Source organism: Uranotaenia lowii, chromosome 2 (assembly GCF_029784155.1).
Source record: "Uranotaenia lowii strain MFRU-FL chromosome 2, ASM2978415v1, whole genome shotgun sequence".
Classification (NCBI taxonomy): domain Eukaryota; kingdom Metazoa; phylum Arthropoda; class Insecta; order Diptera; family Culicidae; genus Uranotaenia; species Uranotaenia lowii.
The window spans coordinates 16,133,133-16,194,080 of NC_073692.1; the positions used below are offsets into that span (position 1 = coordinate 16,133,133).

The 60,948-nt window shown below is 39.3% G+C and overlaps 3 protein-coding genes and 1 long non-coding RNA gene across 11 annotated transcripts; 2 read left to right on the forward strand and 2 right to left on the reverse strand.

Moving 5' to 3' along the window:
* Positions 1-21,389: 21,389 nt before the first annotated feature.
* Positions 21,390-23,526, reverse strand: LOC129748887 (chromatin complexes subunit BAP18-like). Of its 2 annotated transcripts, XM_055743669.1 has the most exons (5): positions 23,424-23,526; positions 23,274-23,365; positions 23,093-23,194; positions 21,986-22,277; positions 21,390-21,818 (listed from the first exon to the last, which is right to left on the reverse strand). In XM_055743669.1, the coding sequence occupies exons 1-5, from the start codon at positions 23,439-23,441 to the stop codon at positions 21,687-21,689; spliced, it is 636 nt and encodes a 211-aa protein (XP_055599644.1). In that variant the 5' UTR covers positions 23,442-23,526; the 3' UTR covers positions 21,390-21,686. The 2 variants fall into 2 exon arrangements, with proteins under 2 accessions (XP_055599644.1, XP_055599645.1); XM_055743670.1 differs by lacking the exon at positions 23,093-23,194.
* Positions 23,527-25,665: 2,139 nt separating this feature from the next.
* On the forward strand, positions 25,666-59,002 carry LOC129744882 (WD repeat-containing protein 75-like). 2 transcript variants are annotated; one of them, XM_055737625.1, is made up of 5 exons: positions 25,666-25,983; positions 26,040-27,069; positions 27,265-28,561; positions 28,627-29,003; positions 58,652-59,002. In XM_055737625.1, the coding sequence occupies exons 1-5, from the start codon at positions 25,757-25,759 to the stop codon at positions 58,934-58,936; spliced, it is 3,216 nt and encodes a 1,071-aa protein (XP_055593600.1). In that variant the 5' UTR covers positions 25,666-25,756; the 3' UTR covers positions 58,937-59,002. The 2 variants fall into 2 exon arrangements, 1 of the variants encoding a protein (XP_055593600.1); XR_008737012.1 differs by lacking the exons at positions 25,666-25,983; positions 26,040-27,069; positions 27,265-28,561; positions 28,627-29,003 and adding an exon at positions 58,267-58,442 and having other exon boundaries at positions 58,652-58,794.
* On the reverse strand, positions 29,932-42,072 carry LOC129744883 (uncharacterized). Of its 6 annotated transcripts, XM_055737629.1 has the most exons (4): positions 41,914-42,014; positions 41,366-41,791; positions 41,043-41,284; positions 29,932-30,085 (listed from the first exon to the last, which is right to left on the reverse strand). In XM_055737629.1, the coding sequence occupies exons 3-4, from the start codon at positions 41,169-41,171 to the stop codon at positions 29,957-29,959; spliced, it is 258 nt and encodes an 85-aa protein (XP_055593604.1). In that variant the 5' UTR covers positions 41,172-41,284; positions 41,366-41,791; positions 41,914-42,014; the 3' UTR covers positions 29,932-29,956. The 6 variants fall into 6 exon arrangements, with proteins under 6 accessions (XP_055593604.1, XP_055593603.1, XP_055593607.1 ...); XM_055737628.1 differs by lacking the exon at positions 41,366-41,791 and having other exon boundaries at positions 41,914-42,072; XM_055737632.1 differs by lacking the exon at positions 41,366-41,791 and having other exon boundaries at positions 41,919-42,051.
* Positions 37,387-39,121, forward strand: LOC129744884 (uncharacterized). The gene is made up of 3 exons (XR_008737013.1): positions 37,387-38,034; positions 38,092-38,516; positions 38,578-39,121. It is a non-coding gene; the product is annotated as an uncharacterized LOC129744884 (long non-coding RNA).
* Positions 59,003-60,948: the final 1,946 nt, after the last annotated feature.

A 60,948-nucleotide genomic window follows, 5' to 3' on the forward strand; every position in this document is an offset into this window, starting at 1 on the left:
ATCTGCCGATCGCATCGGATGCGCAATCACATACTTCGTCACCCAATCAACGACTACCAGCATCACCGTGTTGCCAGCTTTGGAACGAGTGAACGGGCCTACAAAGTCCACTGAGATGAGTTCCCAAGGCAGTTTCGCTGGTTTCATGGCTCCCATACTCGGCATCAATGTTGTGGTCGGTGATTTGCACGCCTTGCAAGTGTCGCAACCTCTTACGTATTTCGCTACGTCCTGCATCATCTTTGGCCAGTAAAAGTGAGCTTGAACCTTCGCCCAAGTCTTCCGGAATCCTAGGTGTGCCGCAGAAGCCGAATCGTGGAATTTCTGGATGACCTCAGCTCTCTTTTCTGTTGGCACCACCTTCTTCCAACGGTGTGTCGTTGCTCCAACCTCATCCTTGACTAGGCAATTCTTGAAGAGTTCGCCATTAACTAGCCGGAAATCTGGGAACTTTCCTCCTTCCTTCTCGACGCGTTCAACCAATTTTGTGTACCAGGTGTCCTGAACTGTAGAAACTGTGAACACCGTGGCAGTGGCGATCCTTGAAAGGGCATCTGGAACAACGTTGATGGATCCTTTCCGGTACTTGATTTCAAAGTCGAAGGCATTCAGGCGTAACAACCAGCGGCTCATCAACGCCGTCGGGTTCTTCATGTGCTTCAGGTAGCTTAGAGCGGCGTGATCGCAGAAGACGACGAAGCGAACGCCCTCCACGTATCCTCTAAACTTCTCAATTGCCCGAATTACCGCAAGGCACTCTCTCTCGGTGACTGAGTACTTCCTTTCAGACGACTTCCTTCAGAGTACTTCCTTCCCACTCCTGTGTCAGCACTGCGCCTATCGCCACGTCGCTGGCGTCACACGCGATGGAAAATGGTTTAGTGTAGTCTGGCATGGCTAGTACAGGTGCCGAGACTAATGCTGACTTCAACTTAAGGAATGCGTCTTCCGCCTTCTCCGACCACTGGAACTTTGTTTTCGCCTTCGTCAGCTCAGTTAGTGGAGTAGCGATCTTGGAGAAATCCCCGATAAATCTGCGGTACCAGTTGCACAATCCCAGGAACCTCTGGACTTCCTTGCGTGACGTCGGTATCGGAAACTGCACAATACACTTGATCTTGTCGTCGTCAACGTTCCAACCCTTTTCGTTGAGCACATACCCAAGATATTTCATCTCCGCTCTACAAAACTTCGATTTCTCCTTCGATATCGTCAGCTTGGCGCGTCGCAGTCTGGCAGCGACTTCCTCCAGCGTCGTAATGTGCTCGTCAAATGAGCGCGAACAGATGATGATGTCATCCAGATAGTGAAACACCTGTGGCTCTAGATCCGCGAACAAGTATGTCATCAACCTAGCTAACGCTTGGCTAGCTGTACAAAGTCCGAAGGGAACTACCTTGAACTGGAAGTGTCCACGTTGCGGCACGGTGAACGCTGTAAACGGCCTAGAGTTCTCTTCCAGCGGCAGCTGCCAAAACGCGTCCTTGAGGTCTATCGAGGAAATGTATGTGCATCCACCCAAGTTGTTCACGATCGCTGAGATTTGTGGAATTGGGTAGCCTTCATTCGTCATGATGCTGTTCAGGTGCCTTGCGTCTAGACAAACACGATAACTACCGTTCTTCTTTTTGACAGCTACTAACGGGTTATTCCAGGGTGAGAAACGAGCCTCCTCGATGACATCCAGCTGTATCATTCGATCCACCTCTTTATTCACCTCTTCAAGTACATACTTCGACATTTGATAAAACCGCTGTTTCCTAGGCTTGGCTTCACCGATGTCAATCCGATGGCTGTACATGTCGGTTCTTCCCAGCTTTCCGTCTTCGGCTACAGGAAACAGTTGAATCGTCTTCGCTAGGATCTCCTGCTGCTGCTGGCTAAGTGGCTTCATTCTCTCCGACTCCTCGACCTGTTCGGCGATGTCAGCTTTAATGGTGCTACAAATGGCTTGCACCCCGAAGGTATTCCAGAAATTCATCCCGAGGATGAGACAATCTGGTAACGAAGGAAGAAGAATCACTGGAACCGTCTCGTTCTTTCCGTTGTATGCTATCGGAAGCCTAACGAAGGATTCACAACGATGCTGTGTACCATCCGCTGTCTGGATACCTCCAACCAAAGCTGTTTTGCGAAGTCCCAACCGGTTGACTACTTCCACCAAACGACCACCGAGAAGCGAACAATTTGCGCCGCTGTCCAATAACCCAGTCATCTGCTCGCCTAAAACGTCTACAACGGCGTGCGGTCTGTTGTCGTTTTCTAAATTGATGATAAGCGTGTTGATTTGACGAAATTCTGGAATGCTTGAGGGATTGTCTACATAGTGCGAGGATTCTGCTCCCTCTGTGGTTGAGTCCCCGCCTGCGCGTTTCCCGATCGGTGTTGACAAGACGGACAACTTCGGAGTGAATAGCCCTTCTGCCCACAACGATAACAAAATAGAATGGCTTGAGGCTTTCTGCAATCCGTAAAGCGGTGACCAGCTTCGTCGCAGTTCCAGCATACGTTGTCTGCCTGACGTTGCCTGTTTGCGTCCCTGACTTCTCTTGGTTGCTGCGGCTGAACGTTGCTCTGGATCTGGTTCTGCGATCTAGCTGCTCCTTCGTTGCGATCAAACCTCATGCGTAAGGCGTCGACCTGTTGTATCAGCATCTCGATTTTGCTATCCGCGCTGTCGCTTCGCTCCTCCGATACGGTTGCTTCACCTTCCATTTGCACTGTTTCCAGCTTCGCCCGTTGCACTGCATTCGCCTCCATCACGTTGACACGACTGAAGCGTTGGTTCTGAATCGCCGTCCTGTGTTGACGCGTTGGTGCCGGAGTTGCTAACGTAGGTTCTATCAGCGCGCTGTGAGGCACTGTCATGCGCCGCATGTTCTGCTGAAGTCTGTTGAAGTCGTCGAATTCTTTGCACGCCTCCACTAGCTGATAGACTGTTCGAGTGTGCTGCGCGGCGGCAATAGCTGCGTATGTAGAGTTGACGTTCTTTTTTATTATGAACAGCTTCTCTTCCTCCGCCATCGGCGGCTGAACGTGGCTGAAAAGCATGTCGATGTCTTGGTAGAAGTTGCTGAACGGCTCATCTTCTCCTTGAAGACGGTGATAAGCTTCTACCCGAACGACGTACGAATAGTTGCTCGGCAGGAAGTGCTTCCGGATTTCTGCTTTGAATGCTGACCAAGTCCGAATACTCCCACGACGGAAGGCGCTGACGTACCATCGCAGAGCATCGCCCTTTAGGAAATGCTTGATGTTCTTTAAGATCAGCTCTCCTGGAATGTCTTCCGAATTCGCGAAGGTTTCGACTTGAAGCAGGAATGTGTTGAGAGAAACTCCATCCGTTTCACCTTCGTACTGTAGCCGCCAGTTGTGAATTGCTTTCGTTCTTCGATCCTCGCCAAAAGCAAAATTGTTTTCTGGAGTTGTGTGTTGTCTGCCGTAGCCTTGTCGCCACAAATCAGCCAAAATTTCTTCCCGCAAACGGTCGTATTCAGCTCGAGCGTTGTCTTCACCCGCATCGAATCTTGGAACCCGGTAAGGTGGTGGTGGAGTATCACCGACACCAAAACCTAATGTGGCTTTAGTGTGCGGCTGCCTCGATCGTTGTGAGTCCCGCGGTTCCCAAGGATTCCAGTCAGCAATGTCGATGTGTTGCTGCCAAGGATTTGAACTAGCTGCTGCTGTACTGCGTCCCCTGATGTTTATTCCCGATGCTCTAGCTGTAGCTGAATCGTGCAAGTTTCGGCTGGCTTGGCCCGGAAATGCTGCTGCAGAACGATGCGAAGCGTTGAAGGACGAGCTGTTGCACGGTTCGTTCCCGTTTTCGTCGAAACCTCGAAAAGCATCTGACGAATTAGCTTGTGAAGTCGTCCTCGGTATCGCTCCGGTGCTCCTGGCTGACCTTCCTCCTTCGTTCGCTGTTGCTTGAGCTGCTGCTACTTCCTCAGCTTCTTCCCTGACATCTGGTGGACCACTCATATTAGATGCACTATTCGCGTTGACAGATTTAGTAGCACGTTTGTTTTTTCTCCCGAGCGCGTCGTCAACATCTTCGAGCGTGAATTGTACGAGAAGAGACAGCGTTGAAAAAGTATCCGACAATTTACTAGGAGCTTCAATTATGTCTAGTCTATTTCGGTAGTGAATCAAGCGAGAACGAGTTTGGCGAATAAAGTCCAAATCGCTTCTCTTAAATGCGTTTTCAATTTCAGGTAAAAGTTCGCGCATTGCGCCTTGGCAAGTACTAATATTTTGCTCAACGTCCATGACGTGAGACGAATCTTCATAAAATCTTCCTCTAATTTCATCTTCTTGCATTAATGCACGTAATCGAACTGCTCTTGCACGGCGATTGATAGAAGTGAGCCGTGGAATGTGTCTCAGAGCCAATTCATAATTGATCTCTTCCTCCGTTAGACAAGAAGGATCCATAGTGTTTAAATGAGCTAATAACTTATGGTAGTGGTAACGAACAAAAGTGGGACTAATTCAAAAAGTCGCACAAACTTACACAATGCCACAAAAACTTCAAAAATTCTCAATTATAACTTCAAAATAACTGAGCAATAATAGTGATTGCTTCAGTGATTGGATTCATTTACGTTGGGCGCCAATGTAGCGAGTGAGACCCTCGAATTATAAGTGGCGCAATTTGTGGCCCAGAAAAAGAAAAGGCTTAAACTTCCGGCCTAATGCCGGCCACCCTATCGTGAGACAAATTGCGTGTCACTCACCTTCTAATTTCAGCAGCAGCAGCTGACATCGTGGTGATATTCGCGCTACCAGACTTCACGTGAGCGCGGCACCTCCTCCGAGTTTCGCAATTTCTTCGCACGCTGCCCTGGCTCTCTCTTCCTCCGCGTTGCTTGCACGATGAAATCTCGATTCCGTCGCTACCGACGGTTCCTTTGACCTCACGCACGATCGGAGAAGTTCCCTTGGCGAGGTCAAGCCCTCTCTCTTCCGTTGAATATTGCCGACCTCTTTCCGGAAAATGCACTAAGGAAGAACATTCGACGTGATTTTGGGCAAGTGCTTCGCTTTCCGGGAGCTAAAATTTCCTCGGCTCTCGAGAAATCGGTGCTCTGCAACGGGGCTTATTCGGGAAATAAGATGGTGCACACGAGGTGAGGATTCTTCCCTATTCCCCCAAAACGTGTTTCCCTGTTTCCTCGTCTCCGACACGGATCGCGGGCTCACTTTCGTTGCTTAATTGAGCTGGTCACACCGGGCTTAGCACTATCCCGGATGAACTGCCGTTTTCTTCGATTTTCCCGGCCAATCGACGGAAAATCCACTAACGCCGGTACTTTTTCTTCCCGCACCAGTAAAACTCGATTCAGCCGCGCGACGTCAGCACACCTTCCCGCGTCGAGAAGAGAAACCGAACCGAAAGCCGTTTTTCTGCCGCGTGGCCTCCTTTCCTTTTTTTTTTTTTTGACGTTTTCCCTCGGTTGTCATTCATACACGCTCGAACGCATTTCATTAATTTAGGGTGCTTAAGCCATATCATACTCAATTTTGATAAACACGTTACATGCTATTGAGCAATGTGAGGGGACCCAGATAAAGGTGATAGAAAAACAACGTCTTGATAAAGTGGTCAATATATCTCGTATCATTTCGAGGAAGTACGGCGTGAATTTTCCTGGTTTTATAGAGCGGATTGCTTCAACAGAGCTGAGACTATCAGTTATAATATAGTAGTGTTCAATAGGTCGTGTGGCGATACTATTCAAAGCCCAGTGAATAGCTGCTAACTCTGCAACATATACAGAGCATGGTGACTGGAGACTGTGAGATGCGCTGGATATTTCGTTGAACACTCCAAATCCTGTTGTTTCCTCTATAAGTGATCCATCGGTAAAGTACATTTTATCAGCATCGACGTCCCGCATACGAAAAAACTATATCTCAAACAGTTTATACGATACATATACAGCTTCAGAAAAAGTGATTGTCTCTGTAAACGTAGCTGTTTCATTTAACTTTACTTCAACGAAAAATTTGAACGATAAAAACGAAACATGAACCTTCATGTGAAAAGGTGATGGTATCTGGAAAGATGATAGAATGATATGAACGATTTCCTTCAATTTTTCTGTAACCGTTAAATTGATATCAAACCGTTAACCATACCGTTCATGAGTTATGTCAAAAATGAACGAAACGCCGGTCAAAGATGCCAAATAGTTTTGCGAAAAATCAGTACGCATTTATAAACATATTTCTTTTATTTTTTTTCATGTTCTGTTATGGCTCTATAGAGTTTCGATTTTTCGAATTCGATAATGAACTTGGGAGGTACGCACTTATATCATACTAAATAGTTTAGGTCTCACTTTTTGCGATGCTTTTGACAAAACTTTAGATGAAATATGCTCGGTTATCATAGTTTTTCTTTGCGAATCCATCGGAACAATTTCAATAGAGTTGTTTTTGACATTTCTTACGCACACCTGCTGAGCGTGTACAGATGAGACAGGACAATTAACCTCAGAAACTCTCGGTACAAAAAACGAGCAGTTTGTCGACAAACATGGCAGTTTTTGAGGTTGATTGTCCCAAAACTGAAAAGTGTTGGTGAAATAATCAGCATAATATCACGAACACTATCAGCGACAGATAGGACTGTACGCTGGAATTACAATTTTTGTCCATTAGTCATTTTTGAATGAATTGAATGCATCTTAAGCAACCTTATTCAACAGCAGTCGCAACAAATAAAATTTTTCACAAAACAACATTGTTCTACATTTTATATAAGGTAGAAAACGAGTCGTATTTTTAAATCAAGCAGATTCCGAATGCAACACTTGAGGTAAATTTTTGGCAATTCCCTCTGAAATCTTTCTATTTTCTCTTCAGTTGGGGATAGAGCTAAGAGTATCAATGGTTTTTGTTGTTTTTGTTGCTGCTTTCACCATCAGCAATAGTTTTTCTCAAAGATTTTTACGTGAACTATGAGAATTTTATGCGTGTTCCACCATAGATGCAAACTGAGGACATAGAAACATCAAATTGGTGTTTACATGAAACATTGATTTGTATTGAACGGAATTTTTTATTGGAATCAATAATTCATTAATGTTTCTTAAATAATCTCAAATTTCTATCCATAATCATCCTGATCATTTAAAATATTTACCTTAAAATTTTGCATCCCAATATCCATACAAATCTTGTTAAAACATTGTATCTGGCACCACTGATGCAGACGTTTCGTTTTTTGAAATTGTTACGCCGGGAGAATTTGTTTTCTTTTGGCAACGTGAGCGGCTCGGAAAATCGAAACTCAGCCTGCTGGAGCAGGTGCAATCAGCCTGTACGGAGTATTAAAATCTATAAGCGATTGCAGACGCACGATGAACTTTGTATATCAGGTAAGTGAAAATTAAAATCTTCTTAAGGCAAATCCGATAACTTCGTTACTTATGTTCCAGGTTACGCTACAGGAACTCCCACAGTTCCAAACCGTGCTATGGATTGCTTGGCACCGAACCATCGGGACGTTCTACAGGGCATGCTGATTGGAATATTGAACAGCAGGAAACACGACAAAATACGGCAAATTAGATGGTAATATTTAAAAAAAAATAAAATAAAATGATACAATAAGAAAATATTTTCTATTCCTATCCGAAAATCTCCCATATACATAAAAATTTGCGTTTGTGTGCGTGCTCTTTTCACGAACGATTTCCAGAACAGTTTGAATAACGTTGGAATAAATGAAAGTCAAATCGTTAAAGAACTATTGACGTAGGCGTTTAGGCCTGAGAGCTCCTCGAAATAACTATAACGATTACAATCTGATGATCTAAATACATTTTCCACAATCGGTTTTTAAACCAAACCTGGACTGCATGTAGAACGGTTCCTCCATACAAGTGTTTTAACAGTTTTTAACAATTACATAACCTAACGACATATTAAAAATAATGTGAATTTGGAATTCACGATTCAACTAATGTATTTCACAGTTTGAATAATCGTTTGCTAAGCGTTTTTTTACACTTTATCAAATCGTCTTTTTACTATTTGAGAAATCGTTCGGTAACAATCCTCATTTATGCGGGGTGTCTATATTTAGCTTCGAAAATTCTTGGAATCAGAAGAGGACGATGCGGATCCGGGATTCCACGAATTTCCTGCTGCATAGACAAATCAAACTGGACAGAAGAATGATCGTAGTCTGGGCTACAAACACGAGTTGGAGAATACGAAGAAGGGTTTACCTGCATTGACATGAGGATATGGTATATAGACATAAATCTGGTTTGAACATTTTGCTCAAGTAACCTTTCGAAATTTACAATCACCAATGGGTTCATGACCTCACACCTGATGAGGAACCGAAGTGATAGTAAATCCGCTCTTTCGAAGCTGCGCTGCTGCCATCTGGGGTAGTACGATGTAGCGTGAGCAACATTCTGGGTGAACGATAAATTATAGACAACTTTACATTGTTCGAGTTAAGTTTTCATAAATCCAAATGATTTTGAAAAAAAAAACACTCCTTTGAAAAATTGGAGTTTGTTTTAAAGTAAATTTAAATAAATTAGCCTGGTAGGAGAGTCAATTCTATCTGATAATTCCATTTTAAAAAAGTCAGTCGGTCAGAGAAAACTAACATGGGGCCGTTCAGATACCACCTGGACAACTTAGGGGGGAGGAGGGGGTATGAAAATTTCCACGGAGAGGGGGGTAGGGGTTTGGGTAGTGTCCACGTGGACATACTTACTTTCAAAACATTTTCTTAAGGTGAATAAATATTAAGATGTTTTAATCAAAATCTTAAAATTGCAAAGCTTTCTAGTTTAAGTTTAAGCAACTAGTAGCCACTTGAAAGCAAGTTATAAATATGATAATTTTGAAATTAATAATAATTATAATTATAACAAATTAGATTAAAAAAAACAATTTCAAATCTGTCCACGTGAACATACGGGGAGGGAGGCAGGGGTTTGCCAAATGTCCACGGAGGGGGAGGAGGGGGTCAAAAATCTCATTTTTCTGTTCATGTGGTATCTGAACGGCCCCTATGTGAATCAATCTTTTCGTCCATTTTCTTAACTTTTAATTTTTGCCAATAATCAATATTTTTTATCATATCTTCATATTAAACTTTATGCGATTCTCGTTGGTCTATATAAAAGAACGATTTTCTCGTTGTTACTTTAAACTATAACTATTGGATTTGGTTTAGTTGTTTCATTTTATAAAAACGTTATATAAAAATTTAAATAGTTTCAGCCTAAGACAGTATAAAATGTTAAGTTTTAATTTAAAATTTTCTACGGCTAGTGGTTGTATTAATATAATTTTCAATAAAATTTTCCAAAAAAAAAATGAGATCATGAGGTCCGATAAAAATACAAAACATTTTATAACCCTTGAACGATGGCAATTGAAAAGCATTTAAGTAAACTTGAATTGTGTAGTAATCCAAGGATATAATTTTTGTTCATGTCAACCACCATCAAATATAAAAATCCGCTTTCCAGCTTTAAAATTATTACGCCTGATTGTATGCAGCTGCAGAAGGAAACCTAATAGAAAATAGCAAAAATTTATGTTTTTTCGAATAAAAAATTCTACCTTATCAATTGTTGGGTCTTTCCCAAATTTTAAAGGAACGTTAATTGACTACTCTTTTAACAAACTGCAATTGAAAATGTGCATTTGGCTCGAGTTTTCATTCAAAAATATGTGAAATACTGAGAATAGTTTTTGGAGTAGTAAAAAATTGACCTTTTTTTATGTCGATTTGCAATGCTTCACGGTACATACACATTTTCTCCTATAGCTCACAATAATCTCTGAACCTTCTACTCCAAATCTGTATCCGTCATTTTCTGGAAATCCTAACCAAATCAAAGAAAATAATGATTTATTAGAAGCTAGTATTTCCACCCGTTTGTTTACATTTTCTTGCACACACACGAGCTGTCAAAAATTAGCTTCGAAATCGCGAATTGAATCGATCTTTCAAAGGGAGTATTCCTGCCAAAACTTCAAGACTCATGTTGACGAATTTGTTTATCTGTAAACATACACCGAAAAAACTTTTCACATGAGCGCTACGTGAAAATGTACATAGATTTTTGCCACCATGAAAATCACGTGAAACCTACGTGAATTTCAGGTAGCAAACAGAAGTCGCACAGCAAGCAAAATTCACGTAATTTTCATATGAGTTGTAGGTGAAGCGTACGTGAAAATAATGTAGATCGGAAGTGAATAAGGATTCGATCTACTGCATACTTTTCACGTAGATTTAATTAAAATATGAACGTTTTGTGTTGTATTTCACATCAATGCAATAAAAAATAATTTATTCGGAGAAAAGATTTTATTAAGCTGAATTAATAACACATCACAATATTTATTTAGTTACACTTAACTATTTACAATTTTACTGCACTTTATATTTCACTACTCACTTCACACGTCTTCGAAAATTGTATTCAATTTGGCTCCATATAGCGGTTGGCTGATCGTCCCAGCTGCTCCAATTCCGCATCCTGTTGAAATGGCAAAATATGTAAATAACAGTCAAACAGTGATATTTTTACTATACTTACGAAATTACAACTTCTCCGTCACAAAAAAAAACTTCTCTTTTGGCAGCCGATAGAACTTGGATTCACGCGCGCCATATTGGTTACTTTTTTTCTTTCACAAAGATTTCACGTAATTGAGCCATTCGGAGCTACGTGAACATCACATAAAATTCAACAAACCCGTTTGTGATCGGCGGTTCACTGGATTTTCACGTAAATCGAACGTGTCTTTGATTTGAAAGCATGACAACTATAGGAATTTCACGTAAGGATTAAGTGATTTCATATTAGCTTCTAGGTGCTTCACGTAAATCAAACAAAAATTCACGTAGCGAGGGCCTACGTGAAAATCTAGGTGAATTTAATGTTTTCTTTTCGGCTGAGTGTATGGCCGTGTCAGTGAAGACACTCCGACTTACACTAAGAAACAAAAATACTCAAATAAGGTTGAAGAAGATTAATCGTCATTGGTTTTGGCATCACTCGCCGAAGGCGGTCGCGTTTTTTTTCGCTTGTTAGTGCAAAAAACAATAGCGTTGAAAAAGTGATCAAAGTTGTGAAGTTAGTGGTACAAGCAGTACAAGTGCGATTATAATTAGACCGTGGTTGCATTATCACACGATCGGAAAAGGAGTATTCCTTCCAGACAGTTGGATCCATCGGATAAAATCTACCGCAACGGCGGGTGGATCCTTTTGGAAGCCCGAATAATTCGGACTTGATTGCCGTTATCGGGGAACCAACAGATCCAGGTAACCACAATTTGTCGACCATCTGCGTCCTGGTCAAGGCGGACAGGCAATACGGACGGAGTTTTATCAGATCAGACGAAAACCACGTGGCGGTCGGCCATTGTGGAGATTGGAAATTTGGACCATCGCTGACACTCAAAAAAAATCAACGATTAAGATTAAGGAAACAAGTTTGTAACTTCTTTTTATTTCTCTTTCCCTACACTATCATTTTCACTTTATTATATTTTGGATTTTTTGTGCTTCGTTTATATTTTGAAAACGGAAGGCACTTGTGTCTCCGTTGATAAAAATGGACGAAGGCGGGGAGTTAAACGACTCAACCGAGGACGATGAGAATTTCACCTACGAGAATGAAGAGCATTTGGAGGATACAGATGATTCTGGTCCCTCAAATGCGATCCATACTCAGGTTGGTGATAATTCTTTATCGCCCTCGATTAAGAGTGGAACAACCCGGCTCCGAAAATACACAGAGGGCTCATCTCTCACTGGACCTTGGGTGGTTTTCATCCGGCCCAAAGTAAACGGTAAGCAACTAAATGTGGTACAGATCACCAAAGATCTGGCGAGGTGGCCCTCTGTATCTAGTATTACAAAAGTACGTCCGAATAAGCTGCGCGTTGTTGTGGCTGACCGGAAAGCCGCAAATGAAATTGTAGCCAGCAATTTCATAAACCTTGAGTACCGTGTCTACATCCCGTCTCGAGACGTAGAGATCGAGGGCGTGATCACACACAGTAAACGAAAATTACCGAGTTCGGTAATTTATTTTACAGAACCAGTTCTGTAATTCAAATTTTTTCGGTAATTGTTCAATCTGACGTCTTGTTTTCACCGAGTTCGGTAAATCCGGCATTGAATTACCGATGTTCGCTTATTATTATGTAAACAAATCTCCTTCCCGGAAATTTTCGGTAAAACAACACCGAAAACTGTAAATCAGTGTCGCTGTCAACAGAAACGTCAAATTTTTATGCGTCCTTTTCTGACTGTTTTGAGTGCAACTGTCTCTTTCTGATAACCGCGATGTGGCATCTCGCTTGCGCTGTAGAAACAGCAAACGATTTCTTTATGTCTGTTCAATCAACTCTAGTAGAAACGGGTCGAAACAAGTAGAAATGGATTGATAGTTGATCACCTGTCTCTTTCCAATTGACTTCGACCGACTTCTACCAAGTCGAAACTAATCCTGCTGCCGAGCTGGATTGGTTTCGACTAGTTTCAACTTGCTCCATTGAACAACGACCTGACTAGTTTCGACCAAAACATTGGCTCGTTGAACATCTATCAGTTAACAGAAACCAGTTGAAACCGATTTTTACTAACGATTGAACGAAGCTTTTATTTCACGTGCGCGAGCTGGATGCTTGGATTTCTTTTCAATCGCATCGGTCCAAACTGCCTCAGTATTAAATAGTTTTTTTCTCTTATCCAGTGATAAACTGTGGAACCAGATAATCCGGCATTCGGTGATCGCCGGAAGTGTAACCAGTGTAACTGATTTCAAGCGAAAAGCCCCCGAGAAGTGAATTTTCCTCTCCCCTCGAGCTAAGCCGATTCGCAATCATGACGGGCAAAACCAACGAGGAGGCTGAGCAACAACCGGAGAGCACCGAGTTCTCATTTCCTGATACCTGTAATTCCTGCGGTAATTTTTCTAATTGAAAATTTTGTTCACTTCCAGGCGGGGTCGAGCAAGAAAGGTCGCACACTTTTACAAGGATTTCTGGTCTTTGAGGCTGCTGACTTTCCAATAGATTTTGTGACCTTGTTCCTGTCGGAAGTAAATTCGCTCTTGTCAGGCAGCAGATTTCTACAATTCGGAGCTGCCCCGGTGAGAGCAAATAAGTTTCACTTTCCGTTTTAATCCGTTCCATCTTGTTGAAATTCCGAATCTATTAATCGAGTTTTCTTTCGTGATTCTTTTTACTTCCCGTTTGTCTAGTTGGATCCCGATTGATGAAACTCACGATCAAGTTCTTACTCATAATCCGAAAAATGTGTCCTGATGCATTGGAGGAGCAAGCTGCGGTTGGTTCCGTCGATGATGGCGTAATATTCTAACGCATCGCTTAACAGCTGCCCTGCAATGATGAACGGACTTGATCTTGGTTCAGCTGAAGTTATGGTACAGATCTGGCCCCCCAAAGTCAACCATCATCAGCAATATATGAATCAGCACCTCCATGCCAGCGCCACACTTTATGCAGTAACAGCAGCCCACCCTTAGCACCATCTATTACTTTCCGATTACAGGCGGAATGGATATTCGCTAATGGTAATCAACAGTCACCTACGTCATCCGAATGTGGGTGCAATGTATATCATTCTCTTGTTTGTAACATTATCTGACAAGTATAGTTGTTCATTATCAATTTACAATATTTTTAAAACTAGCAACAGCCATTTTTTATTACCCATGATTGCATAATACTCAATAAGGCTTTTCTCCCGACGGGAAACACGAGATCCTGAAAACAAAAAAAAACCTATGAGGTTAACTGTATTTAAAATGTTCGGCAATTTTTACCGTACCCCAGAAAACGTTCTGTAATTTCAGCTTAGGATGCACATCGCATAATATGAGATGATTCGAGTCTCCAGAAGATATTTCAAGCGAAAAAAATTCTCTGAGGAACACGTATGAACCTTAGCGGCTTAGTAAAATTGATGTTTTCGCATAAAGCGGAGATGTCTTCTGAAACGAAATTTTCTACATGTCGTAAATTTCGAGATGACACTTTTGTTTTAGGCGAAAACATCGGTTTGATGGAGCCTGGTCCATATGTGTTCTTAAGAATTGAAATTTCGCGATTGGAATGTTTTATGGAGACTCGAATCATCTCGTGTAATGAGCTGTGCATCATAAGCTGAAATTGCCGAACATTTTACGGGTTTCGGTAAAAATTACCGAAAATTTTACATTTTTCGTTAATTATTACCGGTATTTCGGTAATAATTACTGAAATTTCGGTAAAAATTACCGGTTTTCTGGTAAAAGTTACCGATTTTTCCGTAATTATTACCCAAATAATGGTAATATTTACCGGTATTTAGAGAATATTTACCGGCATTTCGGTAATAGTTACAGGTATTTCGGTAAATTATACCGGTCATTTGGTACATAATACCGAACTTTTACAGCTTTTCGGTAAAAAAAATAACGGTATTTCGGTAAAAGTTTTAGATACTTGGGTAAAAATTACAGGTTTTTCGGTAATAATTTCAGGTTTTCGGTAATTTATAAAGGTATTACAGTAAATTCTACCGGTTCTTCGGTACATACTACCGAGTTTTTATAGTTTTCCGGTTAAACATTACCGACCTTTCGGTAATAATTACAGGCATTTTGGTTGTACAACACCGTTGTTCGGTAATATAACGAGCTATCACGTTGACAACTGTCAATAATTTGACAGATGATCTTATGCATGATCAGTCGAGTTTCGGTAATGTTTTACCGAAAAAGGTCTGTAATATTTGACAGCTGTCACTTCTCTGCCATGAGAAAAATTACCGAACGGTTTGACGAACTCCACATGTTAGGATTTCGGTAAAAAAATTACCGAACTCGGTAATTTTCGTTTACTGTGCAGAGATGAGTCTCAAGGAAGAGTACATTAAATCCAACGGCGTTGGTAAGTTCAAGAGCCTTGATTCGACTTCGGTTGAAATCTTGGATTGTCGCCAACTCAGAACTACCACCGTCGTTAATGGAGATAAAAGGTACACTCCTTCAGCCTCATTTCGTGTTACCTTCGCAGGTACCGCCCTCCCTCACTACGTCTTGATTGACGGAGTTTTGAGGCTTCCTGTGCGGCTCTTTGTGCCTCGACCAATGCAATGTAAAAATTGCATAAAATTGGGACACACAGCGACCCACTGCTACAACAAGACGCGTTGTCCCAACTGTGGGGAGACTCATGGGGAAGGAGCGTGCTCAGCAATAGAGCAGAAATGTGTCTATTGCGGGGGCTCACCCCATGATATCTCCCTGTGCGAGGCATTCAAGAGCCGCTGGGATAAACAAAGGCGCTCTTTGAAGGAACGGTCAAAACGTTCCTATGCCGCAATTTTAAAGAGCGCGGCGCCTCCGACCCAACCCCAATGCAGTAACATCTTTTCAGTGCTGTCAGCTGACAGTGAAGACACTGATTCCATTGATCAGGATATACCAGTTATCTTCGTTGGAAACTCCCGGAAACGGGCTAAACCTGCTCCTAAAACCCCCAAAGTTCCAAAAAAAGTACCCTCAGTTAGCTCTACAATAAATAATAGACAAAAACAATCAAGTTCGAGCAATTCCAAAACAGGCCCTCCTGGATTCCCCATGAAATTTATACCCCAGAGTAAACCAGAAGTGGCAGGATCTTCGAAGTCTCCAATATCCAACGTAGTTTCGGGAGAACCAACCTCCCAAGCGGGAATTTTCAAGCTAACTGATATCGTAAATGGAATAATATCGTTTTTCAGCGTATCTGAATCCATAAGAGACATTGTTTTCGCAATGCTCCCCTTGGCAAAGACATTTTTGAAGCAATTGATGCAAACCTGGCCCCTTCTTTCAGTGTTTATCTCTCTCGATGGCTAATTTAAGCCGAGAGGTCGGAGATATCACTGTTTTACAGTGGAATTGTCGTAGTCTAATTCCGAAAATGGATCCGTTCAAACATCTTCTTCATGAAATAAATTGTGACATTTTTGCGTTGTCCGAAACTTGGCTTTCTTCTCAATCGAACATCTCATTCCACGATTTTAATGTTATCCGTCTGGATCGTTACGATTCTTATGGAGGGGTGCTTTTGGGGATCAAAAAGAGCCACTCCTTTTTTAGAATCCACCTTCCTCTATCAGGCGGAATTGAAGCTGTTGCATGTCATACGACTATAAGAGGTAAGGACTTATGTGTTGTCAGTTTGTACTGGCCTCAGAGAGTTGCAGTGGATCGAAATCACCTAGAGGACCTGTGTTCAGTTTTGCCTGAGCCAAGGTTGATCCTGGGTGATTTCAACTCACATGGAACTGTTTGGGGAGAACAAATTGACGATAGTCGTTCTACTCTTATCTATGACATTTGTGATAGTTTCAATTTAACAGTTTTGAACACGGGAGAAAAAACACGAGTCCCTAAACCACCTGCAAAACACAGTGCAATTGACCTCTCACTCTGCTCAAATTCACTATCATTGGATTGCCAGTGGAAGGTGATTTTTGATCCCAATGGTAGTGATCATTTGCCTATCAAAATTACAATCACCAATGGGGTCAGCTCTTCAAACACAATAAATATGACATATGACCTTACAAGACACATCGACTGGAAAAAGTACTCGGACGAAATAACATCAGCTATCGGTTCTACGAATGTTTTACCTCCTACAGAGGAGTACCACTTTCTTTCACGTTTAATACATGAAAGTGCACTTCGCGCTCAAACAAAACCCATCCCAGATTCATCAGTTCCTCGAAGGCCTCCTAACCCATGGTGGGACCAGCAGTGTTCCAAGCTTTATAAGGACAAATCAAAAGCATTCAAAGATTTTCGGAAATATGGAACTCTCGCCCTTTTTGAAGTATATGTTTCCCTTGAAAATCAGTTTAAAAAATTGGTCAAGGGGAAGAAAAAGGCGTATTGGAGGAATTTTGTGGGTGGCTTATCAAGAGAAACATCTTTGAGCACTTTGTGGAGAGTGGCACGCAGCATGCGTAATCGATCATCTACGAATGAAAGTGAGGAATATTCACATAGATGGATATTTAACTTCGCACGGAAAGTCTGTCCAGACTCTACGCCTGTACAAAAAATAATACGGGATGTGCCTTCAGATAGGTGTGGTATGGATTCCAGCTTTTCGATGGTCGAATTCTCACTTGCCCTCCTCTCTTGCAACAATTCAGCTCCGGGTATTGATAAAATCAAATTTAACTTGTTGAAAAACCTTCCGGACGCTGCCAAATTTCGCTTGTTAAATTTATTTAATCAATTCTTGGAGCATAACATTGTTCCCCAAGAGTGGAGACAAGTGAGAGTCATTGCTATCCAAAAGCCTGGAAAACCAGCGTCTGATCCCAATTCGTACCGTCCAATAGCGATGTTGTCTTGTATACGTAAATTGATGGAGAAAATGATTTTGTTTCGTTTGGATAAATGGGTAGAAACAAATGGTCTCCTTTCAGATACTCAATTTGGGTTTCGAAGGGGCAGAGGGACAAACGATTGTCTTGCTTTGCTGTCTTCAGAGATACAAATGGCGTACGCAAAACGTGAGCAAATGGCTTCAGTGTTTCTGGACATAAAGGGAGCTTTTGATGCAGTCTCAATAGAGGTTTTGTCAGACAAGTTGCACTCCTGTGGTCTGCCTCCTCTATTGAACAACATCTTATACAGCTTGCTTTGTGAGAAACATTTGAACTTTGCTCACGGAGATAATGCAGTTAGAAGAACCTCTTACATGGGCCTCCCGCAGGGTTCATGTTTGAGTCCACTTTTGTACAACTTTTACGTAAGTGACATCGACAGTTGTCTCTCTGAAGGCTGCACTCTAAAACAACTTGCAGATGACGGCGTGGTGTCTGTCACAGGATCTTCCGAGTCTCATCTGCACAGACCTTTACAAGATACTTTAGACAGATTGTCTTCCTGGGCTTTGGGGCTTGGGATTGAGTTTTCCCCTCAGAAAACGGAGATGGTTGTTTTCTCTAAGAAGCATAGACCTGCTCAACCCAAGCTTCAACTCCTAGGTAGAACGATCACTCAATCGAGGTGTTTCAAGTATCTTGGGGTTTGGTTTGATTCCAAGTGTACCTGGAGAGCCCACATTGAGTATCTGAAAGGAAAATGCCAACAAAGAATCAATTTTCTCCGATCAATCACTGGCACCTGGTGGGGAGCCCATCCAGAAGATCTTTTAAAATTGTATCGAACAACTATTCTCTCAGTGATGGAATATGGTAGCTTTTGTTTCCAGTCAGCTGCTAAAACTCACCTCATCAAACTCGAGCGTATTCAATATCGTTGTCTCCGCATAGCGTTGGGCTGTATGCCCTCAACGCATACCATGAGTCTTGAAGTTTTAGCAGGCATACTTCCACTAAAAGATCGATTTAATTTATTATCACTTCGGTTCCTCATCAGGTGTGAGGTCATGAACCCATTGGTGATCGTAAATTTTGAAAGGCTACTTGAGCAAAATCTTCATATAAGATATATGTCTATATATCATGTCTATATGTCCATGCAGGTTAATCCTTCTTCGTACTCTCCAACTCGTGTTTTCATCCCTGACTACGACACCTCTTCTGTCCAGTTTGATTTGTCTATGCAGCAAGAAATTCGTGGAATCCCGGATTCGCATCGTCCACTTTTGATTCCAAGAATTTTCGATGCTAAATATAGACACGTCGATGCTGACAAAATGTACTTTACCGACGGGTCTCTAATAGAAGAATCAACGGGATTTGGAGTTTTCAACGAAATAGCTAGCACCTCATATAACCTCCAATCACCATGCTCTGTATACATTGCAGAGTTAGCAGCCATTTTTTGGGCGTTGGAAAGCGTCGCATCACGGCCAACAGAACACTACTATATTGTAACGGACAGTCTTAGTTCTGTTGAAGCAATCCGTTCAATAAGATCGGGAAAGCACTCGCCGTATTTCCTCGGGAAGATACGAGATATTCTGAGTGCTTTATCAAAACGTTGCTTTGCCATCACCTTTGTTTGGGTCCCCTCACATTGCTCGATAATGGGTAATGAGAGGGCAGACTCTCTGGCAAAAGTGGGGGCGACAGAAGGCGACACGTATCACCGTGAAATCGTCTTCGACGAATTTTACTTCTTGGCACGAAGGAACTCTGTTGTCAACTGGCAGCGCAAATGGAAAGAGGATGACATGGGTCGGTGGCTCCACTCGATTATTCCAAAGGTAAGCCTCAAACCCTGGTTTAATAGGTTGGACCTGAGTCGGGATTTTATTCGTATATTCTCCCGTCTCATGTCCAATCATTATTCCATGGATGCGGTACTCTATCGTTTAAATATTGCTGGCAGCAATTTGTGTGGCTGTGGCCAAGGTTACCACGACATCGAGCATATTGTTTGGTCGTGCGAGGTCCATCTTGTCGCTAGAACGAATTTGATAGACTCCCTTCGGGCCCGAGGAAAACCACCCTATGTTCCAGTGAGGGATGTGTTAGCTGTGCTAGATTTGGACTACATGTTTGAAATTTATCTTTTTCTAAAAGCTATCGATCTCCGTCTATAATTCTTTTCAATTTCCTATTTCCCTTTCTCTCTTTTTCTCCTCTTGAAACAAAAAGTGCTAGACCTAAGTAATCAATTGTTATAAACACAAAACGAGTTTGGCTCCTCAAAACTCAAAGGTATGAGCCGTTTCAAATAAAGTAATTTATAAAAAAAATAAAAAAAAAAAAAGATTAATCGTATCTTCGGAAAATAATGTTGAATCATTTTTAGCGAATGCACAATCAGTAAAGTCGCACAATGAGTAGAGCTACGAACACTTACGATAAGCGTTATCGGAGCAGAATAATAGTGACGATGGCTTGTATGGTCAGGGATGCCAGGTGTTGAGGATAAAAAATCTGGGCAATTCGAAAAAAAAGTCTGTGTATGTCTGTGCACAAGAAAGTTCATAAATTTGATACCGAATTTTGCGTGAGCGGGGGGGGGGGGGGGGGGGTTTCTGGTTATTTTCGTGTTGAAAACTGTATAACAAACTGTTTCTGGAACTGTAACCATACCGTTCTTAATTAAAAAAAAAAATATGTTTAATAAATGATTGGTCAAATATCAATCAATACAAGCTAGATTTCAGTCTAATATGGCACTTACGGATCAAATCCGACACATTAATATTGATTTCATCACTCAATTTTGAAAGTCTGTAAAATCTGGGCACTCTCAGGAAAAATCTGGGCAAAATCTGTGTCTGACCAATATCTGGACGAAGGGTCAAAAGTCTTGGTTTTACAGACAAATCTGGGCACCTGGCAACCCAGTGTATGGTTTTCGTTCATGCGGGTTTATGGTGTTTTTCTCTCAAAGCAGTACAGAGTAGAAAAAGTCAAAATTTCAACCAATGAGGAACCAGAATGATGGTTGTGTTAGTGTGCAATCATTCATAATTCTCTAGGATTTGACATCTAGTCCGGTTCCTTGACAGCAAAATGTCAGGTTTGTTATGGGCCCACAAAATCGTGGGCCCGTAATTTTGATGGCTGTCAAAATCAATGACAAAGGATAGGGCTGTCACCCCCCTGTTCTTTTCCTTTGCACGATTTTCTTGTTTTTTTTAGCAACAACAGAGGGTTCAGCTTCAGTTAATTTCAGCTACTTTGGTACACGGAGAGATTTGTATCGACTTTTTCTTAGTTTTCAATCTACTTTGAAATCATTTTCTTCTTTTATTTTCATGCATTTCGTTTTTTTTTTTTTTTTTTTTTGAAAGTTTCAAATAAACCAAGTTTTTATTAGAATGTTACACATTTTTAAGCCTCAACCATACCGAATGTTGCCCTCGTCGTAAGAAATGAACACAAAAAATGCTATCAGTTTGCCTACCGCCTTATTTTGGTCTCAATCTGCTATCAATTTTGATATAATTCTGTTGGGGTCGTTTTTGAATTCCGTGCGAAGCTTTTCATACGAAGGACCTATGGTTGGACCTATAGATTGTTAAAACGTCCAGTCGAGTCATTTATTATTTTTTATATCTAGTTTAAATAAGATTTGCTGATTCAGCAGTATGTACCTTTTTTCCTAAAAGTTCTTTCTTTGAGATATTGCATAGATTTTTTAAAATGAAAAAACATTCCGCTTCTGCAGAGAATCGACCAAACAATATTTAGTCCATAATTATCCAAAGTTGAGGCAGCATTTATTCTAAAAAAAAAAAAATTGTTAAATAATGATATCTACTGCTTAAAAGCATCGAAAACTTAACAATTTAACATCGGAAATTGAAGAAAAAATATTCAAATTAATGTTAATAATTTTATTTATTGCAATAGAACATTCGTTCTGCAACGTTACAATCACACGTCTTATTTTTATTTCGAAAGGAATTCTTAATACGATTAGGATTATCAATTCGTCCACTTAATACTTAACACATCGATTACTACTCTAGGTAGCGAAACATTTGCGCTTCTTTTCAGAAGATTTCATTTCAGGTCTCAATCAATCTCAAAAACGGATGCTTTCGGTAATGGGTAGAAGAGAGAGCTTCCCGTGCATAGTTCATTCATTCGCTTTTCTTTTTCGGTTGCTTTCAGAGGACACCACCACCCGTTATCCCCGCGGCGGAACGCCAAAGTAGAAAGCGGCGGCCACCTCATCTCACCCGGTCACTTCCTCCGCGCCTGGTTCGAATTCCAGCTTGATCTCGGTGCTGGAGGAAGTCAGCGTCGCCCCATCGACGGCGTCCACGTCCATGTCCGGCACATTGAGCCGGTTCAGGGTCATCATCATCTTTTCAAGTCGGCGGGACACGAGTTAGTGTTTCGATATCGGGTTTGGTTAGCGCATGGACGAATAGAGACGGGACGAAGAAAACAAACGAAAATTTATACAACAAACGTAAAATATATGTATGCATGTTAAAAAAAAATCAATCAGCAGGTAAAGAATCAGCTTACATCGGAAGACTTATTCAAATAACCACCGGCAGCTGAGCCGGACACAGCAACACCAGTGGGATCATTACTGTCCTCCTGTTTGACGATCAGTGTCGGCTGCTGGTCGGTTCCACTGGTGGAGACCGACTGGGGTGATCCCAGCTGGTGGGACTGCTGCTGGACCAGGATGGTTTGCGTCTGCGGAAGTTGCTGTTGGGGGCCGGCCAGGTGTGTGGTCGTCTGCTGCTGTTGCTTCAGCGGGATGCCTGCGTCTTCGAATGCTTTCTTCTTGAGCGTTTGCCGGATTTGCGATCTGAAAGATAACCAAGATGAACCAGTCACCTCCGATGGTTGGCCGGGACAGATGAAGAGATACAGACGACGTAGGGTTACCAAACCATTAGGTGTATGATTCGAATTTCGATCATTGATTGGGATACATAGCTGATTTTTTTTCCATGCACATCATCTAGCCAGCAAGCTACATGGTTTATAGCCTTACGATTCTGTTACTCACTATTCTATAACGTTTAAGCTGGTGAAACCAAAAGTCACACAGTTTCTTAATCTTGTACGTTGATAGTTCACATTTGGCTGAATTCGATAAAAACGACAATCGTATTTTTGTTAGTGCATAATTGGTACTTTTGAACGCACATGAAAAGCCCACAGGAGTAGAACATGTGTGTGCGTTCTTCTAAGTGACTTGTGAGTTTGGAAAGCAATTTTTACTTTCATTTTTTTTCTGATAAACTGTTAACTAACTTTTTGATTCCATTATAAACATTAATGAAAAAAGAATTTGAAAACTAGTTCAATTTAATGAAATTGTATTGCATTCTGATTTTTGGAAGTGAATTCAATTTAATTTCTTCATTTAAAATACATTTTTCGCTTTGATTTAGGGGTGAATCATCCAACAGGATGAAAATCCCAAAAAAAAAATCGATTTTTCTTATCACATAATAAATATATATGAAAAATTGAAAAAAATGAGGAACCGTTTCTATGCATTGGATAAATTCAATGAATGAAAATCTTATTCAAACTAAATCCTAAAAATAACAACTTCTATGTTTCAAATTTGGTAACCCTACACTAGAGAGGAAATAAGCAAAAGTTCCTTACACCGTCCTTCCCTTGATACGTTCGCTAACTTTGTTCAGATCTTCGCTAAATCTGGTCACGGCCGATCGGAGCATTTCGATTTCTTCATCTGTCCACTTGCTCCTGAGATATTCAGATATTTAGAAAACGGCAAATACAGAAAACGAGCAAACGAGAAAAATTTGGAGGGAGAAATTCTTACCCAGTGGGCGAATCGGAAGAGGGATGAAGTTGCATCGTCAGTTCGCCAAGTCGGTTGAATGCCGCTCCAGCGGCCGTAAATATTTCACCAACCTGAAAGGGAAAGGATTTAGTAGAATGTGGTTAAGGTAATTGAATGCATTTAACCTACTTTTGTGGCGGAATTCATGTTAAAATTTCAATTTTTTGTTCAACTTCCAGAAATGCGCTTCTTTCACGGTGCGGAGAAAAACAACAACAAGCGTTTCGCTGTGTGAAAAATCGATTAAATTTTTGACGTTTAACTTGTGCGGTATTCTTCAAAAAGGCGAAAACGTTATTAATATTTAGAAAAGATACAATAAAAGAGATTTTTAATTTTAATTCAACCCCCCCCCCCCCCCTCTCTTTGATTTTTTTAAGCGATTATGGTTTTTTCGTTGTTTTGTTGTTCAAACTGTCCAAACTCTAAAAATTGTGTACACATTCAATTTCAATGTATTTTTCGGCATTTTATTTGGGTTTGAAAATTCATTCAATATCCAATAATCTCATGGATTCATAATATAAAAATGCTCAAAAATAATTCAAAAGCTTTTTTAAACATATTTTCAATAACTTTAAGAAAATATCAATTCACAGATTGAGCACCAGTGATTTGATTGCTAGCACAGACTACCAAATTTGACGTCTTCCGAAAAAAAAACTCGCGTGCACGCAAAATTTCGAAAACTTACCGAGTAAGTTATTTTTACGCAACCGGGAGTTTTTTGACGTTTACTTTCTCTTGCATACTTTTTGTTTCTTATTTTGTATGCAACTCAAAAGTTTTTTCAATAAAACTTTTGCTTGAGTACATTTACAGCAGCCATTTTGTTCGGTTTTGTACAGTTTGTTTTGTCGCGTTATATAGGATTTTCTTCCTAGTTCGGATTTTTCTCAATAATTTCCGAAAAAGTACGGTTCATTTCTCAGGTGCTGACCTATTCTACCGTAGGCAATCGGAGCATGTAAGTGGTGACATTAGTTTTTGGATTCACATATCAACAGATTTTTGTCACACAGGTTCTTCAAGACGAAGTTGGAAGCTAAGAAAAGCAGCAGGAATGGGTTTAGAAACCGAAACAGATAACGGGAAAATTTCGATGCGACGGAAAAACTTCGAAGCTTTAAACACCTGAATTTCCACAATTTCCTATCAGTCGGTACCATCAATCGACCAAGAGCATCGACTTCCGGCGAAGGTTCCGTTTAGTGTACCTCTACCCGGATTCGGACCACCAAGTGTTGTAGCACCAATGGGAGGAGCTAGTGGATCAGATCCTGGTGCCATGTCTACGATACGATGCTGGTTCCGTCGGTGGTCATCAAATGGACGGAACACAAGGCCCCAGACGGACAAACCTACTTCTAGAACAGTGTCACCAAGCGAAGCTCATGGCTGTCCCATTGTTCTGGAAGTGTATCGGTACGATCAAGGTAATTTTTTAAATAATTTACCGTACGAACCAGTTTTTTCTTGATTGGCCTAAAAAAATCTTTCAGATGATGCAGATGTTTAATGTCCGACCGGGTGCGTGTTTGTGTCTGGGTTTTAGTTCCGAAAGTCATTAAAAGTTTGGCTTCAAAGAACTTTATCACGGCAGAGTGGTGAGGAAGTGAGTGGTGAAAAAGTTTATCATTTAAATTTTTAAATATTAAGTAGAGATAATTTGTCTCGAGTGATAATTATATTAAGAATTTGACTTATGATCATTATGATCATTTTAAAAAAATAATTTAAAAACTAATAATAAACGAAGTTTTCGTAATCCGTTTTCAGATAATCGCCACTCGCAACGATCGTCGGAAAATTCTGGAGCTTTCCCGAAAGATGAGATTTTTGACCACCCAAATAGACGCGAATTCAAAATCGGACGAAAAAAGAGGACTAATAAAACAGCAATCCTTGTTCCGGTCATAATAGCTGGAAAGTCCCCCATGGGCTAGTGATCTACGGCTCTCGCAACTTCCGAGCCAAGTGTGATAGAGCTGCGGCAACCTGTGCCGCCGATGACCTCAAAAAAATTGTGTGAATAATTTGGTAATTAATTTATAATGAACCAATAAAAAGTCATAAATTTAGATGCTTGCTATTTGTTTATTTTTGATTCGATTAAAATTGCTAATTTTTACGATCCCATACGATTCGACGCACCGGCGAGAAAAATGTAAAAAACTTTCTGTTGAGTAAAATGCACTAAACTTAACGTTGAGTTTAATACGCTTAACTTGAAGTTGCGTTTAATGCATAAAACTTAACAGTAAGTCCCTGCACTTTTTGTCCGAGTTGCATACAAAAAAGTGGCGGTTGAGTTTTTTATTTTTGCCGTGTGCGTTTTTGTTTACAAAAATATTCAAAACGTGCATGTGCTTCGGTTTGGTGTGAACGCTCGTGATTTTCGGAACCGGAATTTCAACGTTGTTACAGCCTAAATTTCTTAAAAAAAGTTCCTCCGGAAGACAATGTGTATCGATAATGTCGTTGGTGAAGTAGCAAATTCCACCAACAGCAACGTCAGTACTTCAGCGAGCTTCAACAATAGTTTGTCGGCCGACATGAGTTTCGATAATCGCAAATCGCTGGCGGCACAGGATCGGCAGCAGGAAGCCGACGGAGATGGACTCCGGATCCGTCGGATTGCCGGAGGTTGTATGATCAACCATGAACCAGTGTTTTCCCCGGATGGAGAGTAAGTAATTTGAAAAGATGACCATATTGTTTTTTTTTCATTGTTTCTGTTTCCAGCACCCTGTACGTGGTTTGGGATAACATTGTACGTGCCTTTAGTGTAGCCACCGGTGAGTGCATCCGTGATTATGATGGAGAGGGATTCGAAATCGTGGGCTTGATTATTGACCGGTTTAATCTAAAGCTGCTCTATGCTTGCACCAGAACCGGGGAATTGTTGAGTTGGAAAGCAAATTCCGGAGTACTAAATAATAGAGAAGTTATCATGGACAACATAAAAGTAGACCATTTTAGCATTCTGTACAAAGAGCAAAACGAATCCTCGTTTTTGGTCGTTGGAGACAAAATGAATGTACCGACAATTATGATCTACTGTCCTACGAAGCGCACTATAACAGCTACGCACTTTTTAAGATCGGACACACCAATTCCGAAACCTATAAAGTTTGCACCAGGTGCAGAAGGATTGAATTTCTTTGCTTTTATAACTGGACACTTGTGGAATTATGGTGAAATTAGACACAAGCATATAAAAATAACGACGAAGAAGCACTGCAACTCAGTGACTGCCAGCGTTATTTCGTGTCACCCGACCGAGGACATTGTAGCCGTAGGAGATTCCATCGGGAGAGTAGTCCTTTACAAACACTTCCTCCGTCAGAGATCGGCAGTTCCAGAAACATACCACTGGCATGCCAATCCTGTGCAGTGTGTCACATTTTCACACACCGGTACCCATTTCTATTCCGGTGGATTGGAACGATGTCTGATCAAATGGACGGTCGGCAAGCAGGGCACCAAAGACATCCTCCCAAGACTGTCGGACTCGATTCAACAGATAGCGGTGGCACCGGAAAACCTTAGGGTTGCGCTTTGCACCGCCGACAATGGAATTCAAATTCTGAATGCCCTGCAGAAGCAGATCGCCGTGGTTCAAAGCTTCTCGAGAATTTCCGACGACCACACCGGACGCAATGCGTTTCCTGTTGGCCTGCGAGTGAATCCCAGGACCCAGGCGTTGATTCTGAACGGGCGCGTCGGGTGCGTTCAGTTTTTTTCGACCTACAGCAGGAGTTTACTTTATACGGTAAGAAAATTTATCTCTAGAGATTTTTGTTTATACTTAAAGGCGAAAGATTAAGCTCTATCGGACTCTTTTTATCTTGATGATTTTTTAAAGCATATGTCAGTATTTTGGCCAACCAATCGTTAGATTTTTGAAATACAGCGTGGCTATTTTTGCTGTCAATCATACTCTTACTTATAAAAAATCTACTTTTAGCTGGACATAACTTTGCGAAACTACAATACCGTGGAGCAAAAGCAAGTGATTTATAACACGGTGGTTACAAACGTGGCAGTTAACGCTCACTGGTTGGCTACGGTCGAGACCTGGAACGACAATTGCTACTCTTCGGAAACGAGACTTAAGTTCTGGCGCTACGACGAATCCCGCCAAAATTATGAGTTGAGTACCAACGTGGAGAATGTCCATCAAGATGGTGTGAATGGATTGGAGTTATCGAATGGCCTAAAGGAACGTGATCTGATCTGTGCCAGTGCCGGGAAGGATCGATGCGTGAAGATTTGGTCCTTGGAAGAAATTGAAGTTACCGGTGGAGGGGAGAAATTGGTTTGGATTTGTGTGGGCCGAGTGGACTACAAGGGGCTGCCAGTGCATTCAATTTCATTCTCCCAGGACGGTTCTTTGTTGGCGGGTGGTTTTGGAAATGTGCTATGTGCCTGGAACGCCGAGACCCTCAAGTTAAAGTGTGTGCTCTCGGCTCCCGGCGGAAATGATGGTGGAGTGAATCGAGTTATTTTATCGATTCCGGAGAAAAACAACAACATCAATAAACAGCAGTACCTAGAAAAAAGATCCAAGGTTGTGCAACAACTGTTAGAGATTCTCAAGCAGAAGGACGCTTCCAGCCTAGTCAAGCATGTTCAACCTTGTAAAAAGATCCGCCATTTGGACGATAACATCCAATCCGTCAAAGAACTTTCAACCGATGACAGAAAATCGCTATTCGGTAAGGCCAAGTTCGCCAATGAGCTTACACTTCTACAAAAAACTGAACTATTCCACCATTTGAAAATTCAATGTCGCACGTCAAATCAGATGAAAGAGAAAATTGCCGAAAAACTTGCGAATGCGAAGAAATCTTCCACCGCGGCTGGACGTCGACTCCAGGAAACCGTTGATAAGCTATGCTCGGATGTAAGGTTTCGCAGCAGACGAAAATTGCGCAATTATCAGTATAGAAAGACAAGCTCCGTTATGCTGCGTAGTTTAACTAAAATATTTGGAGTCGCAGACAAAAGCCATCGTCGAAAACCGCGGTCCGCTACGAAAAAGAAAGGCATAACAGATGCCATGAAGCCTTTGGCCAAAATCAATCATGTCCTATTCTGCCACGGAGAACACTCGCACCTGGTTGTGATGACTACTGAAAAACGCCTTCTAGTGTGGAACTTGCTGACCCTAAGGATCCAAGTTACTGTTAACATAAGCGTTAAACGCATTACTATTGATTCGTTTACAAATTTGATAGCTGCCTTCACCGTCGATAACGAATGTAAGTTAATTAAGTGATCTTAAACTTAATCAAACGATCTTAAACAAACTTTTTTTTTATCGCAGTATACATTTTCCTACCCAACATCCCGATGCCGCTGTACCACAGACGCAATCTGCCGGTAGTTTACGGGGCCGCCTGGATTCCCCGACGCTATCCAAAGTCGCAATCGTTGAACATCGATTGGCAGGCCGTTTCGCAGCTGTACTTCCTGAACGAAAACCAGGAACTGCTGCATCTGGTGTCCGACAGCGATGAGGAATCGCTCGGACCGGTGGTGTACATGAACGAGATGCTCGGCAACGGGCTACCAAATACACCGTTCGCTGCCATGCTAACGAAGCAGGTGTCAACCGGTGCTGCTGTTTCGTCGTCCGGATCGTATGCCAACGGTCTAGGTGCTGTTCCAATGGGGGTCGCCGGAAAGGGTACCATCAAAGAGGTGAGTCAGATGTATTTATTTTAATTTCATCCGAGTTCATCAGCATGATTTGAACGATAGATGACAATTCATTTGGGTCGTCGGTAGATTTATCAGATTGTCCCGGCTTGTGATAGTTATCTTCAACTTAAAGAAAACTATTGGCTAATGGTTTCATAATGTTTTTACTTTCCGATTATTCCGAGCCGTATACTTCAACTAAATACTAATAGTCACAGCATTACGATCATAGAAATTAAAGCCCGTTATCTCTCTTCGCTGATGTTTGTAAAAGATATTCTATTGGTTGGTTTATTTGGTATAATTTTGCTTTGAATGCCACATGACAAATATTTCTATACTACACCGCCGTTGAAAATTTTAGGTTTCGCTTGCTCTTAACCTACCAGGGAACATAAATCACTTGCCGAATGAAAAAAACCATCGAACCGATATTTACTTTGTACAGTTGTTCAGATGATAGAGATAATCTTGTCGAGCAACTCATCAACCGCTTATGGTTTGTCTGTACGACTCTTATTTAAAGCGTATTATAATTCAAATGTATTTTATTCGTTTCATTATCAATAAGAAGAACCAATTGTGATTTCCAGATTTTAGTGAAAATTTGTTAAAATTACAACTGAAACATTAGTTCTTCTCTTTGTTAAACTACACACGTTGAACTTGTTCGTTAGGAAGTACCTTTACCAACATTGTTTCACAAATTCTCCGAACATCATAAATTATTATCTGTACAGTGTTGAAATAGCATATGGATCACATTGATAGCTGTTATTTTCCAACGGGGTCGAGAAGTTCCAGTTTTTTGGTGAGACGTTGAACTCGAAAGATAAACGTATATGTAAGTAGCCATTGGGTAGTTAGGATTCGTTTCTCCTCGATTGCATCCTGCTATACGGTTAATTCTTCAGACAGCCATCGCTCCAGCATTTCCTGCGCTCCATACCGATTTACATCATGTCGTTCGGTCTCCGGAGCATGTGCAAGCGGTAGTTTCGACAGCGTCGCATCAGGTGGATGTCGTGCTTGAAGTACCGCAGGCAGTGCCACTGAGGGATGTCCCTCATGGAGGGGGTGGCCTGAAATGGATACAAAATAATGTTTATGTGATGTAAAATTGCAATGAAATACATTCAATAGATTTTACTTGATTTTTGACAAAGGTTATAGTGTCTCTTGAATAAACTGAAAAACTATGTTGGGAGGCTGTACTCATGCGGTTTCATATACGTATACATTTTTAAGATTTTCTATAACTGAGTTTCTAGTTCTTGAGAAAGTTTGAAATATTTGGTCCCAAATCTAATCCAGTTTCAAATTTGGAGTTATTTTGCTTTTTACTAGATCTAACTCAAACTTGGAAATTCATTATAAGGTACACCGGGGTAAGTGTGGACGGGTTTTCGTATAGTTCAACTTTAAAAAATCATTAAAAAATCAGCAGTGGAGCAATTTTGATAAATGAACGTTCAATGTGATGCAGAACATGTTGTTTACAAAAGAAGAGATGAGCTCGATAGAAGCAAAGCGAAAAAAGTTATCACGTAAATCGTTATGGACTGCTGGTATCTTCACTTACCCCGCTTTATGGGGTAAGTGTGGACGGTAGATTTTCCCTTTGATTTCTCAGGAAATTTTCAAAAAAATTGTGTTTTCTTGGTTGAATACGTTACTTTATTGCTCGAACCGTCCAAAATTTTGAAAAAAGTTCATGATACTATAATTATAGTGTGTAATTTATGTTACAACACACGAGATCCGATTTTATCAAAAACACAGAACAAGTAAGTACTTTACTCAAATTTTCATGATTCGAATGCTAAATATAGCTAAATAATACAACTTATAAAGGATGAAGGTCAGAAAATTGAAAAAAGTGTATACATCAAGTCTTTTTAAAGCCGTCCACACTTACCCCAGGTTTTAGTTTTTTGTAAATAAACTCTTTTTTCTTAATTTTAAACCGCCGTTTCTTTTCCTAACTGGTTGTTTGGAATGTAAGGATTGTTTCAAAGTAGAGTTTTTCATCGAGAGCCAGCTAGTCTAGGAGAAAATTGCAATTGAAAAAGATGCACATCAACTCGACATCGTAGTTGAAAATAGAAAATTCCGAAAAAGTCGCTGTAAACATCCGTTATTGTCTGAATCGTATCTTTTTCACAGTTATTGGATAGATTACAAGTAAATTGAACGTTCTGCATCGAAAGTTTGAAAAAATAGTGCACAGTATTGTTTTTATAGCCATCGTCCACACTTACCCCGCGTCCACACTTACCCCGGTGTACCTTATTTAACACGGTTAAACTCAAAACAATTTCAAATAACTAAATTCACTAAGGTTCTTTTTACACGGTTTTTTTAAAGTCCTTTTCATTCGGAAACAAATTTAAGTCTAGAGAAGCTTGGCTCAGGACCTGATACATGAGACATGAAACCTATCACACGTCTCACATATAAAATCATTTTCACTGTTCACTTTTCGGGTCTCACATCTCACTTCTCTGTTCTTACGTCTCACTCCTCGTTTCACGTCTAACGTTTCACTTCTCTCTCTCTCGTTACGTCTCTTTTCTCATATCCCATGACTCTTTTCCACTTCTCACGTCTAACATCTCACTTTCCAATTTTCATGTCTCACATCTCACTTCTAACGTGTTACGTTTCACTTCTCACAAACCACTTCTTACTTCTATTGTCTCATTCCGCTTTCACTTCTCTGGTCTCACGCCTCTGTCTCATGGCTCAGGTTTTAAGGTCCGTCTCATGTCCATGGCAGCCAATCGAGCAGAACTGATTATGATAACTGGCTTATCGCTTGTTTAACACTTTGCGATAAATATGACGAATCATCCGACAGGATGAAAATCCCAGAAAAAAAAATCTCTTTCCGAAGACGATCAAGATAACTCGCCTGAATTTATTTTCTCTCGGTCAGTTCTAATTCTGAAAATAATCTCCGACAAAACTGGAAGCGAGCAAAAGAACAAACGATAGAGAGAGGGGGGAGGGCAGGTAGATAGGGAGATAAGTGCATAACGAGCACCCAGGGCACAATAAACACTTCTTTTTTCTACAAAAGTACTTATTTAAAAAAAAAAAAATTATGAGGATTTGTTCCGTACTACCTATAGTATTAATTTTTCACCAAAACAGAAATATCCTTATCATCTTTACAGAAATATGAAATAAAAACCAGTTAGGTTCTCAAGTGCCGAAAATATTATAATTTTTGAGCACCACCTAATACGCTTTTATGACCTTTAAATCATCTTGATCTAAAATGTACGCACTGAAACATGATTTACACATTGTTTCTCAATTTTCACCATTATAAAATTTTTGATTCCTCACTTAAATCAATTTTAAAGCGCGTTTTTACTTACATTTGTTGACCTGGGGTGAACAGAGCACTTTTAATCAGGGCAAGATGAGCGTTTTCTGCCGTATAATTTAGCAGCGAATTCAACTCGATGAAGTCAACTGAATAATAGTGCTTGACTTGTTTCATCTGTCGATTTTGCCTATTGGTAAGGTGTCGGAGAGGTAATCAGTAGACTCGAGTTCGATTCCTGTTCGAGGAGATTTTTTTTTACATACCATTCATGATTGATTTTTTTTTATTGGTACATAACCTGCTAGTAGCATCATCCGTCAAACGAAACACCAGAAACATAATGTATGAGCATGTGTTAATTGTTTGAATTTTACAAACAGATCTAGATTATTTGGTTACTGCTTTGTTCGATGAATCTACGCCTCACCGTCTAGTGCAAAATGCATCGATCATGAAAGATAAATGGAAAAAAAAAATTACCTTGACCAGGAATCGAACTCGAGTCTACAGATTACCTCTCCGACACCTTACCAATAAGCCAAATCGACAGATGAAACAAGTCAATCTGTAGCTCTATTAGTCTGTTGACTTCATCGAGTCGAATTCGCTGCTAGATTTCCCGGCAGAAAGCGCTCATCTTGCCCCAAAAATGGTGCTTATACTGCCCCAGAGGGGGTTCTCATTATGCCCCTACAATGACTGGTTTTCAGCTTTCGGCAAAAAATTTTAAAATGCATTTTTGAACGTTTTTATCTACTTTTTCAAGTTTTATCCAATTAGGCAATAGACTATTTGAGTGTCTGAACACGAAACAATGATGTAATCCACATATTATAGCTGTTCTCTATGGCCTTATGCCCTTATCTCCCCCAGAGAACGAGCTTTTCCAGCTATTTCCGTACATTCTGACTCTTCTTTAGCGTCATGCAAAATATTGAGTTTTCAGGTTCAGGTCTCAGATTTTTGATCGCAGATCTCAGGTCTTACTTAGGTTTCAGATCTCAGGATTCATGTCTCATGGGTCAGGTCCCAGATGTCACGTGGGTGTTTCTTGTCTCAGGTCTCGAAACTCAGTTCTCAGGTTGCAGGTTTCAAGTCTCAAGTGCCACGACCACATCAGTCAGCACTTCAGGAAATTCGTTCATAACAGCGATAAAAAGAAGGGGTCCCAAGTGACTCCCTTGTAGAACACCACTGTTGACCGTGAAAGTACTAGATCTCACGTTCTCCAGTTTGACGTATTGCGTTCTTGAAATGATCAGGGGACACTTTTGACAAGTGTAAAGATCTTAGTTTTCAGGGTGGCCACAGGACCGGGAAAACCGGGAATTGAAAATCGAACCGGGAAAACCGAGAAAAAATCGGGAATTCAGACCCAAAGCCGGGAAAATTAACAAAAGGAACCGAAACTCAGTTTTGGTTCCAAGATCAGGGATTCAAACCAAAATTCAAAATTAAATTTTCAATTCAGAATTGAACAGTTCAAGAAATGTGTAAGAAAAATATCATAAGGTTGGAAATTTATAAACTACTCTGATTTTTCTACAATTACCACTAAACTGTCTCGAAGAATGAGATGAGAAATTCAAAAAGGCTCTTTAAATTTGTTCAAGTATCGCACTCGATTACAATAATTTAAAAAAAAACTATCAATCATATAAAACAATCAAACTAAAGTTAAATTTCGAATCCAGAACCTTTTGTTGCCGATTTGGAAATGTAATTTAGGAGTTAAACGCAAGACAATCATCTTTATGCACGGCACGGTGTTTTTTGTAGCTTAATAATAATAAATTAGAGATCGCTGAAAATTTGTTTGGTTAAAAAGGAAACCATCTTCTATCAAACGCATTGTTTGGAAAATTTACTTTTTTCGATCCCCGATCATAATTATTCAAATTATACTTTTTATAGCTTGAACATGTTAAGATTTCTTTGAAAATTTTTGAAAATGTCGAATAAACTGATTTCTAAAATGGTTTGTGACGAAAATTGAAATAAAACTTAGAAAATTCCTTAGATTTTTTCACATACACAATAGACTGGCCCAAATTTGTATGGGATGATTTTTACAACATTTTTTTCAACGCGGCACCCTCTAGGTTGGTGCATTTAGGTGAAAAAATGACTTCCTGAAAGTTTCAGGTCATTTGGCAGAAGCACGAGCTGGCGCAAAGGACTTGAAATTTGGAGATTTTCGGCAAAATGTATGGAAAATCGACATACTTTCACTCTTTGTATTCTAAAATATGTTCCCAGTATATGCTAGAAAGCTCAGAATTTCAGGAACTGTAGTTTAAACAATAACAAACAAGTTTGTAGAAGATTGTGACGCGATACGAGTTGACTGTAATGAGTAATTTGCAATTGAATGTGTGATTTTTTTCGCATTACATCGATATATTGTAAACGGTGTATAGGTGGACTTTTAGTACTAATTTGATCGCATTGTCACACAATGAGAATAACAGATAGAAAGTTTGTGTTCTTTGCAAAGTTGTAGCTTATTTTATAACAAACTATGAACTGCTGCATTGTTTTGAGTATAAACAAAGAGTTTTGGTTTAAATGATCTTTCTTCAAAATTTTTGGTGTTTATATTAAATTGGTAATCAATAAAATTGTTTATTCAAATCAAGCAAGTATATTAAACTTAGATCCTGAAAGTTTTCAACAATGAAGATTTTGTTTGATTCTGGTAAGTTTTCGATAATGACTGATTATTTGCAAAATAATTTATTTTTCGGCTTTGTCGTGGGTGAGAAGTTTTTTATGGTGGGAAAGAGGGGTCAATTTGCAGTGTCATTTACTACCTTTAAACTGCTTATACGTTGTTGTCCTTTGTTGAATTCTTTGATAGTCTTCCAATGCTCAGGATCTATTGTCAAAAACTTTTTGGTATATCGTACCGATCGAAAAGTTTAAGCGACTTTGAATTCATTAAATCATTCAACGTTAAATTTCTGAATTCATTCATACCTTTTACCACAAGAATATTTTTGTTCTTGAGTTGACTTTTTTGACAAGGCTTTAACCATCATACATTTCTCTTCGAAGGTTTAAAAGCCCCACAATAATGTTTGTAAGAGCTTTTTTCGCAACTTTGCGAAGGACACAAACTTTCTATTCGATATTTTCATTGTGTGACTGCGATCATGATAGTGCGATTATTAAGCCCATACACCGTTCACGATATATCAAAGAAATGCGAAATAAATCACACATTCAATTGCAAATAACTCATCACAGTCAACTCGTATTGCGTCACAATTTTCTACAAACTTGTTCGTCATTGTTTAAACTACAATTCCTGAAATTCTGAGCTTTCTAGCATACTGGAAACATATTTTAGAACACAAAGAGTGAAAGTATGTCGATTTTCCATACATTTTGCCGAAAATCTCCATACAAATTTCAAGTCCTTTGCGCCAGCTCGTGCTTTTGCCAACTGACCTGAAACTTTCAGAATGTCATTTTTTCACCTAGAGACACCAATCTAGGGGGTGCCGCGTGGAATATAAGGATTTTTTTTGTTATGGGCCAGTCTAATACACAATTGTGTTTTGAGTGAAGCATTTAAGAGAAAAAAAAACTATTGCAATAATATCGATTATTTTTAGTTTATTTCTTTTCGATAGCAAAAAGTAACAGAATTTACGTTCTTCCGTTTGTCCGGGGGGTTGAGAGCTAATTTGACTAATTTGAAGGTGACATATCCTAATATGTTTGGTTTTTTTTTTGCTATCTCTACACACCAAAAATTTTATAAATTTAAACGTGCCAGAAACGCTTGGAGATCTAATTGAATTTCGCTCTAATTGAATAAAGATCTAAAATTAAATCAAAACGAATGTACATAGCAGAAAAACTTACACTCATACACTTGTAAGACCTAATTTTGTTTTGATCTAGTTAAGAAAAACCTAATTTTACATCACAATTCACACCAACACATTCACAAACTAATTTCATTGAGCAAAAATTTTGGAGTTCTATTATTTTAGCTCTTAATTTACGTGAAATGGTATCGAAATTTGTAGCTGTCTAACTAACTTCGATTGCGGTAAAGAAACGATTGATTTTACCAGAAGGCAGTTGGTATTAAGCTGTAAAACTAAAATTGCGAGGTGAAATTGCGGAACTGAAGTGTTTTTGCCTGTGGTGTTAAAAGATTTTTTGTTACAGTTTAAAGGAAATTGCCTTTAAAACATGTGTTGCTAACAATGAAGAAAAACTTCAGTGAGGTTAGATTCAGTTTTGAATGAGATTTCGAATAAGTTTATTGTTTATCTTATTTTTCACAAAGATCTAAGCCGAGCTGGGAATCTCTAACGAAGCTCAAAAGCGATTAATCAGCATCAACACTGATGCAGATGGTAAGTAATAATTATTGTTGTTTAGATTACCGGAAGCCCAACATGTTCGATTCTTCACATCAATCACATAACTCTAAGTTGACGTGAGTTCGTTATTAAATAAAATTTCAAAAAATACTAGTAGCATAATATAAATCCAATTTATAAAAGGATCGACAATCAAAAAGATAACACAACTACAAATTTAAGAATAAAGTTAGAATCAAATCTGTAATGTTTTTTGGTTGTGATTTAAAACGATTAAGAATCCCGTAAAATTACTGCACATTTGAACACCCCAGATTAACATTTGCAATTGCAGTTAGCGGTTCTGTTTTGTTTGTGACGACTGCTGCTCATCATTGCCGAAGGAAGAGGTCACCGTGTGTGGGTTCTGCTTCGGGGAAGATTCCTGCCATGAAGTTCCTACCTTTCTGGATCCGTTGGCGTACGAGGAAAATAATCACTTTACCACTTGCACACTTTGTCGCTTGCCTGCGATGCGCAAGTCGCCCGGTGTGCCGCTCAAGGAGGGCGGATTAGTTACTGACTGGCCAATGTGTGTGACGGCTGGATGCCAGCGAGGGATAAACCATGGGTCGATTGACAATGGGCTATCTATCTGATGGCAACGTTGTAATAATTGGCAATAGTTCATTAATAACGATAATCCTAAGCTATGAAATATCACCGCTCCGCATCCCCCTTCCACTTTCAATGAATGAAAAAAAAGCAAAAAATAAGTAGCATATATCATGAAAATTAACGTTGCACCAAAATCTAATCTCGGTTGAATTTTTTTTAATTCCGAATATTGTACTGATGCTCTTACTCCCAATTCGAATCTCTTTCTTGCTTTTTGTATACACAATTTAGGACAACATTAGGTATTTCGATGTTATCGTGTATGTAGAGAAAAACAAAATTGGAAATTTGTCAGCGAAGCATCCAGCAATAAAAAAAACAATCCTCCAGTGACCTTAAACCTCTAATTCCGCCTAGGAAAAACTGCAAATTGATTCGAAACTAGCCCGCATCAGCCCTTTAATAATGGCAGAGAACATTTCCGGCGTCCGGCTCTATCGCACAAACGAGGATACACCGTCTCAAAACGGGTTTGCCTTTGTTGTGCAGATCGATATTCTCAATCACAAAGTTGATCACCTTAACCGGCCACTTCCTAACTCGCTCCAAAAAACGGATTGGGCCTCACTTTCCACGCAATAAACTCATCGGTGAACAAAACCAGCTTCTGCAAACTCGGATGATACTCCGGAGAAAATCGAATGTGACGACGACGAACTCATTGTAGAGCGTCCAGATATTTTAACAAATCCAGGTAATCACAAATTGCAATCATTAAACTTAATTCTTTTTCATTGATGAAACATTTTAGTTCTAGGAAATTACATGGACTATGTTGTGGGAAAATGGACATGACTGATGTCAGTCGAACAACTCCAAGCAAAATGGAAGGACGAGGAAAGCTCGTGCAGATCGCCTTTTTTGCTGTAGGTGCGCAAAGCAAAAGTTCCGAAGGTATGCGACTTCCGTTGTAATGTCTTCGCCCCACTGTCAACGAATTGATTGAAAAGGTGGTTATGGCAAGCGTGTGACTTAGTATGAACGAAATCCTGGACCAGCAGACGCCGATGATAGTTATTCGCCGGCTCACTATGCCTTAGAATTAAAAAAAAACAATCAGTCTTGCTCAGTCGAGTCCATGCACACAGACCCTTGGATAGGAACATCGAATGAGCAACAGATCAAAGCTGCTCCTGTAGATTACAAAGGTGTACTTATTAACTACAACCAAAACAGGTGCATCATTTGATATATCATGGATGATCGAATAACCGAATCAAGTATACTCTCCTTTTAGTTTCTGCAAAATATAACAAGATCGGAAAAGGAGGAAAAGGATCACTTTACCACTTGCACACTTTGTCGCTTGCCTGCGATGCGCAAGTCGCCCGGTGTGCCCGGTGTGTGACGGCTGGATGCCAGCGAGGGATAAACCATGGGTCGACTGACAATGGGCTATCTATCTGATGGCAACGTTGTTATAATTGGCAATAGTTCATTAATAACGATAATCCTAAGCTATGAAATATCATCGCTCCACATTATGAACCGGACGATATTATTTTTAGGGAATTTCTCTCAGGTCGATGACATAGTAAGTGCGATGCGATGCAAACCGGCGAATGCGATTCAATGCGGCGAACCACATTTGAAGAAAATGTATGCGAATCGCTTAAACCTGACATACTCAACGCGGCGAAGCAGATGTCAATTTGTTCCGCCGCTCGAGTTCGCATTGACCGCCAATTCGCATCGCATCGCTCTCACTATGTCATCAGCCTCAGCCTTTAGAGTGTTTCACAAATTATGCGGGTTAAGAAAAATTATAGCATATGTGAACATTGCCGAGCAAATTTTCAAATTAAATTTTGTATTTAATGGATGTATTTTAAAAAAGGTGTATTGAAAATAAAAGAACATGAAAATAGTAATGAAATATATGCCTCTAAAATTTACTTCTACGAAAGCTTCTATCAACGAAATTTTACACAACGCAATCATGTGTTGTGAACCTACTTGGTTGAATTATTCTACTGAATTAAAGCAATCGAAAGATTCCTCTTAATTCAACCACGGTTGATTACCGTGGTTGAATTAAGAGGAATCGTTCGATTGCTTCGATACAATACAACGTAATGTAATTTTTAAAACGATCTAAATTTATGTCAAAAACGATGCTTCACTTGTGTGCGTCCTATTGTACATAAATTTACATCATCAATGATTTAAAATTGTGTCGAATATGTCATACAATTCATGTCAGAGAACTTATGTCTCCAAGCGTTTCTGTATTTTCTAGTGTAATATTATGTCAAAAGTGATGCTTCAATTATGTGCATCTTATTTGACATAAATTTACACCAAAAAATTAATAGTGTGTAGTTTTTGAGATTCAAGGGTTAGCTTATGAATTGCGAATGATAATCCTCAGTCCATTGTGCATGCATGGAGTCCAAATCATCTATCGCGGAACCAATTTTTGGGAAAATGTCTTCGCTTCAAGATGCAATTAAATTCTAACATTGCGCTATCTTGATTCTCGCGATGTATCCAGTGTAATTTTAATTTTATTTGCTAAAAGCTTCATGTCAGATTCGAACTTTTTCAAAAACTGTTAGACAAACTAGAGCAATTTGTAGATGATATTTTGTGGTATTTTCGAATGCTTTTTACACATTGCGGACTTAATACGAAGTTTTTTTTCGCTCGCCATCAATGTGCTACACTTACAAGCATAATTCAAATGTCTTAAATTTTCAAATTGAGCATACAGTTCAAATAACTCAAAAAAAAAACTAAATTCGTAGAGTTTTGTCCAACGGTTTATGTGATATATAATGCCGAAGTTAACATGAAAATTTCAGATATCTCAAAAGGACATTCACTTGAATCCAGAACACACTATGCAAATAAATTCCTAATCAAATCGACCCAATTCCGGAGCGTGCCTTTGACCTTTGGCCGATGTCGGTCGTCTGAAGACCATCAGTGAGTTTCCAAAATAGTAGCTACAGTGAAGATAAAATCTAAACCATCAAAATAGCAAATTAGCTCCGCTAGTTTGGAAGTTGTTTTTTCTAAGTTGTTTTTTTTTTCTGTACCCCAAAACAGTCGTAAATTTCCGTCCCCATTTGCATGAGACATCACGCGATGTAAAGCCATGGGAAAAATTCCGAAAAAAAGGGTGGCAGTTTCTTCGGGTGAAATGTAACTCGCTTCTTTCATCGTGGAATGGAACGATTTAACTTATTCTAGAAATTTCGCCAGGCCAGCTCATATAACCCAAAATGTCCTCTCAGACAGAGCGATTCTTCTGGTTTAGTAAATGATTGACATCAGTTTGGTTTTTAACCACGCTGAATGTTTAGAAATAGAACTTTTCTAACATTCTAACAATTTAATAGCATAAATTTAGGCGTATTCCTTCAACGCCACTTCTAATAAAAATTGGTTATTCATTCAACAAAGCCAAAGAGGGGTATAAGGGGTGAAGGTAAAAATATTTAAAATAAATTATAAAAATCAGGAAAAATCACCAAATATAGTTGGAATTAAGAATTGTTTGGAATTATCAACTCAAAATCGATCATGTTTGCACTTATACCCTTTTGGGTCTGAGGGCCTCATATTGAAGTTTGATGGTCGCTATTTCGAAATTCAATAAAAAAAAAACCAAGACCACCAATCAATCCGCTCTCAATCGAATACATAAAACAATGTTTCCATTGCTGATTCGTAGTTGAATTAAAACCCATAATTTACCGCTTCCGGGTTGGAGAAAATCAAACTGTCCACCATTTCCGGATTGGTGATGGGCCAGCTGTGGACGGTTCCTAAGCTACAGCACAGCACTGCCAGGATCAGCGCCGCCAGTCGTCGTTCTATCTGCATCGCCGACCGTTGCACCAGCACTTTCGGGAAGAAAGCGAATTTCACCACCCACTACTCACAACTGTACCAGGATCTTGGGAAATTTTACTATCACTTCTGCTACACTCTACTAGCTGGAAAAGAATGTCGCGTTACACAATTGTATTCCCTTGCTGACGGCTGTTCTGTTTTTTTTTTCAATTTTTTTCACTCACTTTACAGAATTGTTCAGTTCAAGTGTGTACACCCCCCTTTTTCGAAGGCTCGGCCGGGTTGATGAAGTGGCGCGCTTTCACAAATCCTTTGCCTTTCCGGCAAACGAGCATCAAACGACACAACAGCACAAAAGAGGGTTGCAGAATCTTGACCGAGAACTACCGAGAGCTGTCGTAGCCTTCGCCTGGTAGCGTGACTCCGGTAAAAGGATTACCACTCGGCTAAAGGATTCAACAACGAATGAATATGTAATTTGTTTCCTTCAAGTTTGTGCGAACGTTTTGCACTGGTTGCCGAATCTACTGAAGCATTGGAACAATACACGCGATATGGTTCTAAAACTTGCCACCGCACACTTTCACGGTCTACGTTAATATTTTAAGTTCTGTGCGCGAGTATCACTGTAACCTTTTGACTGAACAATTCTGAAAGTGGACCACCCGAAAATAAAATAAATCTTATCAACCAAACGAAAAGAAAAAAAAATCCACTCCTAGAGGAGGTCACCGGTTTGCGAGAACCACCTCTGGAGAAGTCAAACAAGCACCTCACTGGTAGCAATTCCGCTTCCGATTGATTGATGAAACTCGAGCCGTAATGGCTTTTATAGAGCCATCAAATTCATGAACAACGCAACAGAAGCGACGCTGCTCCAAGTCTGGATTCAATGGTGCCGCACGAGCATAACGAGAAGTCAGCATGGTTCCGCGGATAGGATGCAACTGTTCGTTTGGCCCCCTCGACTGCACGCTTACCGAATGTTGAATCCCATCATAAACTTACATAACCTGCATCTAGTTGTTCCAACATTTCCGGTAGGGATGCTTACGCCTCAATAACCCACCATACAACAAGTGGCGTTAGAAGTATGGAAATTTTTCCTACGGCAGGTACCATTTTCTATTTAGATTCGTTACATTCGCGTGGAAAGAGCATTGGAGCAGCCTCTCCTTTCCAAGCTGATCGATAATTTCTGCCGCTGTAATCGTTGCATTAGCATTGTGAATGAATGGGAAAAAAATAGAAAAGCCAAACACTACTGATTTGCCATTCATAATCCGCATTTACTGTGGGGAAGTGATTTTGATTGCCTTTCTGCACTTTGTATATTCTTCGTGAGCCACCTGTTTCAATCAGTAGAATATAGCCATACTCTGTCGATAACGGAAATATGTTGCATTCGTTGTTTGGCAGCATTATCAAAGTTTCAGTTAGTTATAGGGCTTTTGCTACTCACACATACAAGAGGTCTGTTGGGCACACATTAGTGGTTTTTATATGCGGAAAAGGAAAAATTTAGCGAAAATGTTTTTTTTAACTTAAATAAATGCGCCTGTTTTCTTAAAAAAAAAGGGCCAATAAGTATATTTCAAATTATTGGCTAACAAGTGGAATCAATTAGGTGAATATGTGATTGAGTAGCAGTGCATAAACTAGCAGAAAAAATGAAAAAAAAAAAAAATTTGTTTGAAAGGTACACTCAATGGTTCCCCAAAATCTTTTGTTAAAGTATTTGGGTCATGACGTTAAGTGTTTTCGTTACGGAATTTATAAAGATCTTTAGCAATATTTTCCTCTGCATCCTCAGGAAACAGTCGTATCCTATACAGAATCTTAATTTTTTCAAAGAACCTCACTCGAAATCAGAAAACAAATTTGCAAACAAATAAACAAATGGACTGGCTTCTCAAAAATGTGCTGCATATTGAAAAACTTTCGATAGTTTTCATAAATAAATTCGAGAACTAGCTTTCTTTCTTCGAATCGTATTCATTTTGCATTAAGCTGTAACTTTTGTTTGCCCAACGGCTTACTAATACTAATGCACTGTGCAAAAGCCCTATAGGTTGAAAAAAAAATTCAAAAACATTTAGGTAGGTAACTACTTTAAAAAAATTTGCACTTGTTTTGATATGTAACGACGTAATTTCATAATTCCGAGCTCTATATTCAAGATTAAAAAAATTGTAAATGTTTTGAAAGGTAACCTTTAATTTAGGCACAATTTTCCCGTTTGTTTGGATAACGTGCCGCTATTAAGCCTACCCCATTCTGAACATAATTCATGAGCAACCGCTATAAAATGAGAGCTGCAGCTGGAGTTTTGAATTGCAACACAAAGATAACTTAGACTAATATTCTGAATCTTGCTTTATGAATTTGTGTTAATGATCTGATAATTTTAATTTGTCTGGAGGGTTTCAAATTGATTGTACGTAAACAGTTTAACTTATAAAATATGGTTGTTTTTGCTTGATATGTTCTGGATTTATGCTAAAAAACTGATAAGAGAGCCCCCTCCCCTGTCCTTTTCTTCACCTCTTGCTGTATGGAGGTCGTGATCTTTAATAATCAAATATAGTTTCATTGGTTGATAAGTTTTTAAGCTTTACAACAAAATGTATATGAAGCCTCCTCCTTTCTTCCCCTTTCTACACTGTAAAGCGTAAGGGTCTATAACAATCGTAGGAACATATCTCGTAACCAAGTTCTTTTCCATGTCATATAAGTGTCCTTTTGTTGGCTTCGTTAGAACTTATTCGTTGAGAACTCGTGCTAACACAATTGTATTGGGCTCACCTCCCTCCTCCTTTGTACCTACTCACTGAAAGTGTGTCAGATAATCATAGAATCATACCAAAATGATTTTCCATGTTAAGTTTTGTCAATTTCTCGGATTTTGTAAAAAAAAAAGTTAAATGTAAGCCTCCTCTTCCCTTCCTATAAGGTACACCGGGGTAAGTGTGGACGCGGGGTAAGTGTGGACGATAGCTATAAAAACAATACTGTGCACTATTTTTTCAAACTTTTGATGCAGAACGTTCAATTTACTTGTAATCTATCCAATAACTGTGAAAAAGATACGATTCAGACAATAACGGTTGTTTACAGCGACTTTTTCGGAATTTTCTATTTTCAACTACGATGTCGAGTTGATGTGCATCTTTTTCAATTGCAAATTTCTCCTAAACTAGCTGGCTCTCGATGAAAAACTCTACATTGAAACAATCCTTACATTCCAAACAACCAGTTAGGAAAAGAAACGGCGGTTAAAAATTAAGAAAAAAGAGTTTATTTACAAAAAACTAAAATTTTGTCTCCAACCCCTACCTGGGGTAAGTGTGGACGGCTTTAAAAAGACTTGATGTTTACACATTTTTTCAATTTTCTGTCCTTCATCCTTTATGAGTTGTATTATTTAGCTATATTAAGCATTCGGATCATGAAAATTTGAGTAAAGTACTTATTTGTTCTGTGTTTTTGATGAAATCGGATCTCGTGTGTTGTAACATAAATTACACACTAAAATTATAGTATCATGAACTTTTTTCAAAATTTTGGACGGTTCGAGCAAAAAAGTAACGTATTCAACCAAGAAACAAAAATTTTTTGAAAATTTCCTGAGAAATCAAAGGGAAAATGTACCGTCCACACTTACCCCATAAAGCGGGGTAAGTGAAGACACCAGCCGTCCATAACGATTTGCGTGATAACTTTTTCCGCTTTGCTTCTACCGAGCTCATCTCTTCAGCTTTTGTAAAAAACATGTTCTGCATCACATTGAACGTCAATTTATCAAAATTGCTCCACGGCTGATTTTTTTATGATTTTTTAAAGTTGAACTATACGAAAACCCGTCCACACTTACCCCGGTGTACCTTATTCCTAATTCTATCATCCTACTGCAAGAAAGGAATTGTTTCACATAGAAAAAGTATTTTTCGTACTCAAATACTTTTTGATGCCAAATTTGGTTTTTGCTCGATTAATTCTCGAGCTATGCAAAAAAAATTGTATGGAAGCCCCCCTTTCCCCCTTTATATCTTTCCGCTAAAAAAGATGGGGCCCCAATTTACAATAGAAACATTTCTCGTATCCAAATACTTTCACATGCCAAATATGGTTCAATTTGATCGATCAACTCTCCAGTTATACTGAAAATTGTAAGGGAGACCTCTACCCCCCCCTTTTCATCCACCTCTTTGAAGGAGTAGGGATACCAAATATTCATAGAAGCATTTCTAATACCCAAATATCGTTCCATGTCAAATTTGGTTCCATTTGCTGTTTTAGTTCTTGAGATATGCAGTAATAACTGTATGAAACTTCCCTCCCTCTTTCCTTTCTCCCTGCTAGAAAAAAGGAAGGCGTCTCAAACAATCATAAGAATATGTCACGTTCCCAAATACCCGCCCATGCCAAATTTGGTTCCATTAGCTTAATTAGTTATTGAGTTATGAAGAAATTATTAAAGAGGCCCCCTCCCTCCTTTATATCTCCCTACTGGAAAGAAGGAGGGGTCCTAGATAATCATAGAAATTTTTTTTTTTGTATCCAAATACCCTCCCATGCCAAATTTGGTTCCATTTGCTTTATTAGTTTTTGAGTTATGTATAAAAATATGAAAGAGGCCCCCTCCCCCTTTCTACTGGAAAGAGGGAGGGGTCTCAAATAATCATTGAAATATTTTTCGTATCAAAATACCTCCCCATGCCAAATTTGGTTCCAATATCTTAAATAGTCTTCGAGTTATATGAAAAATTGTAAGGTAGCCCTATATTTGCATCGCACCGGGTAACGATTCTGTTTGTTTATTCAGAAAAAGTTTTGCCCCGCGCTTGTGGAGAAAACGAATACGGCATTAGACTTCGGGCACTGTGATATCGATCGTGTGGCAGAACTGTTGACGGAAACAAACTGGCCTTCAGCATTTGAAAAATCGACAATCGACGATGCACTTTCTGCCTACTGTGACTGCCTTGCCTTTTCGAAATCAACGAACATCAACAGAGGAAAGTTCAGAAATTCGTTGTTTTGTTCCAGTATTATTCGTAGCGTTGTGATGTGGTCACATGATCGTTTGGATCGGAATTTAGCTTGTTGCCGTCGAAGTGTAGCGTCGAGATGTAGGTTATGGGCCCAGAGTAAAAGGAAGTAGTTTGTAGTTTTTTTTTGTTTCGGAAGTGAAACGTGGTCAGCAAGATGGGCGAGGAAAAGTTGTGGCTGCTTGACGGCACGAACTTCAGCAACTGCAAATTTCGTGTCGAGGTGCTGATGGAGGATAGAGGGCTGCTGCATTGTTTGACGGATGCCATAGAGGACGAGGAGTGGTTGGTTGAAACGAAATCCGAAATCCCTAAATGGCCTGGTGCGTTCCCCTACTAGAATTGATACACTCCGACGTTTGTGGGCCGTTCAATCCGAAAACGTGGGATGGCAAACGTTATTTTGTCACATTCATCGAAGATTTTAGCCATTTTACGGTGGTGTATCCAATAGCGACGAAGAATGAAGTGCTGGAAAAGTTCAAGGACTACAAGGCAGAAGCAACAGTTTATTTCGGGGCGAAAATTGCCCGTCTTCGATGCGACAACGGTGGGGAGTATATGTCCGCTTCCTTCAAGAATTTTTGCCGCACCGAAGGGATTCAACTGGAGCCAACCGCACCGTACAGTCCGCAACAGAATGGAGCAGCTGAGCGGATGAACCGCACGTTGTTGGAGAGAGCGAGATCGATGTTGCAGGAAGCCATGAAGCTGTCTTGACGAAGGAAATGTGGGATGAGGCGGTGAGTTCGGCTGCCTACATCCTGAACCAAAGTCCTACGTCTTTTGTGAACTGCAAGAAAACACCGTATGAAATTTGGTATGATCGGAAACCTGAGGTCGACAAATTGCGTGTTTTTGGTTTGGTGGCGTACACTTGGGTGCCGAAGCAAAACGACAAAGTTGGACAGTAAGACGGAGAAAAACGTAATGGTTGGATTCGCTCCCAATGGCTATCGAATTTGTGATCCAAGGAAACGTTCATCTCGAGAGATGTGATTTTCGACGAAAATCTGAAATGGTCCAGTGTGGTTCAAAAATCTTACCGTTATGTTGAAGCTGCTACTGAAGATGACGTCAAGCCTAGTGATGGACCAGAATCAAGCCCAGATGATGTTTTTCCAAGGCGTGAAGAAAAACACATGAACCGGAAATCCTTGAGGTGTCGAGCCAGCCTGGTGTGGACGAATCGGAACAGTGTGCTGATGCTACGCAACCGGAAATGGCGACTGATGCCGATTGCACGACCGATGACGAAGACAGCGATCCAGACTTCGCGCTCCCACCGCAATTTTGGAGCCAATACTGCTGGTACTTATTTGTCAGGTTCCCCGATGGCGAGTGATGATTCGATTCTGGCGTATGCGCTTAATGCAGAAGCGTATGTGGAAAACATTCCGACGACGATCGCTGAATTGAAGAAGCGTGACGATTGGGACGATTGGAAGAAGGCGATCGATAGTGAGATGGAATCCTCGAGCAAAAACGAAACATGGGAGCTTGCAAGTGGGTTTTCCGAATCAAGCGTGACGAGGCTGGTAATGTTGACCGATACAAGGCGAGGCTGGTGGCCAAAGGTTTTTCGCAGAGGAAAGGCTTCGACTACGACGAGACATATGCTCCTGTGGCGAAAATTGCAACCCTCAGAGTGCTGTTGGCAGTTGCAAATCAAATGGGGCATCATGTGCACCAAATGGATGTCAAGACGGCGTTCCTCAACGACATCCTGAAGGACGAAATTTTCATGCGTCAGCCTGTTGGATTTGAACGGGGAGGACCGCATCTCGTCTGTCGGTTGAGGAAGTCCTTGTATGGGCTCAAACAAGCACCGAGGAGTTGGAACGAAGAGTTCAACAAATTTGCGCTACAAATAGGATCCCAACGTTCGAAGATCGACACCTGTCTCTACACGAAGAAAGACAAAAACAATGATGTCTATTTGCTGCTGTACGTGGATGACATTTCGTTGGTCTCAAACAGTCGAGAGGAAGTCGTGGACATCAAATCCAAACTGTCTACGCGTTTCGAAATGGGGGACATGGGTCCGATAAAGCATTTTCTTGGGCTGAAGGTGGATTACGATCAGAAGCGCGGTCGAATGAAGATTAGTCAACCGAAATACGTCGTGAACCTACTAAGCAGATTCAAAATGGCAGATCGCAAACCATGCGCAACTCCACTGGAACCAAACCTGAAATTGAAGACCCGAAGTGTTGAGGAATTGACCAAGCAGCCGTTTCGAGAACTGATCGGTTGTTTGACCTATTTGGCTTTGGCTTCAAGACCAGACATCAGCGCAGCTGTTAATTACTTCAGCAGATTCTAATCGGCTCCTACCAATGTACACTGGAGTAATCTCAAACGGGTTTTGCTGTACCTAAAGCAAACGGTGAACTATGGATTGGAGTACCAACGGTCGGACGATGGCGAACCTTTGCGAGGATATGGTGATGCTGACTGGGGAAACCTGGAAGACAGAAAATCGAAATCTGGGAACGTGTTTAAAGTTTTTGGCAGTACCGTTTCCTGGATGACCCGAAAACAGAATTGTGTGGCATTATTGTCAACAGAGGCCGAATACATTTCGCTGAGCTATGCAATCTGCGAAGGTATTTGGTTACGGAACTTGTTGCGGGAACTAAATATCAAGATCATCAAGCCCGTTCCGATGTTCGAAGATAACCAATCTTGCATTCGAATATCGGAGGAACCGAAGGAACACAAGCGAATGAACCATGTTGAAATCCGTTTTCACTTCATTCGTGAGAAGCTTCAAGATGGATTCTTCAAAATCATCTACGTACCTACAACGGATCAAATTGCGGATATATTCACCAAAGGACTGTCGAAAGGACCTTTCGAGAAGCTGTGATCCAAGCTGAGCTTATCTGGTTGAGCGGGGATGTTAAGTATAGCAACCATCAGCTACGTGCTAAGTTACTGACAAAGAGTTATCGCAGTAATCATTGACTTTAGTCTCAGTTAAATTTTCACTTTCACTCTATTCATTACTGAATAAATACATTTTTTGTAAATGCTCTGCCTTTTTTTTTTTTTTTTTTTTTTTTAAATATGTCTTTATTTGTATCAAATCATCATTACACTTATATTACATTATTGCATTAAACTAGGTGTTCAGCTCAATAATGAACTGTTCATAGCCCTATAGTTAACTAGATTATAAAAATTTATTTATAAGATTTAAATTTGCTGAGCGCAATCAAGTTTTTAATGTAGGAGAACATCCTGTAATAGCAAAAATATTTTATACTTAAAACTAAACACTATCCTAAAATTAAACTAAACATAAAGAGAACGAATCTCTGCGATGGAAGACTGCATCGATTTGCCTCTGAAGTTGGAGATAATTTTGTTGGCCATCTCTCCGATCGATTCAATGCCCGCAATCCGATGAAGATCTTCGGTGCTGTGCCAAGGTGGAAGCCGCAAAATCATTTTCAGAACTTTGTTCTGAATCCTCTGGATGGCTTTCTTCCTCGTCGCGCAGCAGCTAGACCAAATCGGAACTGCATACATTATCGCTGGTCGGAAAACTTGTTTGTAGATGAGCATCTTATTTCGCAGACACAACCGGGATTTCCTGTTGATGAGAGAATAAAGAGATTTAGTGTATTTATTACATTTAGATTGAATATCTTCAATGTGATTCTTAAAAGAAAGATTCCGATCAAGTGTGAGTCCCAAGTACTTCACGTGATCAGACCATTCTAAAGAAACCCCATTAAAAGTTATGGAATGATTTTCATTAGGTTTTAAAAAATTTGCTCTTCGCTTATGGGGAAATAAAATAAGTTGAGTTTTGGAAGCGTTAGGAGAAATTTTCCACATTTTCAAGTAATTCAAAAAGGAATTTAAATTTTGTTGCAATCTACTGCGTACCACCCGTAAATTTCGACCTTTGGCTGAAAGCAAAGTATCGTCAGCAAATAATCTTCTACCTTTTCCTTCTGGGACATCAGGAAGATCAGAAGTAAAAATATTGTATAAAATAGGCCCAAGTATACTACCCTGAGGGACACCAGCTCTAATGGGTATCCTTTCAGAGCATGAATTTTGATAGCTTACTTGCAAAGTTCGGCTAGTCAAATAATTTTGAATAATTTTGGTGAGATATACAGGAAAATCAAATCGAGCTAATTTAGCTACTAAACCTTTGTGCCAAACACTGTCAAAAGCTTTTTCAATATCAAGAAGAGCAACACCAGTTGAATAACCCTCAGATTTGCTAGCGTTAATCATATTAGTTACACTCAAAAGTTGATGTGTAGTAGAATGTCCATGACGAAAACCAAATTGTTCATCAGGGAAAATAGAATTCTGATTAATGTGAATCATCATTCTATTCAAAATAACTCTCTCAAATAGTTTACTTAAAGATGGAAGCAAACTAATTGGTCGATAACTTGAAGGCTCTGAAGCACTTTTTCCAGGTTTCAAAATTGGAGTTACTTTGGCATTTTTCCATTTATTGGGAAAATAAGCCAAGTGAAAACATTTATTGAAGATTTTAACTAAAAAATTTAAAGTGCTTTCAGGCAACTTTTTAATAAGAATATAGAAAATCCCATCTTCCCCCGGGGCTTTCATATTTTTAAATTTTTTGAAAATCAATTTAAGTTCATCAATATTTGTCTCACAAGAACTTTCAAACACAATTTGCTTAGAAAGAATATCATCAAATTCTAGGGAAATTTGAGCATCAATTGGACTTACAACGTTTAAATTAAAATCATGAGCAGACTCAAATTGTTGGGCTAATTTTTGAGCTTTTTCTGAATTAGTTAAAAGAAGTTTATCCCCATCTTTCAAAGTAGGAATTGGCTTCTGGGGCTTTTTTAGAATTTTAGTTAATTTCCAAAATGGCTTTGAGTAGGGTTTTATGTCCTCTACTGCTTTAGCAAAATTTTCATTACGAATGAAATTTAAACGACGTTTGATCTCTTTTTGAAGGTCGCAATAAATTAATTTCAAATAAGGATCCCTAGTACGTTGATATTGGCGTCGACGAATGTTTTTCAGTCGTATCAAAAACTGAAGATCATCATCAATTAAAGGTTGATTAAATTTATGTTTAACTTTAGGTATTGAAGCGGCTCTAGCATTGACTATTGAAGTTGTCAAATTTTCTACAGCCAAATCAATATCTTCTATTGAATTCAATGGAACGTTTACATTTAAATTACGTTCAATAAAATTCATATATCGCTCCCAGTTAGCCTTTTGAAAATTAAAAGTTGATTTTAAAGGGTTTTCAATGGGACTTTGGGATAAAGAAAAAGTTACTGGAAGGTGGTCTGAATCGAGGTCCGCATGAGTAACTAATTGACTACAATGCTCGCCTAAATCCGTTAGAACCAAATCAATTGTGGAGGGATTTCTAATTGAAGAAAAACAAGTATGCCCATTAGGATATTCAACAGTATAATAACCTGCAGAGCAGTCATTAAACAAAATATTCCCATTTGAATTTGATGAAATATTATTCCAAGATCGGTGTTTTGCATTAAAGTCACCAATAATAAAAAATTTAGATTTATTTCTGGTGAGTTTTTGTAAATCTCCCTTCAAAAAATTTTTCTGTTCACCGCTACATTGAAAAGGCAAATATGCGGCAACAATTATAATTTTCCCGATAGAAGTTTCTAATTCAATTCCAATTGTTTCTAAGACTTTTGTATTGAAAGAAGGAAGAAGTCTAAATTTGAGACGACTATTGATGACAATAGCTACACCCCCACCTTGTCGATCAAGTCGATCATTTCGTAAAATTTTAAAGAAAGCATTGCTTTTCAAGTTATTGTCTGGCTTTAAAAAAGTTTCGGTGATGGCAGCAATATGTATGTTTTGAGTTTTCAAAAATAAAAAGAACTCGTCTTGGTTAGCCAGCAAAGATCTAGCGTTCCAATTCATAATATTTAAACATCTATTTGGATCCATGAGGGAATCGTAAAGTCATAATAATTTTGTTAGCATAATTAAAAGAAGTTTGGAAAGCTTCAAACATTGAATTTGCTTTCAACATAAGTTGCATCATTTCCATTAAATTTTGATGCAAAAATTTTAATTTTTCCTCAGTAATCTCACCCAAATCAACAAAATTGTTAGAATCAGAAGAGGAAGGAGAAGAAAAAGTATTTGAATTTCGGGGATTTTCCCAAGCCTTCGCATGAACGTTGAGACTTGGTTTTTTCCCATTTTTATTATTTATGCCTGGAGAAGGCAACCCATTTTCAACCACCTCTGAGAACGATAAACAACGAGTCTGTGGCGCAGAATCAGCCCAGGTAACATTAAAATCACTTCGGGTATTACCCAGCCGTGATTCAAATGTAGGCCGAGGCTGACTGCGAACAGGCAGGTTGTTTGCCGGTCTGACGTGTGTAGACGAAAAAGAGGAAGGAGGAGAAGAAACTTTTCTGGAAACTTTGGGGGTTTTCCTAGAAGCAACAATTTTTGCCCTAACGGGACAATCTAGAGAATTCGAGGAATGATTACCTGCGCAATTCGCACACTTAAAAAATTCTGTTTTTGGCTTATCACCACCAAAAAGGCATTTAGATTTTTCATGATCGAATGAGCCGCAAAACATGCATCTGGCATTCATTCTACAATTTTTAGTGCCATGACAAAAAGCTTGACAACGACGACATTGCGTAATATTTTGTAAAAAATTGGTATGGGATTTACGAAAAGGTTCAAATTTTACTCGACAATGAAACATAAGACGAGCCTTTTCCAAAATTTTCAAATTATTGACCTGATCCTTTTTAAAATGGATCAAATAAAGTTCAGGAGCAAAACCAACACTACTGGTATTATTCGTGTTGGTTCTTTTCCTCATTTGAATAACTTGAATTGGAGAAAAACCTAACAAAGAATTTAATTCATTTGTGATCTCATCCGGTGTCTGATCGCCGGTGAGACCACGAAGTACAACTTTAAAAGGACGATCACCTCTAGTGTCGTACGTAAAAAATTGGTGTTTTTTATTATTCAAATAATTTAAAATTTTTTGAAAATCATTAAAAGATTCCGCCAATATACGAGCAGTTCCCCTTCGACCGATCTGAAAAGAAATCTTCACATCCTTGACGGAAGTGACGATTTCTTTTCGAAAGGCATTGAAGTCAGGAATCGTGACCGTGATTGGTGGAATCTTTTCGTTTTTAAGAGTATAAAAAGAAGAAGAAGGTTTCTTAGTACTCTTATCAGAATTAAATATGAATATTTCCTCATCACCAATGTTATGAAGGACATCGAATGAATTGGAAATTTCAACTTTTTTGGCAGATGGCCCTGGATTAGGTTCAGCAATCCGTTTTCTTCCAGTCCTTGAGCCGGCCGAAGACTTCCCCATGCTGGAAAGAAAAGAGAAAATATGAATAAAAGAAAATGAAAATAATTTTAGCACTGAAAAGTGCTGATTGAAATACAGGTAAGGAAAAAATAAATAATGTAAAATGTTCCTGCAGGTACACAGCAACGATACGATGCTCCGGCGTACGTGTTGACGGCTCAACGGTACGAAATGCTCTGCCTAATTCTTTACAACTCACTCCTAAACTGTTCCATAATCCGCAATTTTTCTAAATTCTATTAGATTACTGGAGTCGTGATTGTTATCATTGTGTAATATTTGCTGTCGTAAATATGTAAAGTGTCAACAACTCACCCATTTACGAGCAGGGTTGCCACCTTTTTTCAAAAAATGTCTGGAACAATTGGGCCGAAATGTCTGGAAATGGTTATAAATGTCTGGAACATTGTAGTGTTGAGCTAGTCGGGGAAAAAACGCCCGAACATCAAATTTTTCTGATTATTTCACCGACCAGTTCAAAAATTGATTCTTTTATTTTCTTTGGGTTATTGTATTAAGCTTTATCGTTTCTTTTAGAAAATTAGAAAAATGATATCACGTTGAGATTTTGTCGGTTCCAAAATACAAAGTTTCAACAGCTCTATCCAGTTATTGAGTTAATCTCTACCAAAGTAAATGGTTTTTCAAAAATAAGAATGCATTTGGTTGGTAATGCACATCACAAATCCTTGAAACGAAACACATCAACCACTATCTCAATGTTTGGCTATGAAACATGATGCAGCGAATTACTATCCTCCCTACCCAGGTGTTGAGAAGCTTATTTCAATACTCAAACTTTAAAATAATACGTTAAATCAAAAATTAAAAGTTCAGAATATAAACCATCTGCTTAGCAATTCATATTCCGGAATCCAGGTTCATTGAGAAATTCTTATTTCAGATCGCAGATTCATTGTTTTAAAACTATGGATTATAAATTAAAAGTGATCGGTATACAAATTAAAACAAATAAAATAAAGTTAAAGATTTTGTTCATTTCTGATTGCATACAGTCATATCTAGATTGGTTATATTGAAAAACCTTTTATTGTTAAGACCTTTCTATCAAGTAATGCTAAACATTCAGGTTAAAAAATGGATTTAGGATTTTTCCTCGGAGGAGAAATTGTAAAAGTAAAAGATATTTTAAGCACGACTCTTGAAGTATATTTTCACAGCGTGAATAATTTGTATTTAAATCTTCGTGTCGAGCATTTGTCCAACGAGGCTTGTCGAGATAATTTTTGTAACATTAAATAACATAACTTGTGTACATACGATTTTAAACAAGACATCGTAGGTTTCGATGTTTATTTATTCAGAATATCAATATTCTGATTTCACTTTTAGATAACTATTCAGATTAAAGTTTTCGTTAAAGACAACTAACACCATTTTGAGAAATCTCAGCCAAGTTTATCAGAGCCTAGATTGCGACGTTGAATTAGTCAATGTCTACTTTTTCAATGGTTATGAAACGTATAAAACTGTTTTTCAATTTCTTTTACAATTTCACAATATATATCAACAGAGCTGCCGAATGTTAACAAAAATATTATTTGATTTGGAAAGTTTGAAGCGTTTGTGTCTGGCGTAAAATTTGATAAGTTGTGATGTACAGTGAGGGGCAAAATAAAGTGTCCAAACTATTTTTTTTCAATTTCTTTCATTTTTCTGGTTAAAATTCAACGAAAACGCATCGTAATCATTTTTAAAATTTTGTTTATTATGTTCTTTTCAATTTTTGTTAATGTTGCGCTGTTAAAAAAAAAAAAGTTTTTCCGATAGAAAAAAAAAACAGTTAATATTCCAAAAAAACAGGGGCAAAATAAAGTGTCCAGATCGGTACAGCTTCAAATTGATTCAAACTGAAGGCAAACAAGAACTATTTAATAAAGGGTATGGCCTCCTTCGGCCTTCAACACCTCCTACAAGTGCTTCGGTATACTTTCAACAAGGTTGTGCAAGTGTTGTGGGTCGAGTTCCTCCCACGCATGCTCCATGGCATCAAAATAAGTATTTTTAATTTGTCACACCAGTCTTATCAATCAGAGCATCGAGGATGGCCAACAGATTTTCGATGGGGTTCAGATCAGGACTTTGTGGGGGCCATTCAAGGGCTTTTATGCGGCAGGAACGGGAAAATGACTTCATCAGATTGGCCGTATGCTTCGGATCGTTATTCTGCTGTAAAACGAAGCGCTCTTCGAGGCCCGTCTTGATGAGGGGTACCTCGAGGTTTTCCCGCAGGATATTGGAATATGACTCAGCTGTCATGATTCCGTCAATTTTTACCAAATTGCCCACCCCACCCCGAGAAAAGCACCCCCACACCATCACGTTACCTCCTCCGTGCTTGACTGTTCTTTGGATATGGCGATCTTGGAGCTCCTCACCCGACTTGCGCCACATATGATCCCGCTTCTTCCGGTTGAATAGCTCGTATTTGGATTCGTCGGCCACAACAATGTTTTCCAGTACTCGAGCCGTTTATCGGCGTGTTCCTTGACGAACTTGAGCCGCTTAGCCTTATTCACCTGGCTGATGAAAGGCCTTCTCACTGCGATCTTTCTATGGTACTCCTTTGCATGGATGCGGCGACGGATAGTACATCGCAATACCGAAAATTGGAGCTCTTCCTGTATCTGCCGGATCGTTATTATTGCTTTTTTCTTCACTTCAAGAATGATTTTCTTGTCCGTTCTGGCATCTGCCTTGGGCTTCAGTCCTCTTCCTGAGCGATCCATCTCCGATCCGAACGTTTTCATCTTCTTCATGATTTTTGATACCGCTGTCTTGCTGATTTCGTAGTTCTTGGCCACTTCCCGGTGCGTTTGACCGTTATTCACATCACGAACAACCAGTTTCCGGATGGACAACGGAATGGAACCAGAAATTTATGCGTTCTCCATATTTTACAACTTATTCGAATGTAGACACATGTTTGAATACTCCAGAGCCAAGCCAGTTGTTTATGCAAACGTCAAAATACACAAAACAAACAAATTCGAGGGGCCTCGCGATGGAAACTTATCGAAATTATATACATTTTTGAGTTGGACACTTTAATTTGCCCATTTTTTTTTTGGAATATTATTTGTTTTTTTTTCTATCAGAAAAACTTTCTTTTTTTACCAGCGCAACATTAACAAAAATTAAAAAGAACATAATAAACAATAATTTAAAAATGATAACGATGTGTTTTCGGTGAATTTCAACCAGAAAAATGAAAGAAATGATAAAAAAATAGTTTGGACACTTTATTTTGCCCCTCACTGTATGTAGATCATCCAGTTTGGAATGTAACGTAAATAGGCACATTATTGTGAATTTTTAATAAGGCTGGAACAAATATCAATTTCTTCTTTTGTCACCCCCCCCCCCCCCCTTCGAAATTTCCAAAAACCCGAAGGGGGGAAAAATAAAGTTTGAAGTATTTTATGTTAATTTCGACGAAAAATTCAAATATCCGCAAGATTACAAGACCAATATACAAATTTTGGAAGATGTGAGTTTTTCCACCTTTTCTAATCTTGATTTTATTGAATTATTTGATAGTAAAAGTACTTGATTTAAAGGTTTTGTTCAATGATGGAGTATGGAATTTGGTTGCATACAAGCTTTCGTGCGATTTATTCCAATTTATTTGTTTTTCGCATTATTTTTTATTGTCCCCCCCCCCCCCCCCCCCCCCTTGTTATGTTCCAACTCCGAGTGACAAAAGAAGGATTTAAAATTTGTTCCGGCCTAACTACTTGTTGTAGCATGAAGTCGATCAATAAGATGTTTATACTAGAAACAAATGTAAATTAATTACAGAGTTTTTGTTTCTAGTAACTGATTCGAGTTGGGAAATACGCCCATTGAACAATTTTTCCTGAGTTTATCGGATTCTGGCTTAGAAATCATATCAATCTTTTAATTTCAGTCTCAGGTTTCAGATTGAAATAATAAATAAGCTCGGGCATATTAAAAAATTTGTGTAAACCTTACCATTTCGAAACCGCTCTTTCTCTGTCTCAAACTTAGGAAAATTTCCGAAAAACCAGTAACTTTTCGAGAACGGGACGCAAGAACGCGTGTTTTCATGCCACGGAAACACCAAGAAAAGAATGACACATGGCCGTCGGCTGGTCGCATTGTATTTGGATATGCTTTTTCACACAGCCCAGTCATGAAATAAGTTCGGGACAAATTCTCCCAGTATGCACGTTTGGACCGAGTAATGTCAAAATAGTAGACAGTTTTCGTCTGAATTCGGACGATTATGATTCAAACTTGGTCATTCGGTGAGAAAAAATTACTGGGCTGTTGATTAGAGCGAAGTGAGCTCGAACAATTCTACTTCACCCCAGTCAGTTAAAGTAGTCAATAACGCCAAAATAGATTAAAATTTTGAAAAAAAAACTTTGTCCATCAAAAAATGTCTGGAATTGTCTGGAAGAAATACTAAAAATCTGGAAGTCTGGATACCAAAAAAAAAGTCTGGCCGGAGGTCAAAAAGTCTGGAAGATCCAGACAAAATCTGGAAGGTTGACATCCCTGTTTACGAGTGCGCATTGATATGTTCACTTATTGAAAAATAACGACTATTACGCCATATGCAAATAACTTGCACCAGCATCTTGACTCGATTCGACTCTCAGGAGTACGAAGCTAGCATCAGTAGTTAATTCAATTGGAGCTCATTACCTTGGCCCTTCAACTAGCTGTTTGGAATCTTAGATAACGGCAAGTCAAGTTCGAGTGCCCTATCATATCGTCGTCGTTCTGACTTTGGCTGGACCAAAAGTGGATGAACTAAATTTAGCCCTATTCTACTCACGTGCTGACAATTCATCACCTTGCTCTGACAATAATGAGTAGGACGTGCGTTTTGGATGTTGAAATCTATAAAAAAGATTGGCCATTTCATATTCCAAGAAATGTTAAATAACCAACAACTTCTTGTGCATTTTTGAAGAAATTCGTTTTTAGCTATTGATTGACATTTCCATTTTCAATACTCGCATCTGTAACATGTCAGTAACACATGAATGAAACTAAATAAATTTTTCCTCTGTTCCGATTATTTCCAGATCGTTTCCTCCTCCGCCCACACGATGGCACCGATTAGCCTGCTCTGCAAGGACTTTCTGCAATCGTTGCTGCTGGTCCAGGATAGACGTCATCAGCAGCGCCAACCGTTGGAATCTGACGAATCGACGAACAACGCCACCACCAATCCCGATTCTCCTAAACCGAAAACCGATAAGGAAAACGATTCCGACGACGAGATGAATGGTGTCTGTCTTACACAACAGATCAATCTCGAAAATCAGTTGATGAAGATTATGGACCAGCCCGTGGATATCGAGTTTTGAGCACCTACATTAATGTAAGTAAATGCCTTTATTTTTCCCTTTTTTTACTGTTGAAAGATAATAAATTACCTCAAAGTATTTCTATTAGTGCTTCTCGAAATAGAAATGAAAGAACTGATCCAAATTTTTTATTGTTAGATACTATACTAGCGATTATTCAAAGTTTTTTACAATTCGAAAGTTACGCAAATTACAATGTTTAAGTCGTGCACCGGAAGGTGCAATTTCTACAGAATTTTGGACCATGGACACACTTCGAACAACTCAAAAAGATAAAATTGTAAACTTCAAACTTACCGAGAAAATGTTGGTTGAAATATGATATTTTCTGGTTTGAATTTTTTTTGCGGTCTTTAATATGTCAAATCCCGTTTGACTTGCAGCCTCTTTTTTGTTTAAGTAAATGTATGTCTGTATCCAAAATTCTTAACATCAACTAATGAAGGATCTAATTGAAATTACAAGTTGCACATATGTAATAATAGCATTGGAAATTGGAGCTTCCGGGACAGGAGTTTTATACGGCAAAAGGAAGGGGAAAGGTAGCAGATATTTTCAAGCAAATGAAACTGTCAAAGTTTGCGAAAAAATATCTGGTTTGTACCTGTGGCTTTCATAGCTTCCGGGACTGTCAACCAAGAAATTTACGTGAAAGAGTGTTTGAATAAACGTCTGCTGCCTTTCCTGAAGAAACACGGTTGTTCCGTACTGTTTGGGCCGGATTTGGCATCTTGCCATTACGGTAAAAAGGCCATGGAGTGGTACGCCGCCAACAACGTGCAGGTGGTTCCCAAGGACAAGAATCTTCCCAACACGCCAGAGCTCCGACCAATTGAGAAATACTGGGCTATTGTGAAGCGGAACCTAAAGAAGACTAAAAAAACTGCTAAGGACGAGCAGCAGTGCAAGGCAAACTGGCTTTCTGCGGGGCAGAAGGTGGACAAGATGGCTGTACAAAATCTGATGGCAGGTGTTAAGCGTAAGGCCCGGCAATTCGGATTTGGAAAAGCGGAAGCCTAAATGAATATTTTTCCTGAATTTTATACTAATTAAACTTGAAAAAGAAATTTAATTTGATTTTTTAAATAAACGATTTGACCGATTTACACGCCTTTTCCCTTGACCAAATTTTGACCGTATCACCCTTTAATACGCAAAAAAAAAACTGGCAAGGTGATTTGATTTAAAACTGAAGTTTTTCTTTGAGGTGACGAATGATTTGGGATTTGAAAGAGCTACGGTTGTTAGTACTCTTTAAGACTTCTGAAAGACTGTTGTAGGATAATGATCCAATGTATGAGATTCTACGTTGACCGAAAGATGTTGAACAGCGAATTTGGAAGTAAATGGAATGACTGACGAGTAATTAGAGTGCGAGTACCTGAGCTAAACAATAAATTATGGTTATTATTTGTGGAGTTAAAATTATCGAACAAGTACATTAATATTTGCAAGCTGCACAACATAGGTAAGGACAAAACATTATAAGATGCATTTGAATAAAGTAAGGGAGATTTTAAGATAGAGGAAAGTACTTCAAAGATAGTTTTCATACAACGATTCTGCAATTTCTGCAACCGGATAAGAAGAGACAAAGATGCCCTCCCCCACACTGCGGTAAGGTAGTTAAACTGAAAGTGAATAAATGCAAAGTAAAATTTCAAAAGAACATGACGCGGTCAAAGTTCCAAACTCTCCAAAGAATGTCACTCAATGACGATGTTTTTTTGATTAAATTGTTTATATGACGACTTCAGGAAAGAGCTTCGTCCAGTGCCAACCAAAGTATTTAGAATTATCAACTTTTCAATTGTAGGATTTGCGAAAAAAAATGTGACTACTGCTAGTGATAACTTATCTAGTCGAACGAAAGATCATGTAGTTTTCGATAAGTTTAAAGTTAGAAAATTATTATTGATATATGTGTGAAGATTCTCTAAATCTTTTTCCATTCGTTTAACTTTAATGTTTGGGCGTTTTTCAGGATAAAACAAAACAGTGTCATCCGCAAA

What these genes read in the sequence shown, in the direction of transcription:
- LOC129748887 (XM_055743669.1), bottom strand. An exon ending in TCTTCCGATTCGCCCACTGG is followed by an intron (nt 23,195 to 23,273) that starts GTAAGAATTTCT and finishes TGAATATCTCAG; the next exon opens with GAGCAAGTGGACAGATGAAG. An exon ending in CGTATCAAGGGAAGGACGGT is followed by an intron (nt 22,278 to 23,092) that starts GTAAGGAACTTT and finishes GTTATCTTTCAG; the next exon opens with ATCGCAAATCCGGCAAACGC.
- LOC129744882 (XM_055737625.1), top strand. Translation starts at nt 25,757, where the DNA reads ATGTGTATCGATAATGTCGTTGGTGAAGTAGCAAATTCCACCAACAGC. An exon ending in GTGTTTTCCCCGGATGGAGA is followed by an intron (nt 25,984 to 26,039) that starts GTAAGTAATTTG and finishes TTCTGTTTCCAG; the next exon opens with CACCCTGTACGTGGTTTGGG. An exon ending in GAAAGGGTACCATCAAAGAG is followed by an intron (nt 29,004 to 58,651) that starts GTGAGTCAGATG and finishes GATTATTTCCAG; the next exon opens with ATCGTTTCCTCCTCCGCCCA.
- LOC129744883 (XM_055737628.1), bottom strand. Translation starts at nt 41,171, where the DNA reads ATGCAGATAGAACGACGACTGGCGGCGCTGATCCTGGCAGTGCTGTGC. An exon ending in TTTTCTCCAACCCGGAAGCG is followed by an intron (nt 30,086 to 41,042) that starts GTAAATTATGGG and finishes TATCCATTTCAG; the next exon opens with GCCACCCCCTCCATGAGGGA.